Source organism: Lolium rigidum, chromosome 1, assembly GCF_022539505.1.
Source record: "Lolium rigidum isolate FL_2022 chromosome 1, APGP_CSIRO_Lrig_0.1, whole genome shotgun sequence".
Lineage (NCBI taxonomy): Eukaryota > Viridiplantae > Streptophyta > Magnoliopsida > Poales > Poaceae > Lolium > Lolium rigidum.
In genome coordinates, this window is record NC_061508.1 from 217,140,921 (window position 1) to 217,213,009 (window position 72,089).

Sequence of the window (72,089 nt, forward strand, 5' to 3'; positions counted from 1 at the left end):
TTTTTTCAGCTGCAACTAGGGCTGCAAAAAAAGCATAAGACTCTTGAGTGGCTCGATATCAACTTGTCTTTTATCTTGATTTGAGATCGATCCAAAAATAAATTGAGTCAAGTTAAGCGTCTTAGGTACCTCGATCTAAAAACGATTTGATCTTGAGCGACCACTAGCTTGCTCGATTTCAACTCGTTAGCTTGAAATAATATAATTATATCTAATAATTTGCAATATCATAAAAATAATAGGATAATTTGTTACCTTGAATGTTGTGAGCATATATTCTCCTTTTTCTATGTGCGATAAAATCATTTGAAAGGGTTCAAATATGGGAAATTTTCTTGTCAATTTTAGGTCAAAATTAGCTCGAGATCGACTCGATATCGATACAAGCTGAGTATGAGCAAACTTTACGGCTCAACCTTTCGCTCGACTCAATCAAAGCTTGCCCAAATTTTAAGACGAGCTGAGCTAAGCGTAATGTAAATCGCTCGAACTCAACTCGTTTGCAACCCTAGTTGCAACCTATGTGAATACGGTAGGATAAATCCCTACAATGATTTTTCTAACAATAATAAGAACTCAAATATGTGTCCCTAAGGATTTGAATCTGGTGGCTGCTTGTACATCTGCATCTCTAACCAAATGAGTTAGGCTCATTTCTTGAAAAAAAAAAACTTAGTAGCAACCTATGTGCAACTCACACATAACATGAATCACGAGAAGCGGCTGAGTCACTAAGATTTAGTACATTCACAATCAAGTGAGAATTAAGTTAGAGCTCATTCAACTCCAAAACCGTATGATTTGTACTGCGATAGGTGTGTCTTATAGGTTTCAAGTGGGGTTACAACTTATGATCTGTAGCTACAAGTTGGTTGGGACTGAGATCTTCGGTAGGGCCATAACTGTGATTTTTTAGTTGCAAGCGAGTTATAGCTGAGATTTTTAAGTTGCAATTAGGTTGTAATGAAGAAAAATGATTTATGCAGTTCAAAAGAATATTCACACAATTTCTTTTATTCGTGTAGTACAAAATCATGACGATGACATCATTTGACTCAGAATTAGCCACATCCAAAAACGGTTTGGCTTTACTAGTAGAGTGGCAAACTGGCAATAAGAACCTTTTAAGTGAGAATGTCAAATTGCAAGAACCACAAGATATCGATTATGCGATATCAGATCAAACATTATCCTAGATTTTCTCTCCACTGGCGGATGCTGAAACCTTAATAATAACAGGTGTAGTGTCTGTCAGTAAATACTCATTGGTGATAGACTTTGTTTTACTAACACATCAGACAATACACCGTTGTTTGGTAGAGGTTGAACATTTGTTGACGGTATGTTTTTTCGGAATAGCGAATAAAAATATTAAACAGAACATTCATCACAAAATTAGACCATTTCTATTGAAGCTTCTCAAAATTACTACCTGTGGCAGCATTACACTATTACATATTCGGGACACTATCATAAAATTAGATCATCCAGTATATTTTAGTACTCCTTTGGTGCATATTATATATAGCTTCATTTATTGATTTGTATGAGTCATATTACCACTTTTCTTAAGATGTGCTATGTTATTCTGTCATGGTATGACACTAGAATACTCTCTTTTCACATTTAACACTGTCATGTTTCCGATAAACCAAGTTGATATTGCATCAGAACACATAATACTACCTATGTTACTCCACAATAGGAGACGTTAGTAAGAAATATCATAATAAAACTTAGGTGTGTTGAGCTGCTTACATTTTGTATCTACATTTAATGAGGTAAGAGATGTGAGTGGTGTCATAGGTATATAGCGTGGAACACTAGAAAACTTGAAAGCAAATACATCACATGCACAAATTGCATTAAGACTCTACAAAACACTAAATATAATGAAACTGTGATATACTACTTTATGATAGTATTATGTATTATAGGGACGATATCATAAACTAGTATCATATGCATGATACTTGTGTATGATATTGTCTGAAAATAAAAATATGTAAGATACTGTTTGAAAATAAAAATAAACTTCTCCAGAAATTTAGGACGAAAAATTGGGTTTGGTTCTCGGCACTGTTGGCATAGACACATTTAAGCCCAATTAATTCAGACGCCTTTCATACACACAATAAACGGATAGATCGGATTAGATTAGACAGATGGCCTGCATAAACCGCAAGGAGACCACCAAACGTGGCGCGACGCGGCGGCTTCCCTGCGTCCCAGGGCACCTCTCGCCGTCTCCTCCATTTGAAAGCAGCCCCTGAGGCTGCCGTCGCCCGCGCAGTAAAAGGCACTCGAGCTAAGCGCGATCCTCCCGACATGCCGACGGCGACGACGACGAAAGATCCTGTGGCCGCGGCCGCTTCCTTGGAGGCTTCCACGTAAACTTTGGTCAGGTTTTACAGCCGCCACAAAACAGTAGATGCCCAGCGTTTACAGATGGAGCAGATTTTTTTTTTTTTTTGAGAAACGTAGTATAAACGCAGGCGGTCCATACACACACATATACCCACCCTTAAGGATGTACACACGCACACCCTACCTTCTATGAGCACCTTCGGAAGACTGAACCAGCGGACTGGATCTTGAAATTGACGAAGTCATCATAAATGCCTCGCTGTAGACAGGAACATCGTCTCCCACTAAATAAATATTCCATCTTTATGAGACACACATGTCAAACCTAGAATTTAAACTCTAGTGGACTGAGGGTACAACCACCCTCTAACCATCCAACCTCAGGTTGGTTCTCGATGGAGCAGATATTATGATGACACTTCTCGATGGAGCAGATATTATGATAGACACGAAAGCACGCATCAGCGTCGCTGCTGTTGGGTCGTTGGCTCACAGGCGTGGCTGTGATAGTGTCAGCCACCGGGGTCGGAACACAGGCGCCGGGGAGGGCAGGCAAGCTTCCAGGCTTCAGGTGGGTGAGTAAGCATTGCAGCCTGCTATCTCCATCAGGTTTCAGGTAAGCAAAGTTCATGAGCTGCACAGTCAATGCTAGCTTACTCCGATAGGAATGAACGCCTAGAAAGGGACACCATGTCCTCAACAGACATTTCATACCATCGGTAACCGTAGGTACACCCACCAAGGGACAGGTGTACAAAGGAACAGAGGACAAACAAGACATACACTTATACAGTACAAAGTACAGACCAGGAAACACCAGGACAATTGTACAGATGATAGTTCAGATAAGATCAAATCCAGATCAAGAGAACAGCAGCAATCCACAGGCTCGTGCGCTGTGCAGATTCACGTCACCATCAGCAGAACAGATTAGATCATGGGGAATTCGGTTCCAGATTCGCTTGCAAACGTGTTCTTATTCCAAGCAGTAAGTCATTATCCAGTACATGAGCTGCACATGCCACCAGCGAAGGGCTGCGACAGTTCAAATAAAAGGGACACTACTCTGACATAGTACCAACACCTTTAGGAACAAGAAGGATAAGATTATTGGCAATGGCCTGAAGCTGTTCCGTGTCTGTTGCACGCTGACAGTAATACATGTCTGGTCCATATTCGGTTCGACGGGTGCAGCTCCATGTGGAAGCCGCAAACGACCAGTCCAACACGACAAGAATATTGGATCAGACAGGGGTGTTCACACCTGGGACAACACGATATAGGTATAATCTAAGTGTAGAACGCGATGGCTAGTTGATACGCTGTCAGACCCACAGCCAGACAGAATGATCATCCCTTCATCTACTACCCCATGAACCAGATGGAGGGCCCCATGATTGTTGCGACTGAGAAGTCGGCTCTCCCATCGGTGGTCTGGGTCTAGCATATTCAGCAAAAATAACCCATCCATCGAGAAACTGCACATAAATAAAGTTGTGTCAAAAATTAAAGAAAACTAATTCCCATATTACTACACAATCATAGCAGCAAGGCTCTATGCATGAGTGCAAATGGACCATTGATCCCCTTTCAGACAATCGAACTAAGGAAAATATACAGTTTTTTTCTTAAATCAATATGCAATAGTTTAAAGCATCTCAGCTAATTACTAAAGTAATAAAATGTAAGTAGGGTCACTAGGGCACAAACTTATAAGGAAATAATTATCCAGAATGAAGGGAACCAAGTGTCGTCCATCAGTTAATAACTACTGCATTCTTGCATTCTTCATAAAGTCAGTGGGAGCATATAATTCTTGTTCAACAACTAGAAAGAGTGTAACGCTAACACCCAGTAGATAAAAACAAAACTATGAATTATGTGTGTTGTTTTCTGGATGGTCTTTCCGTAATTATTTGAAACTGATGCTTTGGATACAGGTAGCTAGTCAAGTGAAGCCCACATAGAATGGAGGTGATGCTGCACTTAGTGTCTGATATTCTTAATGTGTATTAAACATCGGCGGTATTTAGAGAGAAGAACCAACTTGAATTATAGCACTCTGATTCCCTGGATGGAATTGGTAGTCAGGATGCTCCGGAAATGGATGGGTGGAGTTAAAATGTCATGAAAAAGGTGTGCTATGGGCCCTTCTGCTCTTTTGCACTCCTTGCATGGACAAGACATGTATAATAGTTCATATCTCTTATAATATTAGTATATATGTTGTGGACGTCAGTACATGACATCAAAGCAGCCCTAGTTTCATTACGGCCAGCCGGACAACAACAAGACCAGGTCAGGACACCAGGATGTCCGTATTACAGAAAGAGATGGTCACGTGGTTGGCATGGACTTGCAACATACAGGAGGAGAGTCCTTTTGGAAGGTATAGGATTAGGAACGAGTCTAGTTGTATAAGGAAAGGTCTAATAGGCCTAATCGTATCAGGAGAGGTCAAGGGCTTGAGCATCCCTTATATAAGGATGGCATGTATACATGTTTGGGACAAGCAAGAATCAATCTAATCTATCCCTGGTTATTCTCTCTTCTCAACCTATGTCTTCCCAAACCCTCGTAGCCACGCCGTGTGGCTATCTTCTGCACGGTAGTTATCCCGTTGTGGATCTAAGTCCACAACATTTGGTATCAGAGCCGACCACCACGGCTTTCGTTGCCGAGAAGATGTCGCAAAGGATACTCCGCGTCAAAGTTCATCAGGCTATTTGTCCCATCACAGACAGCGTGCTTCATCAAGTTTTTGATCCTTATGGAGCTGTGGAGACCATTGAAATTTTCCCAGGAAGATCAAGGATCGTGGCATTCATCGAATATGATTTAGACCAGGATGCAGCACGAGCTTTTGAAAATTTGCAGGGCCGGAACATCTACCATGGCTGTTGTCAGCTTTCAATCGAGTTACTCCCTGTATCTTCCAGCTCATTAGGTGCAAGTACAACCAAGTCCACGGTGACACAGCAAGATGCGGTGGAGGTACAAACACTAGACCAGGAAGCAGTAGCAGAAGCACAAGAAGAAGAAGCAGGAACCGAGGTACTGCAACAAGAACAGGAAAACACAGCGATAGCAGCAGCCCAGCTGAGCGCAGGTGCAGTAGAGGCCAAGGCAGTTGGCATAGCCAATGGAATGGCTGTGACACGAACGCATCCAAGAGCAGTAGAGCTGGATGCAAATATTTGTGTAGCAGCCGTGCCATGCGCATCTGTCGCAGAGTTTGGTGCAGCCGGAGGTGCAAGATGGCACAAGCTGTGCAAAGGAGCAAGGCTGGTGGTGGGGCTAACCCTAGCAAAGTCGCTCATGTTCTCTACATCAGACAGAGTTGCATGTTCTGAATTGGGACATTATGCTGGGCCAAATCAATTAGATTTTTTCCTTTTGGCTGCATCGGGTATCCCTTTACTTTATTTAGAGCATGAAGCATAAACTTGTGATCGGTCCTGGAGGGATGAAAGGGTACTTGAAATATCTAAAAGGGAGTTTAAACAAGAAAGGAAAGGGAGACTGCATGGCAAAGGAACTGTGGAGATGGTTATGGTTGAGAGGAAGTTGTGTGTATGCCTGTTTCCATGTATTCGATCCAGGAGGACAGAAAATACATTTTCAGCAGGATTTGGATTTTGGATAGGAGACAGAATAAAGTCAGGATCCTTCTCCTATCAAGAAATATATTTTAAAAGTAATTATTCCGTTGGCCAGACTCAACAACATCGTTACAATTTGTCATCAACATGGGGTAATCTGGGTCTGCAGCCATGGCCGCCACCCTGCAGCTTGAGGACAAACTGCTTATCCGAGAGGGTTGTAGTGTTGTGGACGTCAGTACATGACATCAAAGCAGCCCTAGTTTCATTACGGCCGGCCAGACAACAACAAGACCAGGTCAGGTCACCAGGATGTCCGTATTACAGAAAGAGATGGTCACGTGGTTGGCATGGACTTGCAACATACAGGAGGAGAGTCCTTTTGGAAGGTATAGGATTAGGAAAGAGTCTAGTTGTATAAGGAAAGGTCTAATAGGCCTAATCGTATTAGGAGAGGTCAAGGGCTTGAGCAGCCCTTATATAAGGATGGCGTGTATCCATGTTTGGGACAAGCAAGAATCAATCTAATATATCCCTGGTTATTCTCTCTTCTCAACCTATGTCTTCCCAAACCCTCGTAGCCACGCCGTCTGGCTATCTTCTGCACCCGTTGTGGATTAAGTCCACAACAATATATGTGCCCCAAATTTCCTTTCAGAATAGATATTAAAACAGGCTCCATAACCCTGAAGCTCCTAATGATTTTCGCTCAGACCATATGTTCTCAGAGTTACTACATGGCATCAGACAATAGGTCTCAGAATGACAACCCTGCTGCAGGTAAAAAGGTTGTGTGGCCATTTTGCGCTTAAACTACACAGAGGCATGGAGCATACAGAGCTGTACAGGCAGCAGTGAAAGACAGTGTGAGTTCATTTTCATTTCCGAATGAATCTCAACTAAGTACAGAACTAGCCTTTTTTGTGAAAAGACATGCATTAGAATCTTGAACCATGCTATGCTCTCGCAAATCTATTATATAGCACAACCACATGCATAGATACTAAAAGAGAGAAGAAGAAAAGAAATAAAACCAGTTAGTGGGGAGAAATACTGCACTATGACTGGCTAACACTGGCCAAGTGGGTAGCACCAAGTATTGCACTAAGTGAGGCAGACTCGATGAACGAGAGAATAAAAGAAAACCACAGAACCATTAGACCAAGAAGGGAGAAAACAGGAAATCAATACAATGAGAAATCCACAGAAATGGACCAATAAGAATAATAAGAAGCCTTACTTTTCCGTCCATTCCTTCTATTCCTCTAGTTGCATCTTCAACAGTAGCATACCTTACAAAGCCAAACCCCTTAGAAAAACCAGTGACACGATCTGTGACAACTCGAGCTGCATTTAGATACAAGAGTGAGAACCATCAAGTATAATGCCGGTGAAGTATTACTACAATTGAAATTTTAAACTCATACCCTGTACAACTTCCCCAAACTTTGCAAAAGCTTCTCTAAGTCCATCAGTTGTTGTACGCTTGCTTAACCCTAAATCATAATTATTAGTATGAGAATTCAGATGTTGTGGGCACCACAAGGCTAAGATGAAAATAAGCTAAAAAGGGGCACAAGGACAAACTTTGAGCTGTGCAATAGAAGACAGTAAAATAAGGAAAGCAGTACTAGAAACTGAACAAATTCAACAAGTTTTGTCACGAATAAATGAAAGATTGAAGAATCACATCGCTATAACCATCTTGGCTTCATATGGTGCAGCTGTACGGGCTACAAGTGAGCCTCATAGGATGCTTGCTTGGGGTGCATCTGGTTCTGCGCCAATGGCACGCCCGCGACATTTCGGTGATACTTGGTTGGGCTCCAAATATTTGGCAAGCCAAAACCAGCCCCTTCTGCCAATGCATTTTTAAGCCAATTCATGGGCGGGTTGGGCGGAAAAATCCTGCACCAAAACTTTGGCTGACAAATTTTGGCAGGTCGCATCGGGTCTCAATCCAAACAGCCCCTTGGTTTATCAGCTTTGTGTAGGATGAATCGATAACAAAGATGGTAAAACTCTAAAGCTGAGATGTCGAAAGTATGGTCTTGTTGCACTATGTAAATAAGTTTTGTGATTTAGAGATATGGACGCTCCTTTAAACTCATATTGATGTGGTGTTATGCCTTAGCTCAGTTATATAACTCCATAGCCCATTAGAGCAGAAAATCAATAGTGTCATGGTTCGTTTTGGGATGTACTACTGGTTTGACCAAAATGAGGTTGGATTTAAGTACATGACTAACTTGATGCCCTATCTATGCAACGTGCTCTCTGATAACCAGTTAAACTCACTATATGTTCTGTAGTTACTCAGGAAGGAATCTGCAACATAGGAGTTGATTTCCCGTAGTCAAACACTCGGTACCCTTACATAATCCTTCCACTAAACATTTCAGGAAGTTATGCTAATTCTCAGTTGTCTGAAATTCAGTCACCTCAAATTGCACAACACTTGGCCTAAAATCAGAATATCAAATGTGTGCAATTTTAGCAAACATAGCTGCAGTAGTATTTTTGGCTATATATGGAGTGTGGTGGAGATGAGGATGGTTGGACCATTCCCAAATGAGGTTTAACAAAATATCAGCGCACTTGTAGCATCAGATGAATAAAAATAACATGAGTGTGCTAAGGTTACTCTACATGTTTTTTAATGGAGTTTACATAGAAGAAGAAAGTGAATCAGCATCACATCTCCTAACTCGTTGCTGCAAATCTAGCAGAGCAGATCTAGTATAAAGTTAGGCCGAGTCCCAAATAAGAAACAAACATGGTTTGCTCTGATAACTTTGTACCCGTGGGACCACAATAATTCTCTGATTTCCCACATGTAAGCACGTAATTAAGCCATCACTGAAGAATAGCACGGTCCAAATAAGGGCTATCTCACACTAACCACTGGGATCAAAATTTTAAGACCGCGAGACCATTTCGCAGCGCCCAGATGCGTGCTCTCGGGCTGAATCTCTGGCAGGGACCATGGCCTGAGAGTGGTTACGGGACCGGAATGGAAAGGAGGGGGAAAGAATAGTACCGGAGACGAAGAGGTTGCTTGAGGGGTCAGCCTTCGGGGGAGGCGTCGGTGGGTTCGGCGGCGCGAAGGCCGGGATTGAGAACATGCGCGGGCTCGGCGTCGCGAATTCGGAGATGGAGAACATGCGCCGGAGCCCGGACCTTGCCACCGCCGCCGCCGCCGCCATCGCCGCCGCCGGGATGTCTTTGACTGGGGAAAAGGCTTGCGAGAGGGGTTAGGGATTGAGATTTTCCTTCCTCTTTCCCTTCGTGGGGTTTAAGAGCGCGTTAGGTCGTGGACTAGGAATGACTATAGTACCCCCTTCGTAAATCAAAGAATAAAACGGCCTCGTTTTGCTTTCTTTTTCTTTGGTTACAATTTTTAAAAATATATAAAAACTGTCGGTTTAAAATTAGCATCATTAGAAAGTATTTTTAATATGAATCCAGTGATATAAATTACTCCCTCCGGTCAGATTTAATCGACACAGAGGAAGGCCTGCCCATACATGTCATTAGCGGTTGGGTGCGTCAATTAATAACGTCCGGAGGTAGTACACACAATATAATTAAGATTTTGTTGCTAATTTATTTGGTCAAAGTTCGTCTTGGAATACGGGTGCGTCTTATTCCCTCAAACGGAGGTAGTAGTATACTTCTAGCCCCCTTTTTTTAAGTCAGACTTATTGGTATTTTACCAAAAAACCAGTTTTGAACTTGGGTGTAGATGCTCTGATTGAATAAAAAATAAAAAAATAGTAAATAAATTCAAAAAATCTGATCTTTTTTAGAAAATGAACATAAAATATATCCTAAGTGCACACCAAGAATCTCCGAGAGAATATGTAGTGGTCTGTGTAAAAAAAAAAGAAAAAGCGGTGTTATTTGGAATATCTAGATTTGTTTACATCATTCCGATTTGTTTCTTACATCACTTGGATTTGTCTTTTCTGCACAAACCAGTACATATGTCTTTTTGAGATTTTTTGTGTGCAGTTAGAACACTTATTCATATTCATTATCTAAACATTTCATATTTTGTTGAATTTATTAGCAATTTTTCAGAATTTTTTATGCAACCACGAGCAACTACACCCGGGTTCTGAAATGCCTTGGCCCTAGCTTTATAGATAAAGTAGACCTTAGTTGCAAGTGAAAATTTGCTAGGAGACACCGTTATTTTTTGATCTTTGCCGAAACACATCACTCGAATTATCTTTACCTAGTACCATTATAATTTTGCGGTACGTTTGCTAATAAACACCGCATACCGAAAATGTAAAGTTTTACTACTTTTAATTGTGAAATTACTCCACCCTTGGCACATGTGCCAAAAATCAAACCGGTTTAGCTCTAATTTTTAAAAAACAAAACAACCAAACTATTATTTTTGTACCCCACTACACCATAGCAACCAAGGGGACGAAGTTTAGCATCCATCAACGAGTCGTAGCAGGTGCTGGCATCTTCCACTACACCAGTCGCCATCCTGCTTCTCACCGCTGATGACCCACAAGTATAGGGGATCGCAACAGTCTTTGAGGGAAGTAAAACCCAAATTTATTGATTGGACACAAGGGGAAAAAAATACTTATAAGCCTTAACAACTGAGTTGTCAATTCAGCTGCACCTGAAAAAGCACTAGTAACAGGGGTGTGTGAAAGCAACAGTAATATGAGAGCAATAGTAATAGTAAGACAACAGCAGTACCAGTAACATAGAGCCAATGACACCATAAAATATTTCAGTGCGTAGTTGACTGATAGAAGGACCGGGGTTCCCAGCTATCTACACTAGTGGTAACTCTCCAAACAAATAACATGTGTTGGATGAACAAATTACAGTTGGGCAATTGATAATTGTGAGGCATGAGAATGCAGGCTATGATAAGATAAAATTTACTGTAGCATTTAATTGGCATTACAACATGATACACAGACCGCTATCCAGCATGCATATGTGCCTAAATAATCCAAGCATCCGCACCCCTTTCAGTATGAAGTTGCAAGCAACATATTATTGCATTAAGTAAAGTGCATAATGTAAACAACACAATTATCCTTGGACAAAACATTATTGTTTTAGACTTCGTGCGGAAGCTGCTAAGTGGAAAAATTCCATAGGTTCAGTAAAGAAGAAGGAAGGCGTACTATAACAAACACATTTGATTCAACTGGCAGAAGTTCACGAGAAATTCAACTCCTTTCACTGCGCTAGTGAACTCTCTAGTTCTCATATATAAATAAAAAACGAATTCATACAGTGATTTAGAGACAATGGCAAATCATTTGTTGGTTGCGGATCATCTCACTCAACCACACTTCAGTGATTGAACATGGGTCGGTCCCTATTTGCCAAGGGAACTTCACCCATTTCATTGACCTTCGAACCGCTCTTGCCCTCCCCTTTCACTTCCATAGTGGTCTTCTTTGGCCGGCCCACTCATTTCACTCTCAAGCTCTCTAAGAAGAGAGAATCAGTGGCAACAACACATCCACAACCTTAGAGGTTGTTGTCACTCCCCCAGATTAAATGGAGACTGAACCCACTATCTAGCAAAAATACTCCCTCTTGGAGATACAGGCAACTACTCGATCAGGGTAACCACAAGTACCGGAGAGCATGCAAGATCTTAAATAAACAATAGTATGATAACATGATGAACAATCTGATCACAATTCCACAATTTATCGGATCCTAACAAACACAACACCAATTACATCATATGGATCTCAATCATGTAAGGCAGCTCATGAGATCATTGTATTAAAGTACATGAGAGAGAGTACCAACTAGCTACAGCCAAGAACCCGTAGTCCATGGGAGAACTACACACAAACCATCATGGAGTCAAAGTGGAGGTGGTGGAGTTGATGGAGATGGCTTCGGGGGTCAATCCCCGTCCCGGCAGGGTGCGGAATAGGAACTTCTGACCCCCAAAACTTGTCTTCGATGGCGGCGGAGCTGCGGAACTTTTCGCGGAATATGACTCTGGTATTTAGGGTTTTTGCGTCGAAGGCAATATATAGGCAGAAGGACAAGGTCGGTGGGCGCTCGAGGGGCCCGCACCATAGCCAGGCGGGGCCAGAGGTGGGCCTGTGCCATGGCATGGTGTGGCCACCTCGGCGCCCTCCTCCGTCTCTGCTTTGTACTCCGTCTCCGTGTTGGGAAAATTAGGAGGTTTGGCTTTCGTTTCGTCTAATTCCGAGAATATTTCCTGTACAACTTTTCTAAAATACAAAAACAGCATAAAACAGCAACTAGCACTAGGTTATTTCCAGAAAATGCAAAAATGCCACGAAGTGTAAGCAAAACAAATAGAAATTGGTGTAAAATAAGCATGGAGCATCAAAAATTATAGATACGTTTGCAACTTATCAGTATCCCCAAGCTTAACTCCTGCTCGTCCTCGAGTAGGTAAGTGATAACAAAAATAATTTTTGAAGTGACATGCAACCAACACAATCTTGATCAAGTTATTGTAAAAGCATTGTAAGATGGGGTCAAAGTATTCTAAACATAGGCACGATAGATATATAATTCTAACAATGAAACTTAGCAACTATGTTACAACATGAGAAGTAACTCAAACAAAAGATCGTAGTGCACTAAAAGCAACTGTTTGTTTTTTAGCATAGAGAAAACATAGCAAAGTGTATTCAACTTGTCCTTCATGGAATAGCAAAACATAAATGCATAGGACACCTTTAAAGTTTAAAGGGTGACTAGATACAAATAGTTTGAGAACAAGCAATAACATAATTATGAATCAATCAATAATAAATCTTGGGACTATGTACATTATACTCAGAATGACAACTATGCTCTCTTAATTGGTGCATAAAGTTAGAAGATGAAGACTCAACACAAAATTAAAAGAAGGCCATGCGCAGAGGGAAGCAATATTACTCATGTGCTAGAGCTTTTTATTTTGAATAAAACAGAGGTGTTGAACATATAATTTTGAGAGGTATGTATGTCTATGTCAACGAATGACATCAAATTATTTATCATCCTTTCATGTTTAATGGCTTCAAGAGCGTCTCCCATAGAGAGAACAATAAAGTTCCTCTTCTCCTTTGTTTGCACAAGCTAAGTTCATGATTTCTCAAGCCCATAGTGTTAGGAAATTTATTTGATTATTTGCTTATTTTATATTTAGTGGGTTGGTCACCCGTTTAACTACTCTTTTTTGCAATATTAGGGACTAGCACATTATGCATTCTAGTCAAGGCGTGAAGCCAAATAAACATGAAAGAGACAATAAAGCACCCAACACTTCCTCATGAGCTAAAACATGAACACAAAAATGTAATAGCTTTTGAAGATTATAAAGGTAGCATACAAGCAATTTACTTTGGAGTGGCCGTGAAATACCACATATAGGTAGGTATGGTGGACACAATTGGCAAACTTTGGTTTTTGGGAGTTGGATGCACTAGTAGAGCTCATACTCAGTACAGGTGAAGGCTAGCAAAAGACTAGGAGTGACCAACTAAGAGAGCAATAATGGCCATAATCATGCATAGCGACAAAACATTATTAATCAAAGCATAACGTGATATTACAAGTCAAAAAATAAATGATCATAGAGGCTTGAGGTGACTGGTTTGTAGTCATAGCATGGTGTAAGCATGTGCTAACTCAACCCAAATAAAGCATCAAAGGAGAATACCACAATATTATGCTTTTGTATGATGGAAACAACACATGATTCTTTTAATGGCATATTAAGCACTCTCAGCTATTTGAGACAAGTCATGCTACAACAATAATTACTAAGCATATAATTAAAATAACATCTAACATGACATGCTAAAGTCTAAGCCACAGTCTAAACAAGCTTCCTTTTGTACCACTATAAGCATGAAATATTTTACTCTTCTCCAACACCAATCAATTTATTTGAAATAACTCTCATAGATAATAATCAATAAAGACCAGAGAGCTAATCATAACTAAATAAAGAAAACTAACAAGCTCTGAACAAGAGATGCATGAAAAACAGGAGCTAAAAGCATTGCAGTAGCTAGACAAGAATACTCAACAAATATAAGTGAACAATACGAGTATTCACATGAAAAAGCGGAGCGTGTCTCTCTCACACACGAGAATGCTAGGATCCAACCAAGTTGATTAGAGAAAACAAAACAAAATAAAACGAAAAACAAAAATAAAGACGCTCCAAGAACAACACATAGTATATGAAGCAATAAAAATATAGTGTCTTGAAAGATGGCCTGATATTTTTGTTGATGAAGAAGGGAATGATGGGATTCGTAGCATAGAAAACAAAAAATTTCCTACCGCAAGAACGAATAACAAGCCAAGATGCAATCTAGAAGATGGGAGCAACGAGAAGATCATGAGACTAACCCTCGAAGATTTCCAAAGCCTACGAGATTAGATCTCGTTGTTGCTGTAGTCGATCACTTGCCGCTTTCAAATGCGCATAGAAGATCTTGACGGTGCCACAGTCGGGCAGCACCTCCGTACTCGGTCACACGTTCGGTGTTGATGACGACGTCCTTCTCCCCGTTCCAGCGGGCAGCAGAAGTAGTAGATCCTCCTCGGAATCCCAACAGCACGACGGCGTGGTGTCGGTGGTGGTGGAGAACTCCGGCAGGGCTTCGCCTAAGCGCCGTGGGAGGTGTATGAGGAGGGAGGTGTGCTAGGGTTTGAGAGAGAGAGTGGGGGCTAGGGCGCCGGCCAAGGGAGCCCTAGGTGGTGCGGCCAATTCATGGGCTGCCCCCTCCCTCTCCTCCTCATTATATAGGTGGAACCCCCAAGGGTTTGCCCAAGTCTTCGAATAAGACCCCAATTCAAAAACTGCCATATGGACGAATCCTACTTGGGGTGGGACTCTCCCCTTTCCCTTTGGTGGGGTGGCCAGCCCCCTTAGGTGGAGTCCACCTGGGACTCCTCCTCCCTTTGGCTGGCCGGCCAAGCTAGGTGGAGTCCCTCCGGGACTCCACCTTCCATGGTGATTTCCTCCAGACTTTTCTAGAACCTTCTAGAACCTTCCATAAATACACCGGATCATTTTCAAACTTAGAAAATGACTTCCTATATATGAATCTTATTCTCCGGACCATTCCGGACCTCCTCGTGATGTCCTGGACCCCATTCGAGACTCCGAACAAAACTTCGAACTCCATTCCATATTCCATATCTACTTAAAATGACATCAAACCTTAAGTGTGTCACCCTACGGTTCGTGAACTATGCAGACATGGTTGAGACTCTTCTCCGACCAATAACCAATAGCGGGATCTGGAGATCCATAATGGCTCCCACACATTCAACGATAACTTAGTGTTCGATTGAACCATTTATATACGATACCGATTCCCTTTGTCACGCGATATTTTACTTGTCCGAGGTTTGATCATCGGTATCTCCATACCTTGTTCAACCTCGTCTCCGACAAGTACTCTTTACTCGTACCGTGACATGTCGTCTCTTGTGACCAAGTCACATGCTTGCAAGCTAATCAGATGACATTCCACCGAGAGGGCCCAGAGTATATCTATCCGTCATCGGGATGGACAAATCCCACTCTTGATCCATATGCCTCAACTCATACTTTCCGAATACCTAATCCCACCTTCATAACCACCCATTTACGTAGTGGCGTTTGATGTAATCAAAGTACCCTTCCAGTATAAGTGATTTACATGATCTCATGGTCGAAGGACTAGGTAACTATGTATCGAAAGCTTATAGCAAATTGAACTTAATGACGTGATCTTATGCTACGCTTAATTGGGTGTGTCCATTACATCATTCATCTAATGACATAACCTTGTTATTAATAACATCCAATGTTCATGATCATGAAACTATGATCATCTATTAATCAACAAGCTAGTTATACAAGAGGCTTACTAGGGACTCCTTGTTGTTCACATAACACACATGTATCAATGTTTCGGTTAATACAATTATAGCATGGTATGCAAACATTTATCATAAACTCATAGATATATTATAATAACCACTTTATTATTGCCTCTTGGGCATATCTCCGACAGGGAATGCCTTGGACATCCCCAAGATTTGACGCTTGTACCTGTTGGATATTTCTTGGGGTGACATAGGCATCCCCAAGCTTGAGCTTTTGTCCATCCTTCATCTCATCACATCATTCTTCTCTCCCTACACTTGAAAATTTCCTTCATACAAAACTTCACACAATTTTCATTAGCAACATTAGTGCAATCAAAATAACAAATCCACTTTGGTTCGGTTCTAACATAAGTCAAACATCCATTAAAACATTATCTACTGTAGCAACTTCTTTTAAAAGCTCTTTCTCTCAAAATAATTCAAAAATAAAAAGATTAAGAGGCAAATGCAAATAGTGGTAGAAATCCGTCAAAACAGAACATCAGGTAAAGATCGATTTTTTCGAACATCCTCTGTTGCTCAAATAGAAAAGTGCAAAACTAATGAAAGTTGGATAATAACCTGGGGCAGGTGCTCAAATAATTTCAGATCAATCCGACGTTCTGGCTGAGAATAATAATTTTGTTGGTGGCAGCACAGAATCTGTTTCGGAACAACAACTTCCCCGAATCTTACCTTCTTCCTATTAGAGGCTATCCTTGGCACGGAAATGAAATAAAAAGTATAAGGGGAGGTTATTACAGAGGTAACAACTACCAAGACTCAATAAAAGAAAAATTACAGAAATAAAACATGAGTTATCTCCCAAGAGTGCTTTTCTTTAATGCCTTTTAGCTAGGCTTGATAGTTTTAATGACGCTCTCATGAAAATAGAAAATGAAGCAATAGGAGCATCAAGAAGAAAATTCAAAACATATTTAAGTCTAAACCACTTCCTATGCATTGGAATCTTGTACACAAATAAATTCACAAAGAACAAAGTGACAAGCATAGGAATATAAAACAAGAGTAACTTCAAAACTTTCAGCATATAGAAAAATGTTTTAGTACCATGAAAACTTCTACAAACATATTTTCCTCTCTCATAATAATTTTCAGTAGCATCATGAATAAACTCAATAATATTGAAAGGACACGGATGTCGCCTAGAGGGGGGTGAATAGGCGGTTTAAAAACTTTTACGAGATGGGCTTAACAAATGCGGAATAAAACTAGTGTTTACTTTTTCAAGCCCAAAGCCTATATACTGTGGTTCACCTATGTGCACCAAAAAAACTTATGCTAAGCAATACAAGCAACTATGTGATAGCAAGATATATAAGTTCAAGCATGATGGCTATCACAAAGTAAAGTGCATAAGTAAAGAGCTCGGGTATAGAGATAACCGAGGCACGCGGGAGACGATGATGTATCCCAAAGTTCACACTCTTGCGAGTGCTAATCTCCGTTGGAGAGGTGCGGTGGCTTAGTGCTCCCAAACGCCACAAATGGCCTCACCTTGAGGCGTGGTTGCTCGATACACACCAACACCACAAAGGCCTCACCCCAAGATGCGGTAGTCACACCACACACCGAGCGCCACGAAGGCGCCTCACCTTATTCTCCGGTGACCCTCGCCACAAAGGCCTAGGTCACGGTTCCACTAAGGTATTTCCTTCGAGGCGGAAACCGGGCCTTAATTACACAAAGCTTGGGGCACGCATCCACAACTTAATTGGAGGCTCCCAGTAAATCTCCACAAAGGCCTCAAATCCGTCTAGGGTTCCAAGAACCCAAGAGTAACAACTTTCTTGCTTTCACTTCCACAAATCACTGTGGAGAACTCAAACCAATGCACCAAATGCAATGGCAAGTCCCTCACTCTCAAATTCCACCAAAAGCTACAAAAGCTATTGGGGGAATAAGAGAGGAAGAACAAATGAATTCACAAAGAACACCAAGATCAAGATCTAGAGGATTCCACTCACAAAGAGATGGATTTGATTGGTAGAAATGTAGATCCAGATATTCTCTTCCTTTTCCCTCAAAAGGATTCAAAAAACATTGGAGGAGTAGAGGGATATGGCAAGCTCTCAAGGTCAACAATGGTGGAGAGCAAAAAAGGAGGAAGAAGAAGTGGGGAGAGAGAGGAGGAAGAAGCCTTAAAAAGGGATCTCAGGTTTCTGCCCGTTGGGGCCAAAATCACGACAGGACGGCAGTGCCAGCCTGGTGCCACCGGCAGTGTCGGGGTGCTCCCGGTGGCAGTTTCGGCCCCCCCTATTTTTACCCAAACACCCGATACGAAAACCTTAAGAAATTTTGCATCCGGACTCCGATTCGATGATCTTGGGCTCGTTGAAATCACAACAATATGCTCTACAACAATATGCATAGAAACATCATAGTCCAGCAAAAGAGGATAGAAACAAATGAATAAAGCTTTTACCTATCTATAAAAGACAAACCGGTAAAACCTCCAATATGGAAAATGCAACAACTTGAGTTAGGAAACTTGGATTTAGGTGAAACCAATTTTGTTGTAAAGAGGATGACAAGAGATACCCCACAAAGAGAGAAAAACTTAAGAACAAGTGGGGTAGATTTTTCTATGTATTTTAGAGTGAAACCTCTCAATAGGAGAAACCGAGAAAAAACTCCAATATCGAAAACGCAACAAGTGATTCATGCGGAGTTCGTTTTCGATGAACTAGAGTTTGCTATGGAAATAACCACAAGCTCTAAATCACCACATGGATACGATCCAAATAACAACCAAGAAAGATGATGCAAGGATGCAAAGGTTTGAGCTCTCTCCGAATGATACGATCGAGTTACTCACTCGAGAGCCCTCTTGATAGTACGACAACTAAACTATAAACCGGTCTCCAACTACACCATGAGACCGGTAAGAAAGAAACCCTATCAAGAGCAAACCTTAACCTTGCGCGTTCCTCTTGAGCTCGATGATGACGATCTTGACCACAACAAGATGGAACGCATTTCTTGATTGTGCTTGCTTGGCGAAGTCTTGTGGATTGCTCCCCCATAATCCACCATGGGAGAGCTTCTTCTTCGGCGCATCTTCACATATACATGATCACCATATGGATGGCAAGTTTCAAGCAAATGATCTCTTCGAGATGGCTCATCTTGAACCTGCACTTCATTTCTTCATTCGTCATCCATCATGTTGATGTCTTTGATGGCGTGTATTTCACACGTTCGTTGGGCAACCCCAAGAGGAAGGTATGATGCGCACAGCAGCAAGTTTTCCCTCAGAAAGAAACCAAGGTTTATCGAACCAGGAGGAGCCAAGAAGCACGTTGAAGGTTGATGGCGGCGGGATGTAGTGCGGCGCAACACCGGAGATTCCGGCGCCAACGTGGAACCCGCACAACACAACCAAAGTACTTTGCCCCAACGAAACAAGTGAGGTTGTCAATCTCACCGGCTTGCTGTAACAAAGGATTAACCGTATTGTGTGGAAGATGATTGTTTGCAGAGAAAATAGTAAAAACAAGTATTGCAGCAGATTTGTATTTCAGTATTAAAGAATGGACCGGGGTCCACAGTTCACTAGAGGTGTCTCTCCCATAAGATAAAAGCATGTTGGGTGAACAAATTACAGTCGGGCAATTGACAAATAGAGAGGGCATAACAATGCACATACATGACATGATAAGTATAGTGAGATTTAATTGGGCATTACGACAAAGTACATAGACCGCCATCCAACCGCATCTATGCCTAAAAAGTCCACCTTCAGGTTATCATCCGAACCCCTCCGGTATTAAGTTGCAAAGCAACGGACAATTGCATTAAGTATGGTGCGTAATGTAATCAACAACTACATCCTCGGACATAGCGCCAATGTTTTATCCCTAGTGGCAACAAGCACAACACAACCTTAGAACTTTCTCATCACTCGTCCCGGTGTCAATGCAGGCATGAACCCACTATCGAGCATAAGTACTCCCTCTTGGAGTTAAAAGTAAAAACTTGGCCAGAGCCTCTACTAGAAACGGAGAGCATGCAAGATCATAAACAACACATATGTAATAACTTGATAATTAACATGACATGGTATTCTCTATCCATCGGATCCCGACAAACACAACATATAGAATTACGGATAGATGATCTTGATCATGTTAGGCAGCTCACAAGATCCAACAATGAAGCACAATGAGGAGAAGACAACCATCTAGCTACTCGCTATGGACCCATAGTCCAGGGGTGAACTACTCACTCATCACTCCGGAGGCGACCATGGCGGTGTAGAGTCCTCCGGGAGATGATTCCCCTCTCCGGCAGGGTGCCGGAGGCGATCTCCTGGATCCCCCGAGATGGGATCGGCGGCGGCGGCGTCTCGCAAGGTTTTCCGTATCGTGGCTCTCGGTACCGGGGGTTTCGTCACGGAGACTTTTTATAGGCGGAAGGGCAGGTCAAGAGGCGGCACGGGGGCCCACACCACAGGGCCGCGCGGCCAAGGGGGGCCGCGCCGCCCTATAGTGTGGCCCCTCCGTGGCCCCTCTTCGTCTCTCCTTCGGACTTCCGGAAGCTTCGTGAGAAAATAGGCCCCCGGGCTTTGATTTCGTCCAATTCCGAGAATATTTCCTTACTAGGATTTCTGAAACCAAAAACAGCAGAAAACAAGAATCGGCACTTCGGCATCTTGTTAATAGGTTAGTTCCGTAAAATGCACGAATATGACATAAAGTGTGCATAAAACATGTAGGTATCATCAATAATATGGCATAGAACATAAGAAATTATCGATACGTCGGAGACGTATCAAGCATCCCCAAGCTTAGTTCTCGCTCGTCCCGAGCAGGTAAAACGATAACAAAGATAATTTCTGAAGTGATATGCCATCATAACCTTGATCATACTATTTGTAAACATATGTAGTGGATGCAGCGATCAAAACAATGGTGATGACATGAGTAAACAAGTGAATCATAAAGCAAAGACTTTTCATGAATAGTACTTCAAGACAAGCATCAATAAGTCTTGCATAAGAGTTAACTCATAAAGCAATAAATCAAATTAAAGGTATTGAAGCAACACAAAGGAAGATTAAGTTTCAGCGGTTGCTTTCAACTTGTAACATGTATATCTCATGGATAATAGTCAACATAGAGTAATATAACAAGTACAATATGCAAGTATGTAGGAATCAATGCACGGTTCACACAAGTGTTTGCTTCTTGAGGTGGAGAGAAATAGGTGAACCGACTCAACATAAAAGTAAAGAGAATGGTCCTTCAAAGAGGAAAGCATCGATTGCTATATTTGTGCTAGAGCTTTTATTTTGAAAACATGAAACAATTTTGTCAACGGTAGTAATAAAGCATATGAGTTATGAAAGTTATATCTTACAAGTTGCAAGTCTCATGCATAGTATACTAATAGTGCCCGCACCTTGTCCTAATTAACTTGGACTACCGGATCTTTGCAATGCACATGTTTTGACCAAGTGTCACAATGGGGTACCTCCATGCCGCCTGTACAAAGGTCTAAGGAGAAAGCTCGCATTTTGGATTTCTCGCTTTTGATTATTCTCAACTTAGACATCCATACCGGGACAACATGGACAACAGATAATGGACTCCTCTTTAATGCATAAGCATGTGGCAACAATTTTTATTCTCATATGAGATTGAGGATATGTGTCCAAACTGAAACTTCCACCATGAATCATGGCTTTAGTTAGCGGCCCAAAGTTCTTCTCTAACAATATGCATGCTCCAACCATGAAGGTGGTAGATCTCTCTTGCTTCGGACAAGACGGACATGCATAGCAACTCACATGATATCCAACAAAGAATAGTTGATGGCGTCCCCGAAACATGGTTACCGCTCAACAAGCAACTTAATAAGAGATAAAGTGCATAAGTACATATTCAATACTACAATAGTTTTTAAGCTATTTGTCCCATGAGCTATATATTGCAAAGGTGAATGATGGAATTTTAAAGGTAGCACTCAAGCAATTTACTTTGGAATGGCGGATAAATACCATGTAGTAGGTAGGTATGGTGGACACAAATGGCATAGTGGTTGGCTCAAGTATTTTGGATGCATGAGAAGTATTCCCTCTCGATACAAGGTTTAGGCTAGCAAGGTTATTTGAAACAAACACAAGGATGAACGGTACAGCAAAACTCACATAAAAGACATATGGTAAACATTATAAGACTCCATACCGTCTTCCTTGTTGTTCAAAACTCAATACTAGATGTTATCTAGACTCTAGAGAAACCAAATATGCAAACCAAATTAGCAAGCTCTAAGTATTTCTTCATTAATGGGTGCAAGGTATATGATGCAAGAGCTTAAACATGAGCACAACAATTGCCAAGTATCAAATTATCCAAGACATTTTAGAGTTACTACATGTAGCATTTTCCAATTCCAACCATATAACAATTTAACGAAGGAGAAACTTCGCCATGAATACTATGAGTAGAGCCTAAGGACATATTTTTCCATATGCAACAGCGGAGCGTGTCTCTCTCCCATAAAGTGAATGCTAGGATCCATTTTATTCAAACAAAACAAAAAACAAAAACAAACCGACGCTCCAAGCAAAGTACATAAGATGTGGCCGAATAAAAATATAGTTTCAGGGGAGGAACCTGATAATGTTGTCGATGAAGAAGGGGATGCCTTGGGCATCCCCAAGCTTAGACGCTTGAGACTTCTTAATATATGCAGGGGTGAACCACCGGGGCATCCCCAAGCTTAGAGCTTTCACTCTCCTTAATCATATTGCATCATACTCCTCTCTTGATCCTTGAAAACTTCCTCCACACCAAACTCGAAACAACTCATTAGAGGGTTAGTGCATAATAAAAATTCACATGTTCAGAGGTGACACAATCATTCTTAACACTTCTGGACATTGCATAAAGCTACTGGACATTAATGGATCAAAGAAATTCATCCAACATAGCAAAAGAGGCAATGCGAAATAAAAGACAGAATCTGTCAAAACAGAACAGTCCGTAAAGATGGATTTTATTAGGCCACCAGACTTGCTCAAACGAAAATGCTCAAATTGAATGAAAGTTGCGTACATATCTGAGGATCATGCTCGTAAATTGGCGTAATTTTCTGAGCTACCTACAGGGAGATAGACCCAGATTCGTGACAGCAAAGAATTCTGAAACTGCGCAGTAATCCAAATCTAGTACTTACTTTTCTATCAAAGACTTTACTTGGCACAACAAAACATAAAACTAAGATAAGGAGAGGTTGCTACAGTAGTAAACAACTTCCAAGACACAAATATAAAACAAAAATACTGGAGTAAAAACATGGGTTGTCTCCCATAAGCGCTTTTCTTTAACGCCTTTCAGCCTAGGCGCGAAAGTGTAACTCAAGTAACATCGAAAGATGAAGCATCAACATTATAACTTGTTCTAATGATAGAATCATAAGGTAACTTCATTCTCTTTCTAGGGAAGTGTTCCATACCTTTCTTGAGAGGAAATTGATATTTAATATTACCTTCCTTCATATCAATAGTAGCACCAACGGTTCGAAGAAAAGGTCTTCCCAATATAATGGGGCAAGATGCATTGCATTCAATATCCAAGACAACAAAATCAACGGGGACAAGGTTATTGTTAAACATAATATGAACATTATCAACTTTCCCCAAAGGTTTCTTTTTAGCATTATCAGCGAGATTAACATCCAAATAACAATTCTTCAATGGTGGCAAGTCAAGCATATCATAGACTTTTTTAGGCATAACGTAAATACTTGCACCAAGATCACATAAAGCATTACAATCAAAATCTTTGACTCTCATTTTAATGATGGGCTCCCAACCATCCTCTAGCTTTCTAGGAATAGAAGTTTCAAGTTTTAGTTTCTCTTCTCTAGCTTTTATGAGAGCATTTGTAATATGTTTTGTGAAAGCCAAATTTATAGCACTAGCATTGGGACTTTTAGCAAGTTTTTGTAAGAACTTTATAACTTCAGAGATATGGCAATCATCAAAATCTAAATCATTACAATCTAAAGCAATGGGATTATCATCCCCAAGGTTGGAAAAAATTTCAGCAGCTTTATCACAAGCAGTTTCAGCAGCTTTAGCAGCTTCGAGTAATTTTGCGCGCTTTGCACTAGGAGTAGAAGCATTGCCAACACCAATTATTTTACCATTGATAGTAGGAGGCGCAGCAACATATGAATCATTAACATTGCTAGTGGTGGTAATAGTCCAAACTTTAGCTACATTTTCTTTTTTAGCTAGTTTTTCATTTTCTTCTCTATCCCACCTAGCACGCAGTTCAGCCATTAATCTTATATTCTCATTAATTCTAACTTGGATGGCATTTGCTGTAGTAACAATTTTATTTTCAATATCCCTATTAGGCATAACTTTCGATTTCAAAAGATCAACATCAGAGGCAAGACTATCAACTCTAGAAACAAGAATATCAATTTTATTGAGCTTTTCCTCAACAAATTTGTTAAAGGCAGTTTGTGTACTAATAAATTCTTTAAGCATGGCCTCAAGTCCAGGGGGTGTATTCCTATTATTATTGTAAGAATTCCCATAAGAATTAGCATAATCGTTACCATTATTATAAGGATATGGCCTATAGTTATTACTAGAATTGTTCCGATAAGCATTGTTGTTGAAATTATTATTTTTAATGAAGTTTACATCAACATGTTCTTCTTGTGCAACCAATGAAGCTAATGGAACATTATTAGGATCAACATTAGTCCTATCATTCGCAAGCATAGACATAATAGCATCAACCTTATCACTCAAGGAAGAGGATTCTTCAACGAATTTACCTTCTTACCTTGTGGAGCTCTTTCCGTGTGCCATTCAGAGTAATTAACCATCATATTATCAAGAAGCTTTGTTGCTTCACCAAGAGTGATGGACATAAAGGTACCTCCAGCAGCTGAATCCAATAAATTCCGCGAAGAAAAATTTAGTCCTCGCATAGAAGGTTTGGATGATCATCCAAGTAGTCAGTCCATGGGTTGGGCAATTTTTAACCAGAGATTTCATTCTTTCCCAAGCTTGAGCAACATGTTCATTATCTAATTGTTTAAAATTCATTATGCTACTCCTCAAAGATATAATTTTAGCAGGGGGATAATATCTACCAATAAAAGCATCCTTGCATTTAGTCCATGAATCAATACTATTCTTAGGCAGAGATAGCAACCAATCTTTAGCTCTTCCTCTTAATGAGAAAGGGAACAATTTTAATTTTATAATGTCACCATCTACATCTTTATATTTTTGCATTTCACATAGTTCAACAAAATTATTGAGATGGGCAGCAGCATCATCAGAACTAACACCGGAAAATTGCTCTCTCATGACAAGATTAAGTAAAGCAGGTTTAATTTCAAAGAATTCTGCTGTAGTAGCAGGTGGAGCAATAGGTGTGCATAAGAAATCATTATTATTTGTGCTAGTGAAGTCACACAACTTAGTATTTTCAGGGTTGGCCATTTTAGCAATAGTAAATAAAGCAAACTAGATAAAGTAAATGCAAGTAAACTAATTTTTTTGTGTTTTTGATATAGCAAACAAGACAGTAAATAAAGTAAAACTAGCAACTAATTTTTTTTTTGTGTTTTGATATAATGCAGCAAACAAAGTAGTAAATAAAATAAAGCAAGACAAAAACAAAGTAAAGAGATTGAGAAGTGGAGACTCCCCTTGCAGCGTGTCTTGATCTCCCCGGCAACGGCGCCATAAAAAGAGCTTGATGGCGTGTATTTCACACGTTCGTTGGGCAACCCCAAGAGGAAGGTATGATGCGCACAGCAGCAAGTTTTCCCTCGGAAAGAAACCAAGGTTTATCGAACCAGGAGGAGCCAAGAAGCACGTTGAAGGTTGATGGCGGCGGAATGTAGTGCGGCGCAACACCGGAGATTCCGGCGCCAACGTGGAACCCGCACAACACAACCAAAGTACTTTGCCCCAACGAAACGAGTGAGGTTGTCAATCTCACCGGCTTGCCGTAACAAAGGATTAACCATATTGTGTGGAAGATGATTGTTTGCAGAGAAAATAGTAAAAACAAGTATTGCAGACAGATTTGTATTTCAAGTATTAAAGAATGGACCGGGGTCCACAGTTCACTAGAGGTGTCTCTCCCATAAGATAAAAGCATGTTGGGTGAACAAATTACAGTCGGGCAATTGACAAATAGAGAGGGCATAACAATGCACATACATGACATGATAAGTATAGTGAGATTAAATTGGGCATTACGACAAAGTACATAGACCGCCATCCAACTGCATCTATGCCTAAAAAGTCCACCTTCAGGTTATCATCCGAACCCCCTCCAGTATTAAGTTGCAAAGCAACAGACAATTGCATTAAGTATGGTGCGTAATGTAATCAACAACTACATCCTCGGACATAGCGCCAATGTTTTATCCCTAGTGGCAACAAGCACAACACAACCTTAGAACTTTCGTCACTCGTCCCGGTGTCAATGCGGGCATGAACCCACTATCGAGCATAAGTACTCCCTCTTGGAGTTAAAAGTAAAAACTTGGCCGAGCCTCTACTAGAAACGGAGAGCATGCAAGATCATAAACAACACATATGTAATAACTTGATAATTAACATGACATGGTATTCTCTATCCATCGGATCCCGACAAACACAACATATAGAATTACGGATAGATGATCTTGATCATGTTAGGCAGCTCACAAGATCCAACAATGAAGCACAATGAGGAGAAGACAACCATCTAGCTACCGCTATGGACCCATAGTCCAGGGGTGAACTACTCACTCATCACTCCGGAGGCGACCATGGCGGTGTAGAGTCCTCCGGGAGATGATTCCCCTCTCCGGCAGGGTGCCGGAGGCGATCTCCCGGATCCCCCGAGATGGGATCGGCGGCGGCGGCGTCTCGCAAGGTTTTCCGTATCGTGGCTCTCGGTACCGGGGGTTTCGTCACGGAGACTTTTTATAGGCGGAAGGGCAGGTCAAGAGGCGGCACGGGGGCCCCACACCACGGGGCCGCGCGGCCAAGGGGGGGCCGCGCCGCCCTATAGTGTGGCCCCTCCGTGGCCCCTCTTCGTCTCTCCTTCGGACTTCCGGAAGCTTCGTGAGAAAATAGGCCCCCGGGCTTTGATTGCGTCCAATTCCGAGAATATTTCCTTACTAGGATTTCGAAACCAAAAACAGCAGAAAACAGCAATCGGCACTTCGGCATCTTGTTAATAGGTTAGTTCCAGAAAATGCACGAATATGACATAAAGTGTGCATAAAACATGTAGGTATCATCAATAATATGGCATAGAACATAAGAAATTATCGATACGTCGGAGACGTATCAGTCTTGAAGTTAAACTTGAGGGATCACTTCATCTTCATCTTCAAGACATACTTGACACTTAATATTTTTCATCAATTTATTCTTATTGCAACGTTGAAGCCAACATATGGTTCAAGCATTGCCTATGGACAACTCCTATAAATATAACTCAATGCAAACATTAGTCCATGGGGATTATCATTAATTACCAAAACCACACATGGGGGTTTCATGCACTTTAAAATATAACTATGACATAAACCATGCTTTTCATGATCTACAAACACATAATTTTTATCAAGCTCAAAAATAGTGGGATTAAAACATTCAACCCCACTTTTTACAATTTTATAACAAGATGATTGATCATTCTCAAGAGGTATGGGGCTCCAAGATAAAGTCAAGACCCCTCCAATCCCATTTTCAATAGTAGTATAATTAATATTATCAACCAATATAGGACCATCATCTAAAGGTTTATTATAAACATTTTCTAAGCAAAACTCTTTAGTACCATGCATTTCGAAGTCAGGCACAAATAAAGGATTATCATAAGATTTATCAAAATAGCATGGATTATCATAGATAACATGAGCATAATTATTATCACAAGTTTTACTCATAGTAAATATTTCAAGAGAATCCACGAGAACATAACGTTCATCCTCCTTTGGTAAGCATGGAGGACAATCAAATAGTGTAAGCGATATAGAGTTGCTCTCATTAGAATGTAGGCATGGGTAGCTAATCCATTCTTCTCCTTTTGTTCATCACTCTCCTCCTCTTTTTCATCTAATGAGCTTTTAGGTTCAGCAATTTCTTCTTCCAGAGGTTCCTGCAAATTGTGGATACATTCTTGTGCATGACTGAGTCTCTCTTTATAATCAATGATATAACAATTATTGCTGAAATTTTCTATGCAATAATCAAGGATAGGAGAGACCGTATCTTTAAGGTTATTACAAGCAACAGAGGTTTCATGGTTTTTAGACATGAAGGATTCTATTTCAGAAGCTCCCATCAATAAAACAAATTATTCTACTTCTTCAAATCCAAGATAAATATAGTTATTCCAATGATAGTTCACAAAATTCTTTACTAAAGCCACATTAGAATTTAAGATGTTTAGATTATGTTCAGAGCAACAATTTATATCATGGCGTTTTAAAAAAAAATCAGCAATTTGATTCAACTGTTTTAACACGCCTCTCATGACTTTACCCTTAATTGATTATCTATACTTTATAAATAATTCTTTAAGTTCCATAGAGGTTCTAGCATGTTCTTCCATAACAACAGTTTTTTAGATTTTCGGTTTTTCAAATTTTTATGGATTTTCGAGTATATAAGAAAAATAAAACAAGAGAAAAATAAACTAGACAAAAGTAAACTAAAAAAACACAACTAAACAGAAATAAACTAAGAACAAATAAACTAGACAAAATAAAATAAAAACAGAGAGACAAGTAAAATATACTCCCCACGTGAACTTATGAGTAGAGCTATGCTCCTCGGCAACGGCGCCAGTAAATAGTCTTGATGACCCACGAGTATAGGGGATCGCAACAGTCTTCGAGGGAGGTAAAACTCAAAATTTATGATTCGACACAAGGGGAGATAAAAAAAATACTTATAAGCGTTAACATCAGAGTTGTCAATCCAGCTGCACCTGAAGAAGCACTAGTAACAGGGGTGATGTGAAAGTAGCAGTAATATGAGAGCAATAGTATTAGTAACACGGCAGCAGTAGCAGTAACACAGAGGCACTAGCACCATAAAATATTCCAGTGCGTAGTTGACTGTAGAGCAATTATGATGATAGAAGGGCCGGGGTTCCAGCTATCTACACTAGTGGTAACTCTCCGAACAAATAACATGTTTTGGGTGAACAAATTATAGTTGGGCAATTGATAATTGTGTGGACATGACAATGCATGCTATGATAAGATAAAGTTTACTATAGTATGTAATTGTGCATTACAATATGATACACATACCACTATCCAGCATGCATCTGTGTCTAAATAATCCACCTTCAGGTTAGCATCCGTACACCTTCAGTATTAAATTGCAAGCAACAGATTATTGCATTAAGTAAAATGCATAATGTAAACAACACAATTATCCTTGGACAAATCATTGTTGTTTTACCCTTAGTGGCAACAACACATCCACAACCTTAGAGGTTGCTGTCACTCCCCAGATTAAATGGAGACTGAACCCACTATCTAGCATAAATACACACTCTTGGGGATACATGCACTACTTGATCGGGGTAACCACAAGTACCGGAGAACATGCAAGATCTTAAATAAACAATAGTATCATAACACGATGAACAATCTGATCACAATTCCACAATTTATCGGATCCCAACAAACACAACACCAATTATATCATATGAATCTCAATCATGTAAGGCAGCTCATGAGATCATTGTATTGAAGTACATGGGAGAGAGAGTACCAACTAGCTATAGCCAAGAAACTGTAGTCCATGGGGGAACTACTCACAAACCATCATGGAGTCGAAGTGGAGGCAGTGGAGTCGATGGAGATGGCTCCGGGGGTCAACCCCCGTCCTGGCAGGGTGTCGGAATAGGAATTTCTGACCCCCGAAACTTGTCTTCGATGGTGGCAGAGCTGCGGAACTTTTCGGGGAATATGACTCTGGTGTTTAGGGTTTTCGCGTCGAAGGCAATATATAGGCGGAAGGGCGAGGTCGGTGGGCGCCCGAGGGCCCATACCATAGCCAGGCACGGCTAGAGGTGGGCCCGTGCCATGGCATGGTGTGGCCACCTCGGCGCCTTCCTCCGTCTCTGCTTTGGACTCCGTCTTCGTGTCGGGAAAAATAGGAGGTTTGGCTTTTGTTTCGTCCAATTCTGAGAATATTTCATATACAACTTTTCTGAAATACAAAAACAACAGAATACAGGAACTGACAGTGTGGCATCTTGTTAATAGGTTAGTTCCAGAAAATACATAAAATGCCACGAAGTGTAAACAAAACATATAACAATTGGTGTAAAACAAGCATGAATCATAAAAAATTATAGATACGTTTGCAATGCATCAACCGCCGGCGAGCCTGCCTACCTCATCCCCACGAGCCTTCTCTCCCTGCATCATCCCCGCCTTACGTCTGCAACTTTGGCGATCGGCCACCGGGAGGCAACGTGCCGTGCTGCCCAGGAGGGATCCTGGCTCTTCACCGGCTTAAATCGATGAGCTAGTTAAACGAGATGCATACTGGGGAGTCTAATTTTTTTTATAAAACACACATGTATTAATGTATCCGATTAATGCAATTATAGCATGAGAAATAAATATTTATCATAAACACAAAAATATAATAATAATTTTATTATTTTCTCTTGAGTATATCCCAAGACATCGACTCGTACTGTTGGCCCTCCCTGGAGGGCCAACCTCCTAGCCATGCTTTTTTGCATATGCCTAATTTATTGGCTAGGATGCGCACGATCTCAGGGTCGTACTTATGCCGCTTAGCATGGTAGTACTCCTCATTAGTAGGGAAATGGCTATAGGGGCACGACTAATGCGGACGTTGACGAGCGCACACGACTGCTGTTTTTAGCGGCGCCCAAAAAGGCGCACGCGACTAGTGAGCCCGTAATGGCAGCGTACCCACAAAGGGGGCACGCGAGTAGTACGTAGGGACCACCTTTCCAGATGACAAAAAAAATATCAGAAGCGGGTGAACCTGGCAACACGCGATATGTACGTTGTTAGTAGCAGCGCGCCAAGTACGGGCACACGACTGGTGTTTGTAAGTGCGCGCACCTAATAAATGCATTACAGTCTAGTTTTTGTAAGTGCGCACGATATCGTCAATGACTACGCTGTATAAGACGATAAGCATAGTGTAAACGCACCAACTTTGATGCTCGCACCAACTTTGATGCTATATATATGTATGTATCTCTCACACACTCTGAGAACATAAATTTTCGCAAAGATTTCCGTGTATTGACCGTGGGAAGCTCCTATGATAGAGCTTCTCGAAGATGTCTTATGATTATAGATCTTTAGCTAGCGCTTATAAGACATCTTCGAGGAGCTCGCCTTAGGATCAGATCACACACATAACATGCAGGGAGATTAACTGCATATAGGGACAGGATTATGGGCAGTGTGTTGCAGGTGCGCCACGCGGCTACTAATAACCGCAACACACTGACGCACACACGGCTAATAATAATCGCGTCGCACGCAGCTCGCCCGCGCCCGCTATTGCGTTGCCGCCGACCGCCCGTGCCGTCTTCCCCGTCGATCGCCCGCACCCGCTCCGATCGGTATATGTGCTGTTATGTAGATTTAATTTGTTGTACATTTGATTTGTTTGGTACTATGTAGATTTAATTTGTTGAATATTTGATTTGTTTGATACTATGTAGATTTAATCTGTTGGATATTTGGTTTGTTTGCTACTATGTAGATTTAATTTGTTGTACATTTGATTTCTTTGCTACTACATGTAGATTTTGTATGATATATTTGTAATGGCCGATGATTAATTTTTTTGGCGTGATCATGGGATGGTGTCAGCGAGCTTAGTCATATGCACAAATACAAATCGTGTGCATCGTATTTGGCTCGCTGACCCCATCCTTGTGGTTTTCTGGGTTCAATATATATAGGAGGCCTTATTGGTGTTTAATAGATTAGTATTCTATAGTATGCTATAATTATTAACATAACACAACGTTATATATGCAGAAAATGGCTGCTCATTTGCACCGACGCGCAGACTGTGGACAGTATAGGTGCAAGGATAAAAAGTTTTATATTCTTTTCAAGGAGGATTATTATAAAACCATGTCGGTATGTTTTAGTCTAATTAATTAGTTTGTTCATATATGTTGCATTGACTTGTATCTTTAATCTAATTGTTGTTTCTTCCATAATTATGTTTAGGATATCCCATGTAGCGTACGTAAGGCGTGACTTCATGGAGCATATACATAGAAAAATTAACCATTCGGAACATTTGAAGTTGTCATCCAGCAGAACACACTGCCCATACCGGACATGATCTTTATTGTTGAAGTCACCAATGAGGCGAATCGAACATATTTTCACGGGCGTAGTTGGAAGAGGATGATAGAACACTACGAGATGGAACCATGGACTAATTTATATTTCTACTTGGCTGGCGTATACAGGGACACCTTCTTCCACTACAAACATCAGAACACCGCCTCCTCATCTGATAATGAATTCCATGACCCAAGGGATTCCGACGGGTCATTGTTCATTACCCACCAGTAAAGCTGAAGCCGGAGCTGGATGAGTGATTTGGTCACTTGGCTATTGTGCTCATTGTATATAATGACTTGGTCACTAACTTGGTAGGCTTTAGCTAGTGTAATGAATTGGATCAATATATTATGCTCAATGCATGTAATGACTTGATCACTTGCGACGACTGTGTAGTGTTATTAATGATTTGATCACTTGGATATATTATATTTGTGTATCTGCTGCTAATTGCTAATGATTATATATGTCTGCGACTTGCTGTGTAAATCAAGGGTATAGGCCAGAATCAGTATGCAGCAATGCAAATGCGGAATACTAGTTGTGTGCTTTCCGCCCGCTGCCAGTAAACTTAGTGGCAGCGGTCGCAGAGCGCACACGACGGGTACTGGAAGTACTAGCCGTGTCGGCCGCGCACGCAACTAGTAGCTAATACCACTGGCGAGTTACCGGTCGCGGGCCACCACCCGCTGCTGGTAGCCAAATTGGCACGCGATAGGTAGACTTTTCCCTACCAGTGCCTCCTCACCGTGATTCTTGGCCACCCTCATATCTTTCGGCGTAGTAAGGGCATCTCCAACGGCGCGACCGTTTGCGTCCGCGCGGACCTGAAATGCGCCTGCACCCTGCTCCGGTGGGGCGATGTATCGTGTCTGGGGCGTCCGCAAACATGGCCAAATATGCGACACGTTTGCGTCGCCGCGGACGCTGCGCGATCGCGCCGAGCGTCCGCTCGCTTCCCCCACTGGCCCGCTTGGCAGCGACCCCGGCTTGATCGACACAAATTAAAGCACAACAACTGCCGGGGAGGTCAGCCGGAGTGGCAACCGCACCGATCAATCCGCCAACAGCCGGAATGGAGCGTCGAACCGCCACGGAAGAGCAACCGCAGTCCTCTTCGTTATACGCGACACCATTAATCCCCGCTGAATATAACCCCTGCGCCTGCTGTAATTCACGTCCAACCGGCTGATATTCTTCTTCTTCTTCTTCTTCCCCAACACCGGCTAGCCACCATGAGCAACTTGTCGTTGCCATCAAACACGTACGACGAGGGGAAGCCGACGGGATGGCATCATTGGTGGGATAGGGCTGCGACGCCCAACAACCCTAGCTCCCCGCCGAGGGAGGTCGAGGAGGAGGGAGGCGCCATTGGCCTCGACAACCAGGAGGAGGAGGAGGACTGAAGGCGCTGGAGGCGGCGAACGACGCAATGACGACAAGGAAGGAGGCAAGGGCCCGGGTGAGGGCGCAGGCGCGAGCGCATGCAGAGCGTCATCATCCGTTCACCGACGACGAGGAAGAACCCATTGACCAGTCGTCCGACTGGAACCCAAGTTTGTCGGACGCGTCGTCCGGCAGTACCTCTTCGGAGGAGAAGATGGCAAGCAGGAAGCGCGTCCGTGAGGACGACGAGGCGGGGCCTTCTAACAAGAAGGCCAAGAATTATTTTATAACTAGAAGGATACCCCGCACATTGCAGCGGGAATTTCTCTGATAACTCTATTTTCTATAAAACAAAAGAATATAAGTTGATTGAAATATGATGTTATTTGTAGGAACATGCAGGATTTAATTGGCGTAAATAGTCAAGAGGCTAACTTTAAAAAATTAACTTGAAATGGTTATGTAGTTGACGGCTAAAATTGGATGATGTGAATAATTGGATGGCTTAAAAAATAGATGATGTGGCTTGCATGTAGAGTATTAATGAATGTTAGTGGGGGATGACATGGACAATTGCATGGCTAATAGAATAGATGATGTGGATAGCTTGTATATTGAGATAGACAACTTAAATGAACCTCTAGTGGAGTTTTGCTTTATAAGAGATATAGATTTGTTTGTTTTCGCATTTATTCTCTAGTTTGTATGTTAAATATGTTTGAACTTGTTCGATTCGAGAAAGCATGGCATGGCATGATCAGTACAATTTGTTTTCGCGTTTATTCTCCATGCTCTTTGAAAGATTCGTCAACCGATGTAGAAATTGAAAGGTTCTTCAAAGAAGGAAAAAAAGAAGCATAAAAACAAAACATTGGGGTGTCCAAAATGCGTCGCTGGAATGCCCATTCCAGCGACGCAAATGGATAATTTTCGTCTCGCGATCATGTTTGTATCTGTCGAGTGACGCAAACGAACGCTCGTGAACAATTTAGACGTCCAAAATACGTCGCTCCGTTGGAGATGCTTTGCCTTATCCCCAAAGTGTTGCGCTGCCACACGGTCATAGGCGCTTGTTGCCTCCTCTGTGTTCAGCCATGTGCCAAGGTACCACTTGCACTAAGTTCCGCCTCTGGACATGGTACTGACAACAACACGGACATATCAACATAATAAGAGCATCTCCAACAGGCGCGCTATATCGCGGCGCGCTAAAACTAAGATGCCGCGCGCGGTAAACAGATAGCGCGCGCTGTGCCGTTTTTTTCTCCGCCGGACGCGCTAATATGCAGCGCGTGCGCGCGCAGGAAAAATGGTCCTCCGCCAGGCGCGGCAAAATACAGCGCGCGCGGGCGCGGAAAACAGATTTCTAGACTATTTTGCATTCACAAAGATCAAATAAACACACATAATTGCATTCACCATGAAACAAATGACACAAAGTGCAACAACATCACATAGTTCAACAAGGACACACAAAATGATGTAGTTCAACAATGACACACGACATATGGTTCAAATGGACAAAGTGGAACAATGCATATCTGTAACATCCCAAGTTTCAACAATAATAAACAAGAAAGACAATTTCCCCAAAGACAAAATTTGCAATTAACAAAAACTTTTTCTATGCATATAGTGCCACATATAGGTTCATGCATTTGAGTGTTTTTCTTTTGAGCAATTGCCATGATGAGTGTTGGTATGTTTAACAATTGCTATTGGAACCCTAACCAAGATCACCAAACCCTAATTTGAGGAGAAATAGAGAAAATGGGAAAAACCCATATTTCACTTACATACACCTTACACCAAAATGCAAATCTTCACCCTAGGCCATAATTGCTTGCACCCTTGCTTCTAAAATACATAGATATGATAAACTAACACTTTTGCATCCTTGGATCAAGAATCAAACACAAGGAAATCTCAAATTCATCTTACATATGATAATGGTCACTTGGCCCAAAAATATTTTCTTCACCACTTTACCTCTCTGATTCTCTCAACTCTTGAACTAAACTTAGTCAACCAAAGCCCTGTCATCCAAGACCATGTCAAGGTCTACAACTTTCATGTTGACCACCCTCCCTAGAGTTGACTAGGTTGACCAGTAGAGAGTTGACAAGTAAGGACTTTGAATCAAAATGAAGATAACCTCAAATTTGAAATGTTACAAATCAATTCCAAAATGAACACCACCACCACCAATCCTTCACTTTAATTATATAATTGAGTTGTGCCAAAAATATTTCCAAAAATTTGACCAAAATGTTCATGCGGGCATTGTGTCGAACAGTTGGCAGGCATAATTCCAGAATGGTGTTACATGCTATTACACGATGGATTCTTGACTAAACCTCTTTAAACTTGTGATCATTTGATCCCTCTGGCTCCCCTGCATCGAGCTTGGTACATGCTAGGACTTGGTAGAGTGGAAAAGTGAGGAGAAACTCACCATGCCGTGCACCCCCGGCCACCCATGGCACCCCTCTCTCCAGCCCTCCTCTCAACGTTTCTCTTTGTCCCAGAGCATCTTGGCATCACGAGGAACCTCACCGTACCCTCCCCAGCCTCACCAAGCCTCGCCATTGGCCGGAACACGCGTGTCCAAAACGATGCCAGGCGTGCCAGCACGCGCGCTCACCGCGCACTGGACGCGCCAGTACGTCGTGCACTCGAGCGACACCGTCCTCCCCCTGCATCCCTACCAGCACGTTGAGCAGCTACACCTTGCCCTCTACCGCCTAGCCACACTCGAGCAGCTGCGGAGGCCTTGTCACCGTCGTCCTCGCCGGCGAGGTACCGCGGGTACCGTGATGATCATCACACGCGCCAGAGCTATCCAGTCGTCCTCTCGCCGCGCCAGCTAGTCCTCGAGCATCGCCAGGACGACGCCTACAAGATGCTGTCCTCGCCTTGCCCTTTCGATCGACGAAGAGGCCACGCCGTCGACGCGCCCTTGCAGCACCTCACGACCACCCTCGCCCGCTATAAATAGAGCACCTCAGCCCGCAACTTCTTCACACCATCTGCTCCCCTCTCGTCACTGATCACTCTCCCCACCTCAATTTAACACCACCTCGTCGGAGCAGCAGCAATTGGAAGCTGAGGTCCGCCGGAGCCCGCGGAAGCCCTGCTTCGATTGGAGCCTCCCCGAGCGCCGCCGCTGCCCCAAGCTCTTCCTCATCTACTTCCCCTTCTCCGCGCACACTGCCAGACTCCTGCAACGGCCTGGTAGGCTCTCCCACCCCCTAGGCTCGCCGCCAGTGAGCCGTCGCTCGTCGGAGACGACGATGCTCCAGCACCGTCGGATCATGTTCTAATCCTACGGCCTAACGCGCGCGTACCGCTTCGGCGTTTAAAGAGCCGCTGACAGGTGGCCCCCACCTAGTCAGGGCAGCCCACCCGCACCAGTTGCTAGTTGGGCTGCGAAGTGAAATTTAAATCTGTTTCGGCCCGTTTAGCTTTCCCGCCTAGCCCATCAATTCAAATTCGGATTTAATCTTTATTCAAAATATGCTGCTGAAGGTTTAGTAAAATTTGAATAGTTTGAAATCTGCCAAACCAAATTTAGCAAACTTTATACCGTTGGAAAGCCCATGAATTTATCTATCCAATGCCACTGGTCCCATCCCCAAATTCATAGTAGAATTAAATGGATAAAAAGAACAAGACAGGGACTTTTGAACATTCAAACTTTATTTAAAATTTAACCAGAATAGATTTTGAATTGATTCCAACTCTAATAAATCACAAATGATGTCCTCTAATTGATTATGCAATAATATAGACATGTTGTTTGTATGATCATGGACGAGATCAAATAAAAGGGCTATGTAGTCAATTCTAGAGCAATTGAAATTGGAATTCAAACTCAACACTAATATGAGAGCTACCTCTCATTTAAATTTTGATCCTAAGTACTAATAACCAGGGGGAATGACTTAGGCTAATAAACCCTTGAGAATTATTACTTAGAGATTTTAATTCATTAAATGTTAAGTATTAAAACTATGTGAAGTGTAGCACTTCAATTAACTTGTACTCACATATAATAGATATGAAATGTTGACTTGAGTCAACCTATATTTCATACCTGATTATTATATGATGAGATTAAATCTTAATATGAGTAATAAGGAGAAATTGATTTCTCTAAGGAGCTACATACCAAAGTTAAGAAATAGTAATAATAATAAGAGGAAATTATTTTTCTCTTAAATAAGAACTCATCCAACAATCCACCATGCCATGTTTGATTGATGATAGGATTAGTGTGTGAACCCTTTTTAAGTGTTTCTAGTTTAGCATGTGAGCTTGGTTTAGTATTTATACCTCGTATTCGTATATAGACGCTAGTACCGAGGAATACCAAGAGGAGGAGGCCTACTCTCAGGAAGAAGAAGAGAACTTCGATAACTACCCAGCTCAAGGCAAGCTAACCCTTGCTAAACACAAGTGCTTAGATCTACAAGAGCAAAGGCACCATCACACTTTACTTTTATGTATTACCTATCCCATGTTTTTACTTACTTTTATTTTGCTTATTTATTTCAAAGTACTTTTTGATTTATGATTCACTTGGTCTAGAGTAGAACAATACTTGGAGTAGATTAGCACAACTCAAAGCTAGATAGCACCCCTCATGTAGTTGCTAGTGCTAATCAATTAAAATTGACTACTCTAGATGGGAACATGGTGAAGTGAAATGACTTTGAAAGAAAGTAAAGTGGAGGTGAATATGAACAAGAGAAGATGGTGATTTTTGATAAAATTGATGATTGGGTTTGAATGCGATACCCTTCCAATTATACAAGTACCCCCACAATACCTGATTATGGGTAGGGCTTAACTAGAAACTTGTGTATTTTAGTATGGGTTCCCTCTAAACCAGCGTCATAGGGGTTACGCCGAGGCTGCCTCCGTATATGAGAAATGATGTGAATATGAGGTGAATGTACGACCCAAGCCCTGTGCAGTTCCCGGGTTAACAGTTGGTTTTCACCGGGAGGCCAAACTCATGGGGAGAGGTGCCTATACTAGGACATATAAGTGAAAGGTTAAGGTTGATGATCCGCGTACTGAGTTACGATGATTCGGGGTTATCCTCGACGGATGTAATCAAAAGTTGTGGCACAAGAGTACAACCTCTGCGAGTGTTAAACCTATTCGAATAGCCGTGTCCGCGGTTATGGACGATTGGAAAGGCCATACTATCTCCGTTGTCAGAATTTTTGAAACGATGAATTTGAATGATGATTTGACTTGGATCCCAAATGAATGGTGGGAATGACACTAATGTTCCCACTTGAGTTAGTCTAGCAAATGTTGGGTTTTTACTAAATGCTTATCAAATTAAAACTTGGCTTTATGCAAATTAACCTAGAGCTTAGCACCCCTTACTACACTTAATATGTTTTACCTTAGAATTAGTTTGCGAGTACTTTAAAGTACTCATGGCTTTGCCCTGGCTATTCAAATGCCAGACTTTGAAGAGGAGCAACAGTATCAGGATGACGGACAACAGGATGTCTACGATAACTAGGATCGTCTTCTAACGTCAAGCGTTGCCTGTGGAATAGATAGTCCACTACTACTACGCTTCCGCTACTTATTTGTGATGTTGAACAATCTATTTGTGTAATATTGGATCATGTGATCCCTTGTTGTAAGACCTTATGTGTTGTAATAAATGATGACTCTGAACTACTGACTATTATGTCTCGCAAAAACAATCTTCCTGGGATTGCGATGTATGATGTAATAGGGCATCCGGACTTAAAAATTCGGGTGTTTACAATATCACAAATGCATATCACACTTCCGCATTTTCCAAGTCAACACCTTCTTCTTCCTCCTCGTCATCTTGGGTTGAAGGAGGAATAGTAGCATTCATGGAAGACACGAAGCCTCCCGGTGGTGCTCCCATACTCCCATACACACCACTCACGGAGCCTCCCATGGTCCCTCCAAACACTCCTCCATAGCTTGGTCCTCCCATGCCGGCCATGCCTCCATAGCCTCCCATGCCGGCCATGCCTCCCATGGTGGGCATGGGCATGCTTCCCATGCCGGCCATGCCTCCCATGCCTCCTCCAAACGTCGGCATGCCTCCTCCAAACATGCCGGTAGTGGAAGTGTTCATGTTGGCTACCAACAATCTCTTTTTGGCCAACACTTCATCGCGAAGAAGGTTGATGTACTCCTTTTGCCTCTCATCCATATGGGAAGTATCCATCAAGAAAAGCTTCCTCTCCTCCTCCGCTAGGCGTGCATGCTCCTCGGTGGCTTGCCTCTTCTCCTCCAAAGCCAACTTCCTCTCCTCGTTGGCGGCAATCCTCTCCTCCAAAGCGGCTCTCCTAGCTTCAATAGCATCCATAGCCTCTTTCTCCAAGTTTCGTTGCATCTTTCTATCTTCATTTGCTTGCAACCTTGCATTTGCAATCCTCTCCATAGCCATGGCAATGTCATCATCTCCGGCTTTCTTTCCCTTCATTTCCTTGGCGGTCTTCCAACCATGCACATTCCTCCGCCCATTGTTGACGGAGTGAGGAGTGGAGCTTCTCTTCTTCCCTTCATCACTTGAATCATCATCATCGATGATTGTTGCATCACCGGTAGCATTGGCCGCCATAGTTGCCGCATCCAACTTGCCGCGCGTCTTCCACTTCTCTTCATTCCCTAGCACTTCATAGCAATGATGCAAGGTGAATGGCTTGCCAAGAATCTTGTTGCCTTTCTTGTTCTTCTTTCCCACATCCCTAAACAATCCTTGAGCCATGGAGTTCTACACATATGCGGAAAAGAAAATAGATGAGCCATATGAAGTACAACCGTATTCTTCTCATATGAGCCATATGGTGAACATAGTAGAATGACTTACCCTATCATTCTCATTAGTGCCACTTGGATTGAGAACATCGATGTTGGCTTGCACGCCCGCCCATTTTTGGCAATCGGTGTTGATACCGGACCAACGGGACCGAAGTGAGCGCATGGTTCGCTCGATCCCACTTGTGTTTGTGTTGAAGTACTCCGTCATCCTCATCCAATATGTTTCTCTTGTTTGATCGGTACCGGTTGTTGGATCCATTCCAATTGTCAACCACGTCTTGCAAAGCAACTTGTCCTCCGCTATGGTGTAGTTGGCGGCCCGGCCGGGAGGGCGAGGTTCAATCAGCCCTTCTCCTTCCTCATCTACATCCTCATATTCCTCCTCCCCATCAGCGGCTTCATCGTCATGCAAGAACGAGGATCCAACATTCATTGTCTCCATGAATGCCGCATCATCCACTCTACATTGCAATGAAATTCATTACCATCGGCTAGGTATGCATCTAAACCACAATTCGACAAAAAAGTAGTGTTTTTTACCTCTCGCGCATTTCACCATCCACCATATGTGCGCCCGCGCGGTTGCCGGACGGAGGCGTCGGCTGGGTCGGCGGAGCAGGAGGAGGAGGAGGCGCCTGGTTCGGCGCCGGAGGAGGAGGCTGTCGGCGGGGGACGGGCGCCTTCGCTTTCTTCGGTGGCGCGACGGCGGCGGGGCCGAGGTGCGGCCGTTTGGTCGACGGCGCCTTCCCCCTCCTCGGCGCGGGCCACGCGTTGCCGGCGCCCTGCGCGGCCATCTGCGCCGCGGCAGCGCCTGCGTGCAGTGCCCCGCGCGGTGGGACAAAGAGCGCGCGCGCAGCAGCGGTTGGGTTCCCGGCGTCGGCGCCGCCGCTAGGGTTTGGCGGTGGCGCGGCGGAAGTGGCGGCGGCGGAGGGTGTGACAAAGTAGGGAGGGGTCGGCGGGTTGCCGGAGGGGTCGTCCATCGTCGGGATCGCCGGCGGCGCGCGGAGACGACGGATTGGGCTCGGGGCAGCGACGCGGAGGCGGAAGTTTCAGCGCGGGGGATTTTTCGCGCTTGGACGAGCGATGCCGCGCGCTGTAGCCGGCGCGCCAGATATGCCGCTCCGGATTGTGCAAAACGCCGCGCGCCCTAAAAATTTTACAGCGCCGCGCCGTTTACCGCGCCTGCTGGAGCGCCACATTCCCTCCCGCGCGCGCTATATCGGACGTTTTTATGCCGCGCGGCCTATATAGCGCGCCTGTTGGAGATGCTCTAATAAACTAGCAATTTACACTACACACTAGCAAATTTCAATACACTAGCAATTTACACTAGACTAACATCAAAGAATTTAGACTAACAGCTTAGATCAATAGTGTTTCGCAATTAGTAGGAATTTATTGTAGACACAATAATGTATTATGTAGGTGTTTAAGTTATTGCAATATTTTTGCCTTTTTCTTTTTCTTTTGACAGACCAAAAGGAGAATGTTGCACCAGGCTCACAAACCTAGGATAAAATATTCATACTTCGGTGTCGCACATCAGTGATCGAGTAGGAATTATCCATGGCATATGTTCAACTTTTCTTTCGTTGGAGAGAGAATTTTGTAGACTAATGGCCGATGCTCCACCACGATTTGCACAGAGATTTGAAAAACAATGGCGAATAGTGACGGGCCACCCACGTGGGGAAGGATACACTTCATCGTTTTGCCCAATCAGATGGGATCAGCTAGCTAATCATGGTCAACTCCTCAGTCTCCTCACTCACTTTGTAGCTTCTGGCAACCGAGAGGAATCCGGCGTCTGTTCGTGTGGCTATGGCGTCTGTTCGTGTAGTGCTGGCCGTGAACGGCGTGAGGCACGAGGCGGCCGGCGCTGACCTCTCCATGTCGCTGATCGAGTTCCTGCGCACACGGACGGCCGTCAGGGGCCCCAAACTTGGCTGCGCCGAAGGTGAGACACCATCCTCAAGACCTCTGCAGCAATCCGACCTCCTGCTTAGTTAGTTGCCCGATCCGTCTACTTGAGTCTACAGTTGACTCCTAATATCGCCCTTTTTTAGACGGTTTCTTGATTTCTAGTCCGTGTGAATATTCCTGAATTTTTATAGAACTACTTCTCTACTATAGAATATCGTTACGAGCATCTACGATCGTTTTGAGACTTTTCTTAGAAGTATAGATCACGAATTTTTGAACTGCAACCATGAAACCAAATTCATGTTTTCATTCTACCACAGTGGAGGTGCGATACCTTTGATTTCACCAACGGCGCCAAACTTTATTTTTCCTATGGCGACTTTAACATTTCATCTTCTTAGCTAATATAGTTACGGAAGAAGCTGTGGTTTGCAACTGTTGAGGATCAAACGCACACAAAATTATAAAAAAACACTGATTGTGTAAATGGAATTATTATAATCCATCACAACCTAAGAAAAATGCAAGTACAAAAGTACTTCACAGATATGATTGGATCAAAAAATAGAAACATATGACTCGGAGAAAAATATTGGCCACTATACTTTCCTCATAGTGGAGCACATGGTGACAAACTAAATGTTTGCCAATACACTTTCCTCATAGTGGAGCACATTGTGAGGAAAAATGTTAGCCACTATACTTCTCTCCTATGAAGTTGTGAAGGTTGAGGCAGTTTGACATTGTGAGCGTGAAGTGGCATAATAAATTTATAAAAATAGTAGCCTATCTCTTAGACTCAATAAGCTACCATGTTTGGTTCTACCATATATATTATGTAAAGTTTAATAAACATCTCCATCGAGGAGATATTTGATTAAATAGATACTCCTTCCGTCCCATGATATGTTATGAGACAGATAAATCCTCCGTAAATTGGAGTTGATCCAAAATCAGAATTTTGATTAAGCAAAGTTCATCGCTAAGGTAGTAAAGTTGTTATAAATGCACACTAGTTCGCGCCAGAGAAAATTAATTTCAAAAAAAGTTTGGTAAAAAGATCTCCAAAACATTCCTTCTTTTACGGGTCGTCCCAAAAATGTTCATACTTGTATTTATCACTATTTTTCTTGAATTAATTAATATGTTCCAAAAGAAATTCAAAGGTATGACTGTATGAGACATGTGCAAAGAATAACAAATTTGGCCCTTCCTCTATATTATGGCGCAAACAACGAGAAAAAGTTAATGCTAAATAAATTTGGCCGTAAATTGGAGTACATGAATTTGCATTGAGATTCTAAAAAATAATAAATATAGCATGACTATAATACTACTCCATGATACTACCCACTATAGAAACCAGACTCAGTGCACCTTATAAGCTTTTAACACACCGGCTAATCCTGTCGGTGTCAACGAGGAAGCTTATTCACACGGTCTTCTTTCCCCCTTCTTCTTCCGCCCCTTCTGCGACGCTTCCCGCGGCCTTTTCCTGCAGCTGGGTCGCCCGCTCGTGTTCCCCAGAGGTCCGGCGGCAGCTTCCAGACAAACAGATTTTAGCGTCCGCGAGCGCGGGGGTTCGTATGACACCGCCAGGCGCCAGCTAAATGCGCGGTCCAGCTCCAGCAGGAGGAGGCGGCTGGATGTACGAGGGACCCGGGTGTCAAGCGTATCCTAGTGGCAACGTCCATGGTCTCTGATAACTCGCAGGTGTGACCGTGTAAGGTAACCAGCAGCAGCATCTCCTTATGGCCACCATGATCACCACCTGCTCGACGGTATTGCTCGATGGCTACATAAGTGCGGTCCCTGCTCGATCTTGCCTGGGTGGCGGCCCATAACTGATGTCTATTGTTCTCTGCAATCCTGTATTGAACGATTCGTGTTACTGTCAACAAACAGTGGTCTGGTTAGACATCATGTAACCTATTTCCTGTCATGTCGTCCTTAAGCTTTTTTACCCACTGTCTCATAATGGATCCTGTTCTTTGAAGATGAAACGCTAATACATGACGGCACTTCATATGATTTTAGTTCCCCTCGGCAACTGTGTGTGTGTGCATTGGCATTGTCATCAAACATTTTCTTTCTCACTTGAAATAAGAGATCCTAATACCGTTTCTGATATGTTATAATTGGTAGTAATGTTTCTGATGTACAACTTCATGCTGCTGCAGGTGGATGCGGTGCATGTGTCGTCCTGATATCCAAGTATGACCCGTCCACTGACGAGGTGAACGAGTTCTCAGCAAGCTCCTGCTTGACACTCCTTGGCAGCGTGAACCTATGCGCAGTGACCACCAGTGAGGGCATCGGCAACACAAAAGATGGCTTCCACCCCGTGCAGCAGCGCCTCTCTGGTTTCCACGCCTCGCAGTGCGGTTTCTGCACCCCAGGCATGTGCATGTCCATTTTCTCTGCACTCGTCAAGACTGATAAGGAGGCTGGCCGTCCTGCTCCGCCTCAGGGGTTCTCCAAGCTCACCGCCTCCGAAGCCGAGAAGGCTATCTCCGGCAACTTGTGCCGTTGTACCGGCTATAGGCCCATCATCGATGCCTGCAAGAGCTTCGCATCTGATGTTGACCTCGAGGACTTGGGCCTCAACTCCTTCTGGAAGAAAGGTATAGACCATGCAGATGTTAGCAAGCTTCCGGCGTACATCAGTGGCGCCATCTGCACCTTCCCGGAGTTCCTCAAATCTGAGATCAAGTCTTCAGTAAACCAAATGGACAATGTCCCAATCGAGATATCAGATGACGACGGCTGGTACCATCCTAGGAGCATAGCTGAGTTTCAAGTGCTGTTGAATTCCAACTGGTTTGATGTAAAATCAGTGAAGATTGTGGCTTCAAACACTGGCTCTGGTGTGTACAAGGAGCAAGATCTATATGACAAGTACATCGACATCAAAGGGATTCCAGAGCTTTCAGTCATCAACAGAAGCAGCAAGGGGGTTGAGATCGGAGCAGCTGTGTCCATCTCCAAAGCCATTGATGTTTTCTTGGATGGAAACCTTGTTTTTAGAAAGATCGCTGATCATCTGAACATGGTAGCTACACCATTTGTTCGGAACATGGCCACCGTCGGGGGAAACATAATCATGGCACAAAGGCTGCAGTTTCCGTCAGATATTGCAACCGTTCTTCTGGCTGCAGGTTCAACTGTCACCGTCCAGGTGGCTTCCAAGCGGCTGTGTTTTACATTGGAGGACTTCTTGGAGCAGCCTCCTTGTGATTCTAGAACCCTACTGCTCAACATATTTGTCCCAGATTGGGATTCAGATAATATGACATTTGAGACTTGTAGAGCATCTCCTCGTCCATTCGGCAATGCCGTCTCATATGTCAACTCTGCATTCTTGGCAAGGGTATCAGAGGCTTCATCATCAGGGGAGCTTCTCATTGAGGATATACGCCTGGCATTTGGTGCTTATGGAACCAAGCACGCTATCAAGGCTAGGAATGTTGAGGACTTCCTGAGGGGAAAATCAGTGAGTGCATCTGTAATGCTTGAAGCTATCAAGTTGCTTAAAGATGCTATTTCACCATCAGTAGGAACCACACATCCTGAATACAGAGTTAGCTTGGCAGTCAGTTTCCTGTTCAGTTTCCTGTCTTCCCTTGCTAGCAACCAGAATGAACCGGCAAGGACTGACCGTCTCAATGGGTCTGATACTAATGGAATCATGAACGGTGGTTCTGAGTCCTCATTGGTGAAGCATGTTAAGGTTGACATTGACTGTTTGTCAATTCGCTCAAGGCAGGAACTGGTTTCCACAGAGGAATACAAACCAGTTGGCAAGCCTATCAAGAAAGCTGGTGCAGAGCTACAAGCTTCTGGTATATACTCTCATACAGTTTTCTTAAGCTAATCTAGCTTACAAGTGCTCCACTCAATTATCTTGAACTCTAGCTCTGGGTTAGTAGTGATTGATAGTGTTGATCAATCTTTGCAACTTAATGCTTGGCACTTAAACTTTTCAGATTTATCGAACTTGTAGTAGTGTTTATGATAATATTTTATTCTGCATTCTTCATAGCAAAATCATTTGATAGTCCTTTCGTTCATCTTTAGTACATTTGGTGGATTAATGCTGAACCATCTGAAAAGCTTTATTCATGCATATTTGGCTTAGATCTTTTTTTGTAGCACTCACCATTCTATCTTAAAGTTAAAACATGCACTTGACACTATTCTTGATTCTTGCACAGGGGAAGCTGTGTACGTTGATGACATCCCTGCTCCGAAGGGTTGCCTCTATGGAGCATTTATCTACAGCACACATCCCCATGCTCGTATAAAAGGTATCAAGTTTAGATCATCTTTGGCTTCACAGAAGGTGATAACGGTTATTGATGCAAAGGACATTCCTAGTGGTGGGGAAAATATTGGATCCACCTTCGCATCATTAGGAGAGGAAGCGGTTTTTGCTGATTCGGTTTCTGAATTTGCTGGTCAAAATATTGGCATTGTGGTACTTCTTAGTTCTTAACCACTTCAACTTTCTTTCTTTCTGATGAAGGTGGTTACGTTAATCCATAATTTTGAGGGATGATTTGAGCTTACTGTAAATTTTTTTTCTTTGCTTATAACTCAGATTGCAGAAACGCAAGAGTATGCCCATATGGCGGTGAAACAAGCTGTCATCGAGTATAGCACCGAAAACCTTGAGCCACCAATTCTGACGATAGAGGATGCTGTCCAGCATAACAGCTACTTCCATCCTCCCCCCTTTTTAGCTCCTAAGCCAGTTGGCGATTTCAGCGAAGGAATGTATGAAGCTGATCACAAGATATTATCAGCAGAGGTACATGTCTTCATTTTGTTGAATAGTGTGTACATCCTAAGATTACTGAGAAGAATACTCACATCCAGTGTGTTTGCTTGCACAGGTGAAACTTGAATCCCAGTATTACTTCTACATGGAGATGCAAGCCGCCTTAGCTATTCCTGACGAAGATAACTGTATCACCGTCTACTCCTCGGCGCAAATGCCTGAGGCTACGCAAAGTGTCATTGCAAGGTGCCTTGGCATACCGTTCCATAATGTCCGTGTCATCACAAGAAGAGTTGGAGGTGGCTTTGGTGGGAAGGCGATGAAAGCAATGCATGTACGTGCCACGATTATACAACCAAAATTTACTTAAATATTTTAGTTGGCGCAATCTGATCACGAAATTTTCGGTACATATCAGGTTGCAAGTGCATGTGCAATTGCAGCATTCAAGCTGCGGCGTCCAGTTCGGATGTACCTTGACCGCAAGACAGACATGATCATGGCTGGAGGGCGGCACCCGATGAAGGTGAAGTACTCAGTTGGGTTCAAGTCGGATGGCAGGGTCACAGCCTTGCACCTTGATCTCGGCATCAATGCTGGAATATCACCAGATTACAGCCCAGTTATGCCAAATGCTGTTATAGGGTCTCTGAAGAAGTACAACTGGGGTGCCCTCGCATTTGACATAAAGGTTTGTAAGACGAATGTTTCATCCAAGTCCGCAATGCGTGCTCCCGGTGAAGTGCAGGGTTCCTTCATTGCAGAAACTATCATCGAGCATGTTGCCTCAGCGCTCTCAGCTGACACCAACACCATCAGAAGGAAGAATCTCCATGACTTTGAGAGCCTTAAGGTGTTCTTCGGGGGCAGTGCGGGCGAGGCTTCGACCTATAGCCTTGTCACCATCTTCGATAAGCTGGCCTTGTCACCCGACTACCAGCTCAGGGCTGCGATAGTTGAGCGTTTCAACAGCGGCAGCCGGTGGAAGAAGCGTGGTATTTCTTGCGTGCCAATCACATATGCGGTGACTCTCCGGCCAACTCCGGGGAGGGTGTCCATCTTGAACGATGGTTCCATCGCCGTCGAAGTTGGTGGAGTCGAGATAGGCCAAGGGCTATGGACCAAAGTGAAGCAGATGACAGCGTTCGTACTGGGGCAGCTATGCCCTGATGGTGGCAAAGGCCTTCTCGACAAGGTGCGTGTTATCCAGGCCGACTCATTGAGCATGATCCAGGGAGGCTGGACCGCCGGGAGCACCACCTCTGAAACTAGCTGCGAGGCTGTTCGACAGTCGTGCGCTGCACTTGTTGAGAGGCTCAAGCCTATCAAAGAGGACCTGGAGGCTAAGTCTGGCATGGTGGCATGGAGCTCCTTGATTGCTCAGGTGATGACAAATCTTTTGAAATTTCATTCTTTAAGTAACGTGGCAAGAATTTCCTGTGTTAATTTGTCAGATTACCATGTGAATATACTCCTTGTTTGCAGGCAACTATGGCGAGTGTGAACTTGTCGGCGCAAGCCTACTGGACCCCTGACCCAACTACCGCAAGTTATTTGAACTATGGAGCAGCTGTTAGTGAGGTACCATCATCCAAATTGTAGCAGCTGTATTACAAGTGATGCAGGTCTGATTTGCAATCTGAATATGAACATTTCAGGTGGAAGTTGATGTCCTGACAGGAGCAACCACGATCCTCAGGAGCGATCTGGTTTATGACTGTGGGCAAAGCCTGAATCCTGCGGTAGACTTGGGCCAGGTTAGCTCCGAGACAACTGGCTGTTCGATAGACATCATTGTCTGGATGATATGTGACTACTCTGAATTCTGTTCTTGGGTTTTACTCAGGTTGAAGGTGCATTCGTGCAAGGGATAGGATTCTTCACAAACGAAGAGTACACAACTAACTCCGACGGCCTGGTCATCAACAACGGGACATGGACATACAAGATCCCAACAGTGGACACCATCCCGAAACAGTTCAACGTCGAGCTCTATAACAGCCCTCGCAATCAGAAACATGTCCTCTCCTCGAAAGGTGAAACTTGTGATCTCTCTAGCATGGTTCCATTTCATCAGAACTCTTCAACTCTGAGCTTGCCTGCTGCAACAGCAATCTTGACACTGTGTGGTCATATCTTTTGCTTTCAGCCTCTGGTGAGCCTCCCTTGCTCCTCGCATCCTCGGTGCACTGTGCAATGAGGGAAGCCATCAGAGCAGCCAGGAAGGAGTTCTCAGTTTGCACAGGACAGGCAAACTCCCCGATCACGTTCCAGATGGATGTGCCGGCAACGATGGTTGCAGTAAAGGAGCTCTGCGGCCTCGATGTTGTCGAGAAACATCTCGAGAGCCTCTTGGCCGCAAAGGCGTGAAGAACCAACAGAATCAGGAACTTAGCCTAGCTTCCCTCATTTCATTAGGAGGCTAGGAGCAGATTACATGGAAAAAATGATAGAAATGTGAGAACGCATTACTTGATAAGCTGGCATGTAGTTTGCCAACCTATTAATGATCACGTTGGGTTGTTAGACATGGGAAACTATGCTTGGTTTTTAACTTCATAATAAGTGGCTTCGGAAGCTAGAGAATTGGGATGGATGCTGCCACCTGTAGAAATGTACTTGCTCTAAATGTGCAAGTTCTGTGGCCTGATGACTGAGACTAGTCACAATGCATAGTATCATATAGAAGTATCATGCATATGATACTACTACATGTTACTATCTTCACAATGCATGATATCATATACTAGTATCACAGTCTTCATATATTAATTGTTTTGTAGAATCTCAATGCAAATAGATGTACAAGATTTACTTGACATTATTTTTTCTAGTAGTATGTGCTATGATACTGTATCTACCTATGATACTAGTATCCTCTCTCCCCTCCTTAATAGCACTGCCACATCAGCATTTTGCATGCATGAAATGCATGATACTACCTATGATACTTCCATTGTGGGTAGTCTGAGTGACCGATCCGAAATATGGCCTGATGACTGAGTGAAAGTTCTATTGCACCTTTGCAATTATGTGCCAACGTCCTAAATATAAATTGGCAGAACTCTCTCTCCTAAATCTTCCAGGACGTGGTTGCTGCAATTGTGAACCACACGTATCTTCTAAGAGCTCTAAGCTCCCAGTGTTTTGGTGGCCTGTAGGTAGAAATGCCACTCCAATCTAATAAACATTTGTTCGGGATTCCTATCCCGCTTAATTTGGATAATTGCATTGCACCATATTTGCCATGCCATGCATATCATCTTGAGCATGCCGAATTCTTCTCCGTAGTTGTAAGATTTGCATTCGTTGTTTGTTGTAGCATTTGCTTCTTCCCGGGTAGGATCACGAAGTGTTGATGTGAGATACGACGAGTTCTTCGACAAGTGCTTCTGCAGCTTTCCACAGGCAAGCCCTCTCTCTTCACCTATTTTACATTTTGCTCTCCCTCGCACTGCTATACATAGGTTGCGCTTCTTAATCGAGTCACGTGTCCTATTCCACTTGTTCACCATAATAATCCTATATGTATCATTCCTTACCCATAGCCGTTGCTTGATGTTTGAGCCTTGCGAGTCGTACGCGTGTTTAGGCTCTGTTGTTTATCTCGATCTATTATCGGGATATGTTGGGTTGTTGGGAGGTTATCACATGCTATATCAGTTGTTGGAGATACTCATGCTTTACTTTAATGTTAACAACTAAAATTGTAAGCAGATGCATCTGTGAGCCCCTTTGCGAAAGCATCAGAACTTTGACTCGCTAATGTCCCCTAGGATCCGAGTTCTTGTTATCTGTTCCGAGATTGAGCGCTCTACCCATGCGTGGGGACGATTATCGGGACCCCCCACCCATTACTTTTTCTCAAGTCAGTTGAAAAGGGGGCCACAACCTTGGTTTTATTTGCCTATGCCATGTATACCATGCTTTACTTACTGTTGCATTCGGGTGTTTACTTCCTGTTGCCTTCGGGTGTTTATATTCTGTACTATACCCCGTGGGACGTTTAGCGAAGCGTGTCGTTTGCACGCCTAGCCACCGACGCAAACCCTGAGTCCGTCTCGGAGTACGGCCGAACTTCGTGTAATGTCCCAGGTTTAGAGACGATCGAGGGGTAGATTTTAGAAAGGGATGTGCATTGCATCGTAAATTCCGGGGAAATTTCGCGCTTTTAAAACAAAACTGCATCGAAGGGGGACAAGTTTCTCTCTCGACACCTTACGGGGTTAGGGTTTCGAGAGTGCGACAAACTTGTTCTTATTCAACTAAATTAGGGTTTTGAGAAGAGAGAAGGGATATTGCATTACAAACTTAAGTTGCATGATTGAATTCAATTTTAAGTTGTATGATTGAATTCAAACCTAAGTGGAATTTGAATTTCAAATTCAAACATTAAACAAATACCTCATAATTCATTTGTGAGAAAATTCATTAAGTAAATTATAAATAATACAATACAAAAGAAAAGTAAAGCTCATTAGAGAAAACCTTGAGCTTTATTGATTATCACACAATATACATTGTCTTTACAATATTCACAATTGAAATAAAGAAATAATACTACACATTACAAGAATCGGAAAAATAGAAAAAGAAAAGAAAAGGAAATTACAATTCAATGATCTATCCTAAACTACAAGCTAATCTTCATCAGATACTTGAGCATGATGATCTTGATCTTCATTTGATCATCATTTTATTCCCTGCACACAAACACAACAAAAACAAGTTATGCCAAGTGGCACAGGTTAGAAATAAAATGGAATTGAGAAGATATGATCAAGCTCTGCCGAGCTGATCCACTCTCAGCCAAGAACCAAGCCAGATACCCAGCACTTGCACACACACACACAACAAGACTGCTCACAAGGCAGTGTGCATGCCCAACAGCACACACAGGCCAGTGAGTCACCACAAGCCTGCCAGGCCAAGCTGTCGACCAGGAAGGCAATGAAAGGGAGGTATAAAAACCTCCACAGTAAACCCTAACCAGTCCATCGACACCAGCAGCTGGGTAAGTGCATCAAGAACACAAGAACACTTAGAACAGGAAGAACAGCAAACCACCAGAAATCATCCAGGGACAGTTTCACCAAGAACTGTCAACTGTGAACAAGCACAGGATGGAATAGAGCAAGCTCAAGCTAGCCACTAGGAGGAGCAGGGCAAGCACTGAAATCATCCAGAAGAAAACCCTCTACACCAACACATTTCTAGGAGCTGGAGTGAGGTATACCAATAAATCATGAGCAAGCAAGGTTTTTCTCATATTAATCCAGCATATGCACAAGTCACAGAAGCAAAAGAGGGTAGAACCCTGCTTGTATCATCATCTGGCTATCCAGCCATTTGGTGCAAGCAAATGAAGAATAACCAGAAGGAAATCATCCAGGGAACACTGGTTGTGTCAACACAGTGACACAACCAGAGAAATCCAAAAAGGATTTAATCCCTAACCAGCCATTCCAATTCACCTAGCACTAAATGGTTCATAAACCATCGGAGTTTAGACAAATCATTGTCTATTTGATTTCAACATCAAAAGCTACTGGCAATCCAACAAAAGGATCACCCAGAAAGCATCCAGTGAGTCACAGCTAGCCAACAAGGGTGGGAGCTACCTTAACAGCAAAGAATTGCTGTCAAGGCCACCTCAACCACTTAACCAATCCCAACAAAGAAGCCATGCACAGATATCATCACCCTGTAGGGTTCAAAAGGAGGGCTAGGGTACACAACCAAGTGTTGGCATCCATCTAGCCCTACCAAACTCAATAAAATGATCATAACTGCAGAGTAGTTCACATCAATTATCCATATGATAAAGACAAACTAGATAGATAATTGAAATATACAAGCAACCAATGATACAGACACTTGCAAATGATCTAGATGATCACTGCAAGCAACAACAGGTGCTGGGGTAAGCAAGAGCATGCACCAGCACAGGCTTGAGTGACACACAGGCCAAGAGCATCAGTGAAACACAAGCCATATGATAGCAGAGAGTCATCAAGCACTGATGATCATATGATCATCAGGGCTTGCATTAGCATACAAAAGCTTGACAGGGGCAAGCCTGGCATCAATCCATGAACCATATAAATGAAATAGCCACAGTTAAGCAACAGTTATATCACAAATAATCACATAATTAATTTTTGATTGTATCCAGTAGCACATCAAATGATTGATGAACCACTGGATCATATTACACAAGCAAAGCACACATCAATTCATTACTGAATAACACTGTTAAGCCCACAGTAATGCTCAATTGAGCATAATCATGAATTGAGCACAAGAATTAGCACACAATTGTTCTGGCACTTGCAAAACTGCAAGGACTACACACTGTAATCAAGTCAAGACCATAATCATGAACACACTTGAGTGTCTGGCAAGCATAATAATATGAACAAAAGCTATAGAGCAGAATAACATAGCACAACAGCTAGGATCCATGGCAGATGCACAGCAGCAGCTAGCACAACACCAGAGCTGGCATGGCGCAAGGCACACAGAGGAGTAGTAGCAGCATCATCACGGCCTGACCAACATCTCCACAAGGAGAAGCAGGCCAGTGGCCAGAGCTAGACTAGAAGGGAAGGAGAAGAGGAAGAACAGGTAGTAGAGAAGGGAGGAGGAGGTGAGAACTTACAGGTTAAGCGGAGAGAAGCTCGGCCATGGCGGCACGGCGGCACACGCCGGGCAAATGGCGGCGCCAGGCCAAGCCAAGCCAGGCACCACCTCGCCGCAACGCCAGCACCACCCCGGCGAGGCACACGGCCGCGCCACGGCACCAGGAACGTCGGCGGCGACTAGGTCGCCGTGGATCACCACGGCCAGACGAGCAGAAGTGTTGGGGGCGAAACGAGGAGGCGACGAAGAACAGATCAGCGCGGTGGATCTGAAGCGCCGTCGAACGGCGGTTCAGATGCACCACATCTCGCCGGCGGCGATGGCCGGAGTTGGCCGGAGTAAATCGGCGAAGGCGGCGGCGGCGCGGGAGTCGCCAGAGCACGGGAGCGATTAGGGTTAGCGTGTGCGCGAGAGGAAGGGGACGGATGCGTCCGATCGAGCCGGAAGTGCGGCTCGGGTTAGGGTTAACCCGCTGGGCCACCCTGACAAGTGGGCCCAGGGGCAATTTAGACTTTTCACAATTCCAATTAAAACATAAACTTTGAAAATGCATAGAAAATGATAAATATCTCTAAAAAAATAATTAAAAATAAGAAAACCACTCAGTATAAAAAACTCTATCATAATAAAATATGAAATATATTCTTTGAAGATAAACAAGAATAAGTTCAAATTTGATGATTAAAATAATCATTTAAATCATACATATTATTTTCAATAATGAAAATAAGTCCATAAATTCTTTTGGACTTTAAAAACACCTTGATAACATTTCAAGGTTGTATTTTGCCCTAAATAGAGTATCCCCAAATTATTCTTAGTATTAACCTCTCACATGAAATAATAACGACATCGGAAGGGGGGAACAAACCCTAAAACTGGAATCATGCATCAATGCTTCTTTAACCATTGCCCTTATCGGACAATGATGCTATTTTTCAGCAACAGAGGACAAGGGTCAGTCCACACCATCCAACCGCAACACTTTGCAGTATTCAGGCAAGTTCATCACTTGCTCATGTCATTCGAGTATTTTTACCAAATTACTTGCAAAGTACTATGTTTATCACTATTGCATAAAAACCAAAACCACTATTTTCATAACTATGAATATGACTATGTGGTGGGCAATGGAACCATGGATTGTGTTGATATGGTGGAGGATCCATTGCAAGGGTTTATATCCATCTAGGATTAAACAACAAATGTCGTCCAGTGATTCTTGTGCCGTAATACCCGTGTTAACCATAAGATCTGGAGTGGGACGGAATAGTCAATCGTATTTCCACCTCTTGTACATCAACGGACGCGCTTTACCGTAGCACACTTGTCATCTGTCGGGGCAAGCGGTAGGCTAGGGAGGCCAAAAAAGTCCCCACGGCTTTGTCCGTAGCACACTTGTCGCCGAAGTGCAAGCGGTAGGTTGGGGAAACCATAATATTTCCCACGGTATTGCGGTCTATGAGGGGTTGCAGCTACCGGCGAAGGAGTTTATGGTATGAGCCCAGAACTGTTGTCGTGGTTGGGGTCCACCCTGAAAGATGGGAATAATGGGACCGGCGAGGACCCAGGGTCGGGGCCTGCAACAAAGGGTGGGTGTGCGAGGTAGCGGAGGAATATGATTGGCTATGACCTTTTACCGGGCCTCACACCGAAGGAAGTGTGAATGGGAAAGCTGCCCGGTTGGCACCAAGGTTAAGATCTCTTATGGGTAAAGCAACACACCTCTGCAGAGTGTAAGGAACCGTGACCTGTCACTCCGTGTTCCGGGATATGGAACTGCGAACGCGGCCGGAAAGGAGCTCCATGAAGTTCTAGTAAACCGGTGAAGGCTGACGGACATAGTTCTTTGAAATAAAAGCAACCTCTTGAAGAAATGTTTATCAAAACCTGCATTGATATTAGACTTTCTGGTCTAATATCGTAGCTAGTGCATTAAACACCTCTTATCTATAATGAACTTGTTGAGTACGCTCGTACTCATCCCACTCTTAAATCCCCTGCTTAGATTGTCTGAACCATCTGGAGGAGGACAACGACAATCCTGAAGGAGCCGAGATTATCGGCTATGAAGAACCAGACCTCTCTGGAGGTGTTGAAGGCGTAGACTACCTTATAGTCTACGGAACCGGGGAAGATTCCGGAGGAGATCAAGTCTAGACTAACCGAGAAGTAGTAGTATCCGAGTAGTACGAACTCTTAGTACTTAACTGCTCGTGGGAATAAATGTACCACTTAGTAAGACTCTTGTATTATAAGTTACTAGTTGAATGCCCGTGCGTTGCTACGGCCTTGTTAATTTATTTCTTGCTAAACATATAAGGACAATATTATGAAAATCGATCCAAAGAGCCACATAAATTTCCATAAATTGGAAGATTCTTATTTGCTTAAAATGCAATTGGATGAAATAATATAATTTGATATCATATGCATAAAAATAAATAAACTAATAATCATCTCTTACATAATTAAGTAAGATTGCACTTCACACATATCTTGAGCCCCGCAGAGACCGCTTCATGTAATAGCTTTCATACACATCACCCTTGTAATGTAGAAGCTCGCATTGGGCTGTTAGACCTATGAGTTGGTCTGTTACGCTTCATCTCTCGCTTGACCTATTGTTTATCAAATTAGACATTTGAACAAGGCTCAGCTTGATATGATTGCATATTCACCTTTATGCGTCATTACTTTACCAGAAATGTAGGAAGTTGTTTATGAAAATATCATCCAATTTTCTGAACGCAATTCATATTGGTGGTGCTTGTTGTCATTAGATTAATTGAGCTCCTCTTTAGGAACTCATTAAAGTTAACTTTGTCTCTAGCAATTTTTTTTGAGGATAGTCTTGCTATTTCATGAGTTCATATTTACTTACTGTAATCAAGCATCATATCAATCTCTACATCTAAGAACCCACCATGATAAAAAAAATGGAAGAAAATAATTAGCAGGCATGTCTCATACAAAAACTTAACTTTTATGGATACATAATGGTAGTAACTGCATAAAGAAGAGCGTATATTTGGGGCAAAAAACAGAAAAGCCTCATCACCCCATGTGTACTCGCTGCCCATTTTCTATTTTCAAGCAAACGCTTTGAATACATTATTACTTAAATACCATGAAGTACTTGCAGAAATATTTTGCAAAAAATATATATCTGTATTTTTGCAGCTTGGCTCTTACATGCACAAACTTATTGGTTGTTGACCATGTCCATTGCTTGAACATGGACCAATTTTAAAGAAATTGGTTGGACCATGATTCCTAAAGAAATATATAATTGCATAGAAAAACATTGCGCACTATTTCAAAGCAAAAAAAACATAATAAATTTCATATTACCATCTACCGGGTGCTAGCTCCCTGCGACCAATTGAACAAATCATGGACATAGAAGAAATCAAGCAGAAATGAAGAGATGAGACCTCCTTCGTAACACCCTACGTAGACGGCGAACCTCAGTGGCGGAGTTTGGTCGACTGCATGTGAGCAGATTCCAGCGATCATTGGTTTACACCAATTCGAATCTGACAAATTTTCGTATTCTGAAACTAATAGGAGAATCAGAAACATGGAGCTCCTCAGAATAGGAATGATCCCACTGTTCCTATTAGACAATGATAAGCTCACCAGGATTCACATTTATTTTCTGCCATGAAACCTTGTGCCCTACTACAATTCCTCTTGCACTTAATCATGCAATTGCACAACAAAATCACCTCAAGTTGACACAAGTTGTGTAGGTCAGGGAAACAAAAAAATCTTCTGAATATACGGCTGCAAATGGAAGTCAGCTCATGCATAACTGATCGGATTGAGGCTGACACACAATAGTAATCAAGACAAATAGCTAAGAACAAACGACTAAGAGAAAACCTATTCAATGATGCAAATAGGATATTTTTGCACTCATTTTTGTTTATCATTTTTGGAGTGAAAAAAGGTACAATCTGAACAGCTATACAAAAAAGATGATTATAATCTTTAACCAACTGCCGTGTGTAATAAAAAACAAGAATGTAAATTGTTAACCTATTCTACTAAAAATCACATCAATTATCTCAGTTGGTCTATGCCATCGGTCATAACTGGGTCCGTAAAAATTATATTTATTTAGTATGTACACCATACAAGCAAACAACAACAGCTTCAGCAGTATTATACCAAAATGGTTATTTAATACAGGATCTTATGTCAGGGAGTTCCAAACCTTCAAATTTCTAGCAGTCGATTGGGAGAGAGAGACATAATGAAGAACCAGACTCCATATTCATGCAACCCAATTGGTGAACCCAGTTGAATGTAGCCCAATAGTTCAATGCATTTAAATTAGAAAATTTTGGTGAAAAACAAAGAGATGGTGTGACGAAACAAGAAACTTACAACACCAAATCCTTGACCAGAAGAATCTTATAGTCTTACATTCATATAGCAAGCGTGAACCTCCAAGAATTGATTTTAAAAAGATGTGCTTTCTATTTTATTCATATCTAGTAATGAAGTTACCAGACTGCATAGCAGGAGTAACATGATAGCGACCTCAGTAGAGTTTTCCTCATGTTTCCAAAGTCTGTAGTTCATTTGTGACAAAAACATGAAAGAACTAAAATGGTTTTGTGTTCATCACCTTACCCAAGTGGTTGGATGCCGGCGCCTCCTTCCATTTGTCACAGGAAGGACTGCATGATCGCCAACGATGTGTCACCGCTTCCACCTTTCTCTACCTCCTCCCAGTGTGGCTAGCCTTGCATTAAGCATCAGTTTGTTAATTTAGACTTGATTGAATCCTGGTGATGATACAGAATGCATTAAGATTAAACTTCAATTAAGAGGAGATCTTATTATTGTTGAAAAAAGTGTAGACAAAAAACAATGAAGATGAGACTATTGAATTTGAATATGCATCAGTATAATAGCAAGGATTATTAGTGTAACTTGTTTTTGGTAATATTATCAGTGCTAGGATCCTAGGTGAGAACATCAGCACAACTGAGCTGCTGAGAAACCAATATATGTACCTTTCCTCGATAGGATCCCCGTTTGCTGGTTGATCTGATTGATTCCTTGCCTCATTATATTTGTCTAAAGTCCAAACCATGATGTCCTCTCCTTAGTGTCTTCTTTATATTTTAGTTCCAACTGCAAAAAAAATGGAGGAACCAAAGAAATACGAATTCAGTATTTCATACGGCTCAGTGCAGGTTTTTGAGAAAAAAAGACTATTTTGAAATCAATGTTGATACTCAAGAACCTAGCAATCAGACAAACCTGGAGATTTTCTGGGACAAAATAATGATAACTGGTCGTTACTTTGCACCCTTTTCATGAATAAATTAGAAATCCAAAGAGCAAAAAAAAGGTCCCTGGCACGATTCTCCTCTTGTGAACTGCACACAATGAGGCTGAGATGACCTGGTAAAAGATAATAGCATGAGCATGGACGGAGGGATTTTAGAAAATCGCATAGCACCACAAAATTTTGGGGAACTAAATTCGTTTGGATTAGGGGTTTTAGAAACTCACAAAGCCATCGCCGCAACACATGGACGAACGGAAAATGTCACCCCTGCCCTGCGTATGAAGCCATTGCCGCAGCAAATCGGCCGGCGCAGCTAGCTAGCTCGCCATAAGCCGTCGCCACCCGCATTTTTCCTCAGGCCACCGCGTCAGTGTCCACGGACGGCGCCCTCGCTGTGGCTGTCTGCGCATGCGGGAAGGTCTCGGCGGCAGGACTCGATCAAGGGAGAAGCGGTGGCGTTGGCGGCGAGAACGCTGGGCGTGAGGAACCGTAGGGACGTGAGGGGGCATAGCGGCCGACTGCCATGCGTGTATGATCCCGGACTCTCAGCCAGCGCCGATCACTGGCCCATCCTCCGATCGCCAGCATGCTATATTGGGGATTGGTAAGGCCGTGAGGATGGCGAGAGAAGTAAAACTCGCTCACTCGGATCGGAAAGGATCGGTAAAATAGAGACATGGTGGCTTCCGGGAGAGTGATGAACATGTTACATAAGGTATGATAAGCTAGAAATGTAAATTAATTAATTTGATCGATACTCGGTGTTTTTTTCAACAGCATGGTTGACTACGGGTGATTGACTATGGGTGATTGACTACTCCCTCCGGTTTATTGGGCTTATTAAAGCTAGCGCTGCGATTTAGGTAAGCACCGATTAGACAACGGAAATACTTCACACACGATAATTTCCGTCCGAAGTGCGTACGATACCACCTAGTGCTCCCCTTCCCTTCCCAATGGCTAAGTCCAGCCCAGACTCAAACCCTTAATATTGCAGAGCGTGTTCTGATGGTTCCTTGCACCTGCTCCTCAATATGGGGAGTGGTTGCACACACCAACAACCTCAAAGAATCACCCAAAAAAATAATTAAATATGCAATTATAATTAAACTGTGTAATTCATTCAAATTTACATAAAATTTAATAAAACTTGAATTACAAAACTTAGATCTACACCAGCAGCCGTGTCCACCTCTCCTCCCTTGCTTCACGCATCTGTTGGTGTAGCATGGTCGGCACCAACGGTGGAGCTTGCCGGCGGCGCTGCCCCCTTAGAGCCGCCAGCCACTAGCGAGACGCCTCGTTCTATGCGAGCCTCGCTTGCTCGCGGGTGGCCGCCTAGGCCTGGCGCTGAGCGTTGAGCTCAAGCAGTTTTTGTCGTTAGGCCGCCATAAGGAAACGACCCGCCTCCTCCGTGGCCGCTCGCTGGCGCGAGATCTCAATGGCATGCTCGCAGTTGGTGTCGTTGATGAACTTGCGCTCTTCCTCCTTCAGCTTCCGGAAGCGCTGCACGTTGAAGGAGGCCAGGATCGCCGCCTCATCTGGGTCACCGGGGACATGCTGCCGCTCGCCCCACTGCGCCGCCTCCTTCGCCGCCTCAGCTTTTGCGTCTACTATGAACGCCTCGTCCCACACGTCGAACTGGGAGTCCTCAGAGTTGAAGTCGAACTCGGCGCCGGCACGCTGCCAAGACAGCTCCACACGCCTCATCCAACGAGGCACCGGCGCGCCCGTTCGGCACCCTTTGCGAAGGTGCCGGCACGATCCCAAAAACAGCGTCGGCCCCCAAATCGCTATCAGAATTGTTATGGGAGCCACCAGTGGAGATGCTCTTAACTTGTTCTTGCCGCGATTGCCGATAGATTAGTCTGCCACAGACGAAGAGAAAAATTGTGCAAAGAGTCATGGTGAGAATCTCTTGTGGGCGATTTACACAAAAATAACCCTTATAGGTAAAGATTGCACGAAAGGACCATCCAGCCAAACTATTTCACGCCTCTAATCTTTTTGTGTGACGTGCTTCGTAAGGGCGCCACACCCTTTTGTTTCTGTGTGGAGCCCTTCGTAAGCCACACATCCTGTCAAACGTGGCGCGTTGAGCCTGGCAGCCGACGATGTGTAGTGCCGCTCCTACATTCACCACATAGATAGGTGTGGTGTCCTTGCAAAGGGCGTCACACACAAAAAATTAGAGACGTGACTGAAAATTTTAGAAGGGAACGCCCCGGCGGCAGCATGTGCTATGCGTTGAGCAGTCCTTCTCGTCTCTACCGCTGTCTGAAAAGGGATGAGCCAGAAGAGGAAGAAAGCCGGCGCTTACTTGAGATTTGTTTATCTTCATGGCATAATAGACCATGCACTTTCTTTCTCATCTCAAGTGGTAGTTGCACCGCGTGTGTTAAGTTGGATCGTACACGAATCGGACGATATTTATCGTATGCATAGCAGGACTCATTAGACAACCTTCTAGATTTGGAGGCGCTGGTAACCGTGTTTTTTTCCATCGATTCGGCGGTAGTTAATGAGAGAATGCAAAAGAGTGGATCCATGCCCACGTTCTAAGGGAATTAAGCGCATGCATTGGTTGGTTTGATTACTGCTTCCAAATGCATTGGGTGGTCCTGCTTGTTTTACATGCACCGATAAGTGAGAAATCAGCGGAAATAAAGCAATGCCGGATTCCAAGCAGTTAATCATGTATTAGTTGCCGCGATTGAGGATGGGAAGGGTTGACCCTTGCCATAAAATTACATCGGACGATTGGATGTCCAGCAGAGACGATGAGATTAAATCGTATGGTCTAGATGCCCAATCTCCTTCACCAAACGCGTTGTATGACGTATGACCAACTGGAATATAATAGTAAAGAAGTTGGGTTCGCCTCGAACCCAGGAGTATCCCTCTTAGGACCCAAGAGGAGCTCCGAGATGATATGTACATTATGCTTGTAATAATAAATGAATGAGTTATGGACCTGCTATGTTCTGTTGTACTACTCTGAGGGATGTAATATTTGCGGAATGGTACTTCGTGAATGTTATATCAACGACTGGCATACTACAACATGCAGTGGTATGCAGGGTCTCCACAGTTGGTATCAGAGCAAAAGCTTTGACCTTAGGTTGGAACCTAGTAAATGGGACCGAACGTTAGGAGTCAAATAGGATTAGTAAAGAATTCTCTAAATATATGGTGTATATTCACTTGAGAATACAACAATCAACTTTTAGTGCGATAATTCTTTATTATCTCTATTATGATGCATTATTATTAATCTTATATTCTTTCTATTTCTACAGCCAACTATGGCAAGTTCACGTCCGGGACGAAACGTGAAAGTGATGGGATTCAACACTGAGTGAATATGAAGGAGGACTCGCAGATATTCTTCGTGCCATGTTACTTGAATTTGGGTGTGATCCCCAGATCCAAGTAAAGAAATACATGTACTACGACGGTACTGTATTGGCAAAGTGTAGGGTAGGACTAAGACTTCCAGAATCCCTAGGAATGAGCATAGTGATGACAGCAGGTGAGGCTAGAACCACCCAAACAGCCTACCATATAGCCATTATGAGAGCCATCACTGATATCCGGGAACATAAGACGAAAGAGCTTATGGGTTCCGAGTTCTCACACATTCCTCATATTGAGGAGGAAGATGATCCTATGCTTAACCACTTCAAATTTGCAAAACGCAAACCAGCAGAAGCCGCTAAGTACATGGACAATAGCCGCAACTTACTGTCATTGTTCTTTCAGTTGAACCGACATCTGTCGGGGGCAATCGATACAATGCTAGAGGAGTTCACTGAACCCAAGGAGGAGACTAAGGGGAAGGAACCCATGGAGAATGAGGAGCACACACCAGTTTACTCAGCTGGTGACTACATTAGTATTGACCATCCTGAACTAGAAACTACACCCATTACACCTAGGTACTATCCTAGTAGTTCCTATAGAGGATATGAGGGTGGAGAGGAATCCGGAAACAATCAGCGTTCCGAGACTCCTATAGAGAACTCAACAGGTTGGCGTTGGGGGTCCGATACCGGAAACTCTAGCAATTCCGTCAGAAATAATGTGGAGATGAATGAGGACGCCACAACCCAGTTCCAGGGCAATCAGTATAATAGGGGTGACTATGAGGAGTACCCTATACTGATCGAGTCAGATACTGATGGAGGTAATACCTATGGCGGAGTCACAGGGGAGTATACCCGATGGGTGGATTATGATGTTTTGAATAATCAATTCATGAACACAGATTTCTCCCTCGGATCATCCTCTGATTCCGGCTACCAGCCAACGGGAAGACCCTACGTTCCAGATTCTGTCAGGAGGACGACACGTTCGACCGGATGGAAGCCTGGGATGTACCGGGAGTGAAGTACGACTAGAGACCACCAAGGGAGGCAAGACTACAATACACAAGTACCACGTGTATTGTAGTGTGTAATATTTGTAGAAATTTGTACATATACTTCAATAAGTGAGTTTTCATACTCACATCGACCTGAGTATTGTAATAAGACCACTTAAGTATGTATATACATGGTATATGTTTTGAATGATTTGGATTTGCTTCTTGATTTCCATTGCGTGACTAGTTCTGTGCACAAAGTTGAGCTCAGAAAACTTGCGCATGGAGTAATTATGAGTATCACCTTGTGTTGCAGAACTAGGGGGATATGTCGGGACCGGTAGGTGAGGAGAGTGAAGCGCAACGCATGGAGTGCGAGGCTAAACAGAAGGAAGAGGCTGATGAAGCAGCCAGAAATCAGTTTCCACCACCACCACCACCCATGACGCAACAGAACTTCGTCCAGTACATGCAAATGATGGAGGAAAGACAACGGATAACGTTGGAGCAGCAGAACAAGTTCTTCCAGGAGCTGCTTCAACAAAACAAGGTGGAAAGACCTGATAACTAGGCAGTCACCCTATCAGACTTCCAGAATAATAAGCCTATATCCTTCGCATACGCGCCCGAGCCTATGGACGCGGAGGATTGACTGATGGACACTGAGCGAAAGCTCAACACCGTTGGATGCAATGACCTGGAGAAGGTCAGATACGCAACACACTTGTTGTGTGGACCTGCCGCATCATGGTGGGACAATATAGTAGCCGTTTATCCGACTGGGAAGGTATTCACCTGGGAGGAGTTTAAGAGAAAGTTCAGGGAATCTAATGTCCCTGAAAGCATTGTGGAGTTGAAGCGTCGAGAATTTGAAAGTCTCGAGCAGAAGGATAAGGCCATCCTGACTTATGTCAGGGAGTTTTCGAAGCTGTCCCGGTATGCTGTTGAGGAGGTCAACACCGAGGACAAGAAGAAAAAGAGGTTCATGCGGGGATTGAATCCCCAGTTCAAGGTTCAGCTTAGGATGATGAGGGCAACTGAGTTCCAAGAGTTGGTGGATGCAGCCATCACTCTTGAAGATGACTTCAAGCAACTGCAGGATGAGAAGAGGAAGAAGGCTAAATTCGAGCCTAAGAGGTTTGTCATCAACAAGCCTAACACTGGCTTGAGTTTCAAACCAAGGTACAACAACAACAACAACAACAACAACAACAACCAGAAGAGGAATCAAGGATTCCAGCTTGCAAACCTGGTATTATGCCGAAGCTGTGGAAAACCAGGACATTTCTCCAAGGATTGCAAGAGGCCAAGGATAATCTGTTTTGGTTGTCATGAGGAGGGGCACATGATGAAGGATTGCCCTAGGAATAAGAATGGAGGAGGACAGTCTGGAGGAGGAGGAAGCCGAGGAGGAAACACCGGAGGGAATTGGAAGAACAAGAAACCCTTCGGCAAGTTAAACTGCACCAGCTTGGAGGAGGTGGTTAACTCCGATCAGGCAGTGATAGGTACGCTCCAGATACTTACTCATCCTGGCAAAGTACTTTTTGATACTGGTGCAACTACATCATTCATTTCTCAGCAATTCATCATCAAACATGGGATTAGTTGCACTAAGTTAGATACACCCATAACCATACTTTCCGCGGGGGGGAACGATAGTAGTAACCCATACCAAACAAAAACAAGTCATCATGATCAATAAATGCGCGTTTGACGCACACTCGTTCATTTTACCGATGAAGGACATTGATGTCATTCTTGGTATGAACTGGTTAGAAGCTAACGGAGCATTGATCGACTGTGTGAATAAGACCGTGTCTTTGAAAAGCCCCGATGGAAGTAGAATGATCTACCAAGGAGACAAGCATACACAGATCGAAGTCGAGCTACAGCTGAACATCATGAAGGAGGTGCAATTAGAGGATATACCTGTAGTGAATGAATTTCAGGATGTATTTCCTAAGGAATTACCTGGAATGCCACCAGACAGGGAGATAGAATTCACTATCGACCTAATTCCAGGAACAACTCCGATTGCTAAAGCACCATATAAGATGGGGCCCAAGGAGTTGAAAGAACTTAAGGAGCAATTGGATGACTTGGAACAGAAATGATTCATACAGGAAAGTGTTTCACCATGGGGATCACCTGTGATCTTCGTGGATAAAAGAGATGGAGGTAAAAGGATGTGCGGAGACTACATGAATTTGAACAATGTCACAATCAAGAACAAGTACCCACTTCCTAGAATACAAGATCTATTTGATCAAGTTAGAGGCGCGGGAGTCTTTTCTAAAATTGATCTAAGGTCCGGTTATCATCAGATTAAGATCAAGAAGGAGGACGTTCCGAAAACCGCCTTTGTCTCAAGGTATGGACATCATGAATACCTTGTAGTGCCTTTTGGATTAACCAATGCCCCAGCAATCTTCATGAATCTTATGAATAAGATCTTCATGCCCTATTTAGACAAGTTTGTCATCGTATTTATCGATGATATCTTGATATACTCCAAAGATAAAACTGAACATGCTGAACACCTGAGGTTAGTGCTGCAAACACTAAGAGAACATCAACTATATGCCAAGTTCAGCAAGTGTGAATTTTGGCTGGACCAAGTGGAATTTCTTGGTCATGTCATTAGCAAAGATGGAATAGCTGTTAACCCGAGCAAGGTAGCAGCAGTTTTAGATTGGGAAGCACCCAAGACTGTCAAGGAAATCCGAGGATTCCTAGGAATGGCAGGATACTATCAGAGATTCATTGAAGGATTCTCCAAGATAGCAGGACCAATGACGAAGCTGTTAAGAAAGAACACACTATTCGTGTGGTCAGAGGAGTGTGAGAAGAGTTTTCAAACTCTGAAAGAGAAACTCACCACAGCACCGGTGTTAGCAGTTCCAGAAGTTGGCAAGGATTACACCGTGTACTGTGACACATCCAAACATGGATTGGGTTGCGTACTCATGCAGGATCGGAAAGTAATATCTTATGGATCGAGGCAACTCAGACCTCATGAAGTAAATTATCCAACACATGACTTAGAACTAGCAGCAGTCGTATTTGCACTTAAAACTTGGAGACATTTTCTCTATGGAGCCAAGTGTGAGCTCTATACGGATCATAAGAGTCTCAAGTACTTCTTCACTCAGAAGGAACTTAATATGAGGCAGAAAAGATGGCTCGAACTAATCAAGGATTATGTTTTGACCATCAACTATACTCCAGGAAAGGCTAATGTTGTAGCAGACGCCTTGAGTAGGAAGAGCACTGGAGGAGTAGAACAAGAGTTATCACCGGAGTTGAGGAAGGAAATAAGCCAAGCCCAAATACAACTTTGGGAGAAAGAGGCTCATGAAGGACTATCGGCTTTACAAGTAGCCGATGAGCTAAACGTTAACTTAAAGAATGGGATAATGATGGGTCAATTGGACGATCCATTCATTGTGGAGGAGATGAGAAGGATTGATGAAGGAAGACCATCAGAATTTCACCGAGGAGAATCAGGATCACTATGGTTTCAAAAGAGGATTTGCGTTCCGGATATTGCTGAGATCAAGGAAGTAATACTCCGGAAAGCCCATCAAACACCATATTCCATACATCCGGGAAGTACAAAGATGTACATGGATCTTAAAGAGTTATTCTGGTGGAATAACATGAAAAGAGAGATAGCACAATACGTGGCGGAATGCCATACCTGCCAAAGAGTGAAGGCTGAACATCAGAGTCCGGCAGGAAAGTTACAACCTCTACCAATCCCAGAATGGAAATGGGAGGAAATAGGAATGGATTTCATCACCGTACTACCCATGACCAATAAAAAGAAGGATATGATATGGGTAATCGTGGACCGGTTGACGAAAAGTGCACACTTCTTAGCAGTAAATCAGCAGGATAAAGGAGAAAAACTCATCGATCTTTACATCAAAGAGATCGTGAGTAAACATGGAGTGCCCAAGAAGATCGTGTCAGATCGAGGATCCGTGTACACGTCAGCATTCTGGAAGCAACTACATGAAGCTTTAGGATCCAAACTGGATTATAGTACCGCCTATCATCCTCAGACAGGTGGACAAACAGAGAGAACCAACCAGATCCTAGAGGATATGCTTAGGGCTTGTGCCCTAGACTTCGGAGGATCATGGGAGGAGCACTTGCCACTAGCAGAGTTTTCATACAATAATAGCTATCAAAGCAGCATCAAGATGGCACCGTTCGAAGCTCTGTACGGAAGGAAGTGTAGATCACCCATATGCTGGTATGAAGCTGGAGCAAGCAAAGAGTTCAATCCTGATTATGTCAAGGAAAAGCAACAAATAATTGACATTATAAGAGATAGGTTGAAGATAGCCCAAAGTCGACAGAAGAGTTATGCCGATCAGAAGAGAAGGACATGGGAGCCACAAGTTGGAGACATGGTATATCTCAAGGTGAGCCCGATGAAAGGACTTCAGAGATTTGGAGTAAAGGGGAAGTTAAGCCCTAGATACATCGGACCTTTCAAGATTCTGAGTCAAAACCGAGGGTTAGCCTTTGAATTGGAACTACCGGGAAGGTTAGCTCAAGTTCACAATGTATTCCATGTGTCGCAACTCAGGAAATGCGTAAAGACCCCAGATGAGCCAGTGTCACATGATGAGCTCGAGTTACAACCAGATTTGACTTACATCGAGAAGCCAGCAAAGATTCTCGAGGAGAACTGGAAACAACTCAGGAATCGAGCTATTAAGTACTGCAAGATACAATGGATACATCACCCCGAGAGAGAAGCCACCTGGGAAAAAGAGGAAGACCTGAGCAAAACATACCCCGAACTCTTCAGGTATTGCAACCACAACTTCGGGACGAAGTTTTCTTTAAGGGGGAAAGGCTGTAATGTCCCAGGTTTAGAGACGATCGAGGGGTAGATTTTAGAAAGGGATGTGCATTGCATCGTAAATTCTGGGGAAATTTTGCGCTTTTAAAACAAAACTGCATCGAAGGGGGACAAGTTTCTCTCTCGACACCTTACAGGGTTAGGGTTTCGAGAGTGCGACAAACTTGTTCTTATTCAACTAAATTAGGGTTTTGAGAAGAGAGAAGGGATATTGCATTACAAACTTAAGTTGCATGATTGAATTCAATTTTAAGTTGTATGATTGAATTCAAACCTAAGTGGAATTTGAATTTCAAATTCAAACATTAAACAAATACCTCATAATTCATTTGTGAGAAAATTCATTAAGTAAATTATAAATAATACAATACAAATGAAAAGTAAAGCTCATTAGAGAAAACCTTGAGCTTTATTGATTATCACACAATATACATTGTCTTTACAATATTCACAATTGAAATAAAGAAATAATACAACACATTACAAGAATTGGAAAAATAGAAAAAGAAAAGAAAAGGAAATTACAATTCAATGATCTATCCTAAACTACAAGCTAATCTTCATCAGATACTTGAGCATGATGATCTTGATCTTCATTTGATCATCATTTTATTCCCTGCACACAAACACAACAAAAACAAGTTATGCCAAGTGGCTAGCCACTTGGCAGGTTAGAAATAAAATGGAATTGAGTAGATATGATCAAGCTCTGCCGAGCTGATCCACTCTCAGCCAAGAACCAAGCCAGATACCAGCACTTGCACACACACACAGCAAGACTGCTCACAAGGCAGTGTGCATGCCCAACAGCACACACATGCCAGTGAGTCACCACAAGCCTGCCAGGCCAAGCTGTCGACCAGGAAGGCAATGAAAGGGAGGTATAAAAACCTCCACAGTAAACCCTAACCAGTCCATCGACACCAGCAGTACGGGTAAGTGCATCAAGAACACAAGAACACTTAGAACAGGAAGAACAACAAACCACCAGAAATCATCCAGGGACAGTTTCACCAAGAACTGTCAACTGTGAACAAGCACAGGATGGAATAGAGCAAGCTCAAGCTAGCCACTATGAGGAGGAGGGCAAGCACTGAAATCATCCAGAAGCAAACCCTCTACACCAACACATTTCTAGGAGCTGGAGTGAGGTATACCAAAATCATGAGCAAGCATGGTTTTGCTCATATTAATCCAGCATATGCACAAGTCACAGAAGCAAAAGAGGGTAGAACCCTGCTTGTATCATCATCTGGCTATCTAGCCATTTGGTGCAAGCAAATGAAGAATAACCAGAAGGAAATCATCCAGGGAACACTGGTTGTGTCAACACAGTGACACAACCAGAGAAATCCAACAAGGATTTAATCCCTAACCAGCCATTCCAATTCACCTAGCACTAAATGGTTCATAAACCATCAGAGTTTAGACAAATCATTGTCTCTTTGATTTCAACATCAAAAGCTACTGGCAATCCAACAAAAGGATCACCCAGAAAGCATCCAGTGAGTCACGACTAGCCAACAAGGGTGGGAGCTACCTTAACAGCAAAGAATTGCTGTCAAGGCCACCTCAACCACTTAACCAATCCCAACAAAGAATCCATGCACAGATATCATCACCCTGTAGGGTTCAAAAGGAGGGCCAGGGTACACAACCAAGTGTTGGCATCCATCTAGCCCTACCAAACTCAATAAAATGATCATAACTGCAGAGTAGTTCACATCAATTATCCATATGATCAAGCCAAACTAGATAGATAATTGAAATATACAAGCAACCAATGATACAGACACTTGCAAATGATCTAGATGATCACTGCAAGCAACATCAAGTGCTGGGGTAAGCAAGAGCATGCACCAGCACAGGCTTGAGTGACACACATGCCAAGAGCAACAGTGAAACACAAGCCATAGGACAGCAGAGAGTCATCAAGCACTGATGATCATATGATCATCAGGGCTTGCCTTAGCATACAAAAGCTTGACAGGGGCAAGCCTGGCATCAATCCATGAACCATATAAATGAAATAGCCACAGTTAAGCAACAGTTATATCACAAATAATCACATAATTAATTTATGATTGTATCCAGTAGCACATCAAATGATTGATGAACCACTGGATCATATTACACAAGCAAAGCACACATCAATTCATTACTGAATAACACTGTTAAGCCCACAGTAATGCTCAATTGAGCATAATCATGAATTGAGCACAAGAATTAGCACACAATTGTTCTGGCACTTGCAAAACTGCAAGGACTACACACTGTAATCAAGTCAAGACCATAATCATGAACACACTATAGAGCAGAATAGCATAGCACAGCAGCTAGGATCCATGGCAGATGCACAGCAGCAGCTAGCATAGCACCAGAGCTGGCATGGCGCAAGGCACACAGAGGAGTAGTAGCAGCAGCATCACGGCCTGACCAGCATCTCCACAAGGAGAAGCAGGCCAGTGGCCAGAGCTAGACTAGAAGGGAAGGAGAAGAGGAAGAACAGGTAGTATAGAAGGGAGGAGGAGGTGAGAACTTACAGGTTAAGCGGAGAGAAGCTCAGCCATGGCGGCACGGCGGCACACGCCGGGCGAACGGCGGCGCCAGGCCAAGCCAAGCCAGGCACCACCTCGCCGCAACGCCAGCACCACCCCGACGAGGCACACGGCCGCGCCACGGCACCAGGAACGTCGGCGGCGACTAGATCACCGTGGATCACCACAGCCAGACGAGCATAAGTGTTGGGGGCGAAACGAGGAGGCGACGAAGAACAGATCGGCGCGGTGGATCTGAAGTGCCGTCGAACGGCGGTTCAGATGCACCACATCTCGCCGGCGGCGATGGCCGGAGTTGGCCGGAGTAAATCGGCGAAGGCGGCGGCGACGCGGGAGTCGCCAGAGCATGGGAGCGATTAGGGTTAGCGCGTGCGCGAGAGGAAGGGGACGGATGCGTCCGACCGAGCCGGAAGTGCGGCTCGGGTTAGGGTTAACCCGCTGGGCCACCCTGACAAGTGGGCCCAGGGGCAATTTAGACTTTTCACAATTCTAATTAAAACAGAAACTTTGAAAATGCATAGAAAATGATAAATAGCTCTAAAAAAATAATTAAAATATGAAAACCACTCAGTATAAAAAACTCTATCATAATAAAATATGAAATAGATTCTTTGAAGATAAACAAGAATAAGTTCAAATTTGATGATTAAAATAATCATTTAAATCACACATATTATTTTCAATAATGAAAATAAGTCCATAAATTCTTTTGGACTTTAAAAACACCTTGACAACATTTCAAGGTTGTATTTTTCCCTAAATAGAGTATCCCCAAATTATTCTTAGTATTAACCTCTCACATGAAATAATAATGACATCGGAAGGGGGGAACAAACCCTAAAACTGGAATCATGCATCAATGCTTCTTTAACCATTGCCCTTATCGGACAATGATGCTATTTTTAAGCAACAGAGGACAAGGGTCAGTCCACACCATCCAACTGCAACACTTTGCAGTATTCAGGCAAGTTCATCACTTGCTCATGTCATTCGAGTATTTTTACCAAATTACTTGCAAAGTACTATGTTTATCACTATTGCATAAAAACCAAAACCACTATTTTCATAACTATGAATATGACTATGTGGTGGGCAATGGAACCATGGATTGTGTTGATATGGTGGAGGTTCCACTGCAAGGGT

The 72,089-nt window shown here is 43.1% G+C and overlaps 2 protein-coding genes across 2 annotated transcripts; one reads left to right on the plus strand and one right to left on the minus strand.

The window, feature by feature from the left end:
• Window positions 1-3,324: 3,324 nt before the first annotated feature.
• Window positions 3,325-9,206, minus strand: LOC124690058 (organelle RRM domain-containing protein 2, mitochondrial-like). The gene is made up of 4 exons (XM_047223500.1): window positions 9,010-9,206; window positions 7,397-7,465; window positions 7,210-7,316; window positions 3,325-3,845 (listed from the first exon to the last, which is right to left on the minus strand). Exons 1-4 carry the CDS (start codon window positions 9,173-9,175, stop codon window positions 3,726-3,728), a joined length of 462 nt encoding a protein of 153 aa, XP_047079456.1. The 5' UTR covers window positions 9,176-9,206; the 3' UTR covers window positions 3,325-3,725.
• Window positions 9,207-42,308: 33,102 nt separating this feature from the next.
• On the plus strand, window positions 42,309-49,749 carry LOC124690068 (indole-3-acetaldehyde oxidase-like). Its single transcript, XM_047223506.1, has 10 exons — window positions 42,309-42,444; window positions 44,591-46,252; window positions 46,625-46,887; window positions 47,011-47,220; window positions 47,306-47,524; window positions 47,609-48,574; window positions 48,676-48,771; window positions 48,849-48,947; window positions 49,037-49,226; window positions 49,340-49,749. The coding sequence occupies exons 1-10, from the start codon at window positions 42,309-42,311 to the stop codon at window positions 49,558-49,560; spliced, it is 4,062 nt and encodes a 1,353-aa protein (XP_047079462.1). The 3' UTR covers window positions 49,561-49,749.
• Window positions 49,750-72,089: the final 22,340 nt, after the last annotated feature.

Excerpts from the sequence above, each read along its gene's own strand:
- LOC124690058 (XM_047223500.1), bottom strand. The coding sequence starts at position 9,175 with ATGGCGGCGGCGGCGGCGGTGGCAAGGTCCGGGCTCCGGCGCATGTTC. Across the intron at positions 7,466-9,009 it reads AAGCAACCTCTTCGTCTCCG|GGTTAAGCAAGCGTACAACA; the intron begins GTACTATTCTTT and ends ATTATGATTTAG. Across the intron at positions 3,846-7,209 it reads TAGAAGGAATGGACGGAAAA|TTTCTCGATGGATGGGTTAT; the intron begins GTAAGGCTTCTT and ends ATTTATGTGCAG.
- LOC124690068 (XM_047223506.1), top strand. The coding sequence starts at position 42,309 with ATGGCGTCTGTTCGTGTAGTGCTGGCCGTGAACGGCGTGAGGCACGAG. Across the intron at positions 48,575-48,675 it reads GGAGCTCCTTGATTGCTCAG|GCAACTATGGCGAGTGTGAA; the intron begins GTGATGACAAAT and ends CCTTGTTTGCAG. Across the intron at positions 48,948-49,036 it reads CTGCGGTAGACTTGGGCCAG|GTTGAAGGTGCATTCGTGCA; the intron begins GTTAGCTCCGAG and ends GGTTTTACTCAG.